The 70,467-nt window shown below is 35.3% G+C and overlaps 7 protein-coding genes and 1 pseudogene across 10 annotated transcripts; 5 read left to right on the forward strand and 3 right to left on the reverse strand.

The window, feature by feature from the left end:
- Window positions 1–431: 431 nt before the first annotated feature.
- LOC100254652 (zinc finger protein ZAT5-like) lies at window positions 432–2,225 on the forward strand. The gene has a single exon (XM_002265841.4). It carries the CDS (start codon window positions 1,190–1,192, stop codon window positions 2,096–2,098), a length of 909 nt encoding a protein of 302 aa, XP_002265877.1. The 5' UTR covers window positions 432–1,189; the 3' UTR covers window positions 2,099–2,225.
- A 3,503-nt stretch (window positions 2,226–5,728) lies between these two features.
- Window positions 5,729–8,635, reverse strand: LOC100258118 (monocopper oxidase-like protein SKU5). The gene is made up of 10 exons (XM_002271718.4): window positions 8,489–8,635; window positions 8,297–8,406; window positions 7,952–8,222; window positions 7,739–7,871; window positions 7,269–7,629; window positions 6,800–7,168; window positions 6,601–6,679; window positions 6,337–6,514; window positions 6,143–6,251; window positions 5,729–6,032 (listed from the first exon to the last, which is right to left on the reverse strand). The coding sequence occupies exons 1-10, from the start codon at window positions 8,633–8,635 to the stop codon at window positions 5,990–5,992; spliced, it is 1,800 nt and encodes a 599-aa protein (XP_002271754.2). The 3' UTR covers window positions 5,729–5,989.
- Window positions 8,636–9,948: 1,313 nt separating this feature from the next.
- On the reverse strand, window positions 9,949–17,538 carry LOC100259759 (ras-related protein RABC2a). Of its 3 annotated transcripts, none has more exons than XM_002265726.5 (6): window positions 17,031–17,538; window positions 15,594–15,662; window positions 14,963–15,028; window positions 12,379–12,500; window positions 11,950–12,078; window positions 9,949–10,491 (listed from the first exon to the last, which is right to left on the reverse strand). In XM_002265726.5, the coding sequence occupies exons 1-6, from the start codon at window positions 17,182–17,184 to the stop codon at window positions 10,384–10,386; spliced, it is 648 nt and encodes a 215-aa protein (XP_002265762.2). In that variant the 5' UTR covers window positions 17,185–17,538; the 3' UTR covers window positions 9,949–10,383. The 3 variants fall into 3 exon arrangements, with proteins under 3 accessions (XP_002265762.2, XP_010658331.1, XP_010658332.1); XM_010660029.3 differs by having other exon boundaries at window positions 9,949–10,498; XM_010660030.3 differs by lacking the exon at window positions 17,031–17,538 and adding an exon at window positions 15,948–16,225 and having other exon boundaries at window positions 9,949–10,498.
- Window positions 17,539–27,454: 9,916 nt separating this feature from the next.
- On the forward strand, window positions 27,455–31,920 carry LOC100240997 (protein DETOXIFICATION 42-like; annotated as a pseudogene).
- An 8,673-nt stretch (window positions 31,921–40,593) lies between these two features.
- LOC100251234 (zinc finger CCHC-type and RNA-binding motif-containing protein 1-like) lies at window positions 40,594–45,100 on the forward strand. The gene is made up of 2 exons (XM_002265591.5): window positions 40,594–41,542; window positions 44,814–45,100. Exon 1 carries the CDS (start codon window positions 40,739–40,741, stop codon window positions 41,489–41,491), a length of 753 nt encoding a protein of 250 aa, XP_002265627.1. The 5' UTR covers window positions 40,594–40,738; the 3' UTR covers window positions 41,492–41,542; window positions 44,814–45,100.
- A 4,206-nt stretch (window positions 45,101–49,306) lies between these two features.
- Window positions 49,307–52,796, forward strand: LOC100265122 (NAC domain containing protein 50). 2 transcript variants are annotated; one of them, XM_002265514.5, is made up of 4 exons: window positions 49,307–49,663; window positions 49,963–50,234; window positions 50,877–51,062; window positions 51,796–52,796. In XM_002265514.5, exons 1-4 carry the CDS (start codon window positions 49,486–49,488, stop codon window positions 52,456–52,458), a joined length of 1,299 nt encoding a protein of 432 aa, XP_002265550.1. In that variant the 5' UTR covers window positions 49,307–49,485; the 3' UTR covers window positions 52,459–52,796. The 2 variants fall into 2 exon arrangements, with proteins under 2 accessions (XP_002265550.1, XP_010658329.1); XM_010660027.3 differs by having other exon boundaries at window positions 49,545–49,727.
- Window positions 52,797–54,191: 1,395 nt separating this feature from the next.
- On the forward strand, window positions 54,192–60,314 carry LOC100242836 (NAC domain-containing protein 53). The gene is made up of 6 exons (XM_002265309.5): window positions 54,192–54,551; window positions 54,714–54,991; window positions 55,107–55,301; window positions 58,603–59,112; window positions 59,202–59,319; window positions 59,483–60,314. Exons 1-6 carry the CDS (start codon window positions 54,386–54,388, stop codon window positions 59,893–59,895), a joined length of 1,680 nt encoding a protein of 559 aa, XP_002265345.2. The 5' UTR covers window positions 54,192–54,385; the 3' UTR covers window positions 59,896–60,314.
- Window positions 60,315–63,476: 3,162 nt separating this feature from the next.
- On the reverse strand, window positions 63,477–69,268 carry LOC100247974 (malate dehydrogenase [NADP], chloroplastic). The gene is made up of 14 exons (XM_002265044.5): window positions 68,909–69,268; window positions 68,733–68,820; window positions 67,714–67,800; window positions 66,757–66,841; window positions 65,726–65,907; window positions 65,547–65,617; window positions 65,315–65,405; window positions 65,136–65,210; window positions 64,945–65,046; window positions 64,708–64,830; window positions 64,456–64,524; window positions 64,307–64,375; window positions 63,946–63,999; window positions 63,477–63,854 (listed from the first exon to the last, which is right to left on the reverse strand). The coding sequence occupies exons 1-14, from the start codon at window positions 69,070–69,072 to the stop codon at window positions 63,801–63,803; spliced, it is 1,314 nt and encodes a 437-aa protein (XP_002265080.1). The 5' UTR covers window positions 69,073–69,268; the 3' UTR covers window positions 63,477–63,800.
- Window positions 69,269–70,467: the final 1,199 nt, after the last annotated feature.

Below are 70,467 nucleotides of genomic sequence, written 5' to 3' on the forward strand. Positions count from 1 at the left end.
GTTTCTGACCTTATATATGTAATATATCTCACGTATTTTTAAGTCATAAGGATTAATTGGGTAAAGTAAATCATTTCCCAGAAAAAAGAGGTAGATTTTGTTTCATAGTTGGTAAAAGATTTACAGGAGAAATTGGGAGAGGAGATGAAGGATGCATTCATAAAATGGGTCCATCATATCTTAAGTTTTAATCTCTAATAATACAGTCACCTTAAATGATGTGTAAGCTTACCAACCCAATTAGTTGTTATCTTTCACCTTCAATTAATGGGTGACTTAAGAGGGAATTATTATTACTTAATTTCATAAATAAGGTAGATAATTGTTAGTGAAAGCCGAAAAAATGAATGGAAAGTGAAACGAACCAGTTAGGTGGTCATGCAAGCATGATATGTCGTACTTATATTTCATAATAATCATAATAAGAAGAAGAAGAAGAAGGAGAAGAAAAAAAAAGGGTAAGAAAGAAAGGAAGGGAAGAAAAGGAAAGGAATCCGTGGTTCCAGGCTTGCACTCCAATCATCATTAGCCCAATCGTTGAGGCAAAGTTATCATATGCTTTTGGTCTTTCTCCGTATAGACTCACTCCCACTCTTACTCTGATTCTGCCCACAGCCCACTGACTCACATGCTGCCTTCTGTGGGCTCCAATTCGCAACCCCACATGTGGGGGGCACGCGCCACCAGGGGGTGTGGGGTGGAGGGAATGGGGTGAAGGGTGAAGGGTGAAGGGTGAAGGGTGAAGGGTGAAGTGAATGCGTTGGCAAAGTGTGAGAAAGAGAGAGTGAAACGGAGTTGACGTTAAACAACCTCTCTCTTCTCTCTCTTCTCCTCCACCTCCACTTCCAGCTCTCTTTAATTCCCTCTCTCCTCTAAATTTGAATATTTTCAGTTACAACGTTTGTTTCTCATGGGTGTTGTTTGTGTGTCCCACTTTCTCTCTCTAACCTTAACCTTTCTCCCTCCAAAATTTCCCACCTATATTAACTTCCAAGATTAGATTCACGGACTATTTCACACTTTAACTCCCTCTCTTTGTATGGGGTTGGGCTTTTGACTCTCCTTTCCTTCTGTTATATATATGTATATATAGACGCCTACTCACCTCCCCCACCTTGCTTCCTCCAACCCCATCTCTCGATTTTCTCTGTTTCACATCAACTTCTCCCTCTGGTGGTGGTGGAGGAAGATGGAAGCTCAAGACGAATACGCTCATATTGTTAAGGGAAAGCGCACCAAGCGTCTCAGGCCCCACTCTCCCCTCCCTTTTCCCATCCCTACTAATTCTTCCACCGCTGAGGGAGGTGATAGCAGTGGTGGCGATGATTCTAATCTTATGCATATCATCACCAACTCCAATTCCGCCTCATCTCCTGCCAATTCCTTTGACTTGTTTCAACAAGACAGCTCCGAGGAGGATGAGGACTTGGCCAATTGCCTGATTCTCCTGGCTCAAGGTCAATCACGGGAGGAATCCAAGGTGGAAGACGGAGGTGGAAGTGTGGCAGCCGCCGCCACTGCCACGGCAAAGGCGGGTTTCTACGCCTATGAGTGCAAGACTTGCAACCGGACTTTCCCGTCGTTCCAGGCGCTGGGAGGGCACAGGGCGAGTCACAAGAAGCCCAAGGCGTTCATGGAAGAGAAAAAGATTTTCGGGTTTTTGGAGGAGGAAGAATCGCAGTTGAAGCCTCTCACACTACAATTGAGCAGCAGAGCTTTTAACAGCAGCAGCAGCAAGTCAAGGATCCACGAGTGCTCCATCTGCGGGGCGGAGTTCACGTCGGGGCAGGCCTTGGGAGGGCACATGAGGCGGCACAGAGCCCCCATCCCCATCCCCTCCACCAACACAACCCTCTCCCTAAACCCACTCCCTGGCTGCTTGGAGCCTGAGCAAGCCAAGAGGCCAAGAACTCTACTCTCACTGGATTTGGATCTCAACCTTCCAGCTCCGGAGGACGACCACAACCATCCTCGGGAACCCAAATTCTCCTTCACGCCCAAGCAGCAACAACAACAACAACAGCAGCAGCAGCAGCAGCAGCAACAGCCATCACCTCTCATGTTCCCGGCCCCCACTTTGGTGGATTGTCATTACTAAAAAGAAAGCTTCAAACACTTCTAGTCTCCCCCCAAACTCATCAAGGCCTAACCCATCTGTATTAATCTTTTACTTCATTGTTTAATTGTTTTTAAATTATGGATTCTTTTTCATTCTTTTGATCATCGATATCATTTTCCCAAGAAAAAAATAACACACAAAAAAGAAAAAAAAAAAGAAAAAATTCTTTTATTGAAGCATACTTTGTGGTATGGGAGAGGGCCTTTTTGAGGTTCATGGAAAGTGCATGATGGGCATCTTTTTTCTTCTCTCCCTTTTGATAGTTGGGTCTTCTTTTTTTTTTTTTTTTTGTTCTTTTTTTCACTGGGAGGGAATGTATAAAGACTTAGAAAAGAGGTTGGGAGTTTGGCTTGCATTTGCCACCTCCACACCAAAAGTTGTGGTTTAGGTTTCATATTTTCCCTTTTTTTTTTCTTAGTTTTGTCTTTGTTTCAATTACAAGAAACCCTCATCTCTATCTCTTAGTCATGGGTAACCCAATCCCCAAATGGATCCACCTCTTTGTCCTTCTACCTATAATATGAAAAAAATGCATTATATGTTTATATATTCATACTTGGCCATTTCTTTTTGTCGCTTTCTCTTGCTTTGTTTGGTCCACCCCTCTGTTAGTTAGTTACAAGCTTACAAGCAAGCAAGCCCACTCAATTCCACCTAATCAATATCTGAAAAACTCATCCACTACTCAATGACCCACCAACCTAAGAATGCTCTATTGGGTTGATGTGTCCTTGGATTCAATGCTTGCTCTCTCTTGTTTACAACACCATGTTGATGTACCTCTATTTCTCTCCCTCCCTTTTTAATTTTAATTTCCCTAAAAAGCGTTTTCCAACAATTAAAGCATTCAATAAGAGTTGTATAATTATGTTAATTACCCATCGTTTTAAACAAGTATGTCATTAAGAGCTACTAATTTAATGTATTTCACCAGAACATTGAATAGATCAAACACAGAGGCCGTCCATGGGTTAAAGTAGGGGGTTGTAGAGCTTTTTAATTACTATAGAAAGCAAAGTGATAAAACATGGGAAATGTGGAAATGTCAGCACTAAGTGGGGTGATAGTATCCAAGTATCTTCAAGATGATGGGGGAGGCTTGCACCAAATTTTAGTCCCTGTATTATGGCATGTTTCAGTGTGATTAGCTGTTACTAAAGTGGAGTAGGTGGCTCTCTCTCTCTCTCTCTCTCCCTCTCTCTCTCTCTCTCTCTCTCTCTCCCTCCCTCCCCCTCTTTGTGAGGTTCACAATGAGTGTTCCAAAGTTATGCAATTGTGCTACATTGGAAGTTTGGTCACCCCTTTTTTGGGCTATGAAAAATGAAACTTGTGACTCTTATCAATGACTGCTTAATTCTGCAATGCTGCTATTTTAGGATTTTAGGTCTATTTCTTTAAGCCTAAGTATATGAGTCATTTTGGATCAATCATACTCCCTTCCCTTCAAATGGGTGATCTTATTTATTCTTCTTATTCCTATATATAGTGACATAATCTATGATCTTATATAAAGACTATTCAAAAAAAAAAAAACCCAATTAAAGATAGTATAATTAGGTTTTGATTTTTGTTATATAAATTTAGTGGAAATTAAAAATTCAAAATGGAACATCAAATTACTCGTAAGTAAATTTATGGACCACCACACTTCCACATTTGGTAAGCTTATTATTTTGCCCCATTAATAATAGCCATGTTAGTTGCTAGGCATCTAGCTTCACTCCACTTAATTAATTAGGCCATATGCTTCTCCCATCACCTAACTCTTTTTCATGTGGCCTGCCTCATGCTCAACACCAACTTGAGCAAATTATGAGTGATATCATAGCTTCAAAACCAGACCCCAACCCCATTATAATTAGGTATAATTTAACTACTCCAATTAATCAACTTAATTGATTTGTCGAGCTAGATCTAATTATAATTAGGCTGATTTTAACTACGACAAAACCAACTTCATTTCATCCAAACCCTTCAAAATTAGGGTCATAAATTTATCTGAAAAAGGGAATTTTATTGAGAGTTTCGAGGGTTGATTAGCATGCATTGTGGTGAATTGCCTAAGCTTTCAAATGGTACCAATATTACTAAACTCGTGAAAATATGGGTCTATTTGGCAATTGTTTTTCAAAACAATTTTCTATCCTCTAAAATAAAAAACCTAGAAACTTGTTTGGCAATTAAAAACCGTTTTCTATGTTCTATTTATTTTAGTTGTTTTTGTTATCTTCACTTGTTTTAAAAAATAATTGTACAAACATTTATAATGATCCCTATAAATAAAACACCACATATTAAAATTATTTTAAAAATATATTTTAAAATACTAAAATCAAGTTAAAAATATTTTAGGTTTTCAAATAGATTTTTGTTTTACAAAATATCATAAAATAATTTTTAAAAACTATTTTTTAAAACGATTATCAAACAGACGCTAAATATTTTGTGATAGCATTCAATAGTATCAATTATCTTTTGGGTTAGTAGATCTGAAATTTATTCTTCACAACTCCATAAAATTGAGATCCCACCTTCTAATATCCACTAAAAAAAATATCATACTTGATCTATAAATAATTCTTTTAATATTCTTAAGCCTAATAATTAACTTAGCCCTAATAAATTTAATGCAAGTCATGTATCATGGAACATCTCTCCTCTATCGTTTCCATATATTTATCTTTTAAATAATCTAGTTGTTTAATCATTAATGTGTTTAACCTATTGATAAATTTCCTATGATTTGCTTTTGACTTTCCTCGTACTATAATCCAAAGATCCATATAATATCTCACATCTTTCTTTTTGTTCATGGTATGACATGTAATCATCTGAAATTTACAATCAAAACCAGAAATATCATTCAAAAAATCCACACCCAGAAATGGAAAAACAAATTTTCTGACTAACCAAACAGAAAGAGATAAAAAAAGGGAGTGGATAAAGTTAGGGTTGAGTGTGGCAAGTGAAGGTGGGAGTGAGGTGGATAGTGTGGCACCGTGGAAGAGCCAAAGCCCTCAAAAAACAAAAGCAAGCATATTACTTGCTTGTCTTTCTTGTATACAAATTTGCACTTCCGTGTTGGTCACACTCACCTATCCATCATAGAATTAATTAATTAATAATTGGCTTTTAAATTAATAAAAACATTGCAGGCAAGTCAATGGCACAATTAAGCTTTGGCTGTTCCCTTCCTTTAGGTCATCAAATTAAACAATCTCAAGCTCCTCTCCTCCATCACTCAACATTTTCCCAAGAAAATTATAAGTAATAGAGAAGATGTTGGTTCCACCGCCTTTGCCTCTTCATGATGTTTCCCTTTTCTGAATTATTGGATCTAAGTTCCATTATTTAGCTTATATGGGGTTTCTAGATAATTAAGACGTGATAACCAATGATTTATAGGCAAATTAATTAAGTTAATGATGTGAAGAGATGTTGGGCATGCTTTGTTATTGGTTAAGATGTTGGTTGGTTGATTGGATTTGTGTGATTATATATCTCATGCCTGCCCTTGTCTCCTATGAATTAGTATAAGATTACTAATTACAACAAGCTACAGGTTTGGAATTATAATTAAATATGGACCTGTCTACAGTCAAGTATGTATATCTTATTTTATTTCTATGATTTTCTTCTGTTTATGCTTTTAATTTATACTATATCTGCAACATGTTCCCTCCATGCTTATCCACCTAATAGCCAAAGTCAATATGGCTAATCTTAATGCAAATTTTCCATAGCCATCCCTCTCTCCCTTAAATTACAATTTGTTCTAAAGAAAAACAAACAGAGAGCAATGTCTCTTTTCTCTAAAGAAAACAATGCCTTGGACTTTGCAAAATGCCACCATGTGTTTGCAAGGCCAATTTAGAGTATTACAACAATGGAGATGAAGAGGAGGATGTGAAACCTAACAAGAGAGGGCCAAATGTTAGATAAATGAATGAAATTGATCATCAACTATATATAGGAATGAATAAGGAACCATCTTGATCAAAGACTTGATGGATTTCTCATCACCATGGTGTTTGTCCAAATGCCGCATTAGCCGGTACTGGTGCCGCTGGCGGTACTGGTGCCGCTGGTGGCCCTGATGGTGAGCTGGCCGGAGCTGAAGTTTCAAACTTTCCTGTAAACAGCCAACCAAAGATATAGCTTAAGGCGAGGGAATTGACTAGCATATGGTAAAGAAAAAGATGTAGATAGGTACTGACCACATAGGAGGATATTTTCCGGTGGTGGGCGCTCCTTGGCGGGGTTGGGATCTGGGTCATAAACCCTGACGTAGAGCTCTTGGCCCAGGTACCAATTCTTCAAGTTCTGTGATCTCAAGTTCCACATTCCTGGGTTGTCAAGGAATGCATAAACTGCAGTCCATCCTCCAGGGTACACCTGACCATATATTTTCACTGTAAGCACCTTTCTGATCTCTATGGATTGAGAGAGGAGTCACATACGTTAAGGGAGAGATGGCAAACCTGCGTGGTGGAGCGGACAACAGGGTCCAGAAGGTTGTAAGTTGAGCGCAGTTCAGGCTGCCAATCCCCATCTCCGAAGCTGAAGATCAAAGATTAGAACACAATATGAGCTTAATAGTCATGCATGGAATTTTGTATTATTCTTTTCTGTTTTGATTTCTCTTGTCATTGACCAAACAAGGGCACTGATGAAGCTTACCCAACAACATAGAAGCCGAACCCATCCAAATGCCAAGCATCCATGACATCTAAATCATTCTTGAACACGAGTTCTATCCACCCTTTGTGGTTCCCGGTGGAAACGAAGACTCCATATTCAGCAGCATCTTTCACGGACTGAACTGGGAATTGATCCAGCTGGTACACGTCAGACCCATTAGCAAACTGATCAGCCAGCTTTAATGGTGTGTCCAGGGTGAGGTATGACACATTGTTGACCACATAGCGTGGTAAGCCACTGATGTTGGCCATTGATGCATGAAGGATGAAGGTTTGCGAGAGTGTCACATTGGATACATTGAATGTTCCTTGTGGGTTAGGCCTTGCTGCACCAGCAGTCATATTCCATCTACTCGGAAAGCAAATGCACTGTTAGTTCTGAAGGATATGAGTACTGCATGCTCTGATCAGTTGAATTCTGTATGTAAAGTGAATAAAACTTCATTTACCTAATGGATTTAGCTTGATCCACCGAAAATGCTCGGTCAAATGGATCAGGGCCACTTGGCAAAGGACCACTTACTGGTGTGTTGGAGTTGGCATAGTGTAGTACCCCTTTACCCACAAGGCTGCTGTTATCTGTAGTGCTGAGCATTTTAGGAGTTGCTACAATGTAATAGTCTGCTTCCTTTTGATTGGCAGTGACAAGAACCGAGTAGGACTGGCCTACATGGACATCAAGAGAATCCAATGTAATCTGCTGGGTGTAAGACCCTTCTGTTTCAACCACAACCATTTGATGGTTCTGAATCCTGAAATTGAAACTCAACTCGTTTCCCACGTTTGATATCCTGAACCGGTATGTCTTCCCTGCATAAAATACAATCAGAGGAAATGGTAACTTAACAGAAACCATACTACCCCCCATGGCCCTATTTCCAGAATCTGAAAGTTGATTGCATTAATGATCCCTTCTTACATTGTGACACAGTGAAGGATTCATAGTTGACTATCCCCGGGTACCCATAAGGGCCTTTGCCATTCATTAGAACAAAATCAGGAAGATTAAGGTGTCCTGGCGTATTGTTGGACTGTATGAGCGACCTGGCATCCTGTTAAATGATGTAATTAGCAGTGACCAACTCATCAAAGTACTTGGAAACCTATACTAAATGCCAAGTGCAACAATCACCTTGTAGCTGGTGTACGACCAATCACCAATGAGAAGATCAAACTCTGCTTCTGGCTTAGGGAAGGGAACATTGATCACAATACGATTGTTGACTCGAATAGGCCCGAATCCTCCCGCAGCCTTTTGGAAGTTGATGGAGGGGAAGTAGAAGAAAGTGCCAATTTGGTCCTTGGTCTGAAATACATAAGTCCAGTTCTTACCAGGTTGGATTGGGCAGTTTGTGCCAGACACCCCATCTTGCCAAGAGTTTAGCCTCTGCTGTATGCCATTCCTGCAACACCACACACACCAACACTTTAGTTCCTTGAGCCCTTCCTTGATCAAGCAAATTAAAGTATGCAGCACCATGTCAGGAGCAGGGGTTCATCCAAATTGTTGAAGACGTTCACATGGATGAAATCATTGGTGGAGGCATTGACGAGGGGTCCAGGGAACATCCCATTAATCGTTATAACCTGTTACACACAGCCATCATCTTCTTGAAGTTAGATTTTCATGCACAGAAACCATGAGCATATGTGAATGATTAGCACGTACAGGTTGCTGAAGAATAGTGGGATTGATGGTGGTGTCAATGGCAACATTCCATTCTAGATAGATATCAACGCCATTGGCTCCAACTACGAAGACTGCAAGCAATGCTGTGCAGGCAATCAACCACCTATGGTGGCCAGAAAAGGTCATTGTAGCTGCTGATGAAGTGTGATGGGCTCTTTCTTTCGCCCCTTGTTTGACTCCAGGAGATGCAATGGCCTAAATGGATGTATTAATATGGCAGGGGAGAGAGCAAGAAGGTGGAGTATCCTAAGAAAATGTTGGAAAAGGCCAAGAAGAATAGGCAACGGGACGTTGGTTCCAAGTTCCTTTATTGACAGTGAAGAGCTGTAATGCCGTTTGGGTGAAGCAAGCCCGCTGGCTAGTATAGAAAAATCCCCTTGTTTTGTTCAAACGACATGGTCTAATTTACTCCGGCTAGGGCATGTATGCTGCATTCTGTCATGTGCATAATACAGGTCTGACCAGTTCCTTATGTTGCAGTTGACAAGTGATATCTGTTTGTTGTCTAGGAACAGATTGTGAGGCAATTCTATTGATCCAGTTAGATCACCTTGCAGCATTTTGTTTTGGTATATTGAAATGGTCTTACATGATATGATCCTGCACTCAACCACTCGACAAGCTGAACTGGTATAGTCTCTTGAAGGTTTTAGTGTAAGCCTTAGTTGAAACATCATTTTACCTCTTGGGTCCATACTCTATAAATAGGGAAAGATTTGCTAGTCTCCCATGACAATAAGAGTAAAGATACCGAGCATTCTATCAGAACAGTCATTCCTTTGCACTCGATGAGGGTGCAAGAATATCCTGAAAGATGAAAGCATAGATTTTATGGTTGATTCAGAAAATGGAGAAAAATGGGTGTGGGAATGATCCAAACACTAAGGTGTACATGTTGAGCTCGGTGGTGCTCCTTATGCTCATTTTGCAGACACAAACTTGATGACAAGCATATTCAACTTTTATTACAAGAAAAAAAATTCAAATTCTTTTTTTTTTTTTTTGTATGACCCAGAAAAGAAAAATAAAACTGTGCACTTAAAGGCATCATCCAAATAAATAATTGAGCTTTGAACCCCATCTCATATCCCCTTGGCTCCTTTGCATGTCTCCAAGAAATGTGGAGAGAAGCCCTGCTACTTTTAAACCACTATTTCCAGTACCAGGTTAGTTTTTGAATCTACTCAAAACTTCAGGTTGCATTCACACCTGTCACATTTTCTCCATTTTCTAATCTTCACCTGCTATGAGCTTTGTAATCATCTCAGCTCACATCTTATTTTCCCTTCTGATTTTACAACCAGTACCAACTCTAGAATCATGTTGTAGATGAATTTGCAGCTACTGATTTGCATCTTGTTAGAGATCTATCAGATAAATAGCACCAACCAAGAATGTCAGCATAAAACTATTAATTAGAAGCATGTAGGTCCAGAGAATAGAATACAAACATCAAACAAATTCTTGTTTCAAGGCATGGTCTATACATCTCATGTTTTGGACACATATGCTACAAGTCACTTCGGATACAAAACATTTTTCACTGGTTTTTTCTGTACCTACCCAAAGTCATTCTAACGGCAGCACCTCCTTGGGAGAAGATACAAACAAATAAAAGAAACAGATTCACATAAACGAGTCATTACATAAACCCAATAACTCATCTCCCTGGCTGCAAAGTATTCTCCCAAATCCTAATAGCTAGAAACCAAAAAATAAAGGCTCAAAATAAGATTTATGAACTATTGTTGCCATCTACACCAAGTTATCATGAATGGTGTCAGAAGGATCTGATATTCGACTGCCATTATTGCTAATGCCTAGGGATTTCTGAGCTGTAGTTTTAATTCTACCTCTATTTCAAAGCATTTTGATTAAAAGCAACAACTGCGAGGAGATTCCTGGTATAATTCTTTCTGCATCAATGTTTGTCTCTCCACCACTCGTGATCCTTGTTCCAATAAACTGGGTACTTGCAGTATCTGAAAGCTAATGTAAACTGGTCAGAGCATGTACAAAGTAGTAAATAAGATAGAAAACTATAACACTATATTGACTACATTTCTTATTTCGTGAAAAGCATGATGGGAACAATCCTAATATTTTTCTTATAACAGTATTCTAAAATTAGTAGGTAAAACCATAAACATCGCAGGTGAGTTGCATTTCATTGGAACACAATATAAAAGTTTCCCATTATAAAGGCCTCCATCAAGTTATGTTTGAGAATTCAGTAACATCTTAAAATTTCAGTTCAATAACATTCAACTAATTGTCTCCACCTTTGTCATGTTAATTTGGTGTTTTGTACTCCATACCATATTTTACACAATCAGCCCCATTCCCAGAGGAAGCAAGGTTGTTGTGGCCATACAGGCAAAGCAAATTTAATAGTTACAGCTTATTAACAGAAACATTATTTTATTGAACTTTGATGGCATATCAATTATCCAGGAACAAACATGAAATACAAGCCTGTTAAGAAACGTAATAGTCCATGGATTACATGGAGTGGTATACAAATTCCACTATGCTTTAGTTGAACAAATGAAGCCAGATAAATAATAAAATTCAGTTCTCTTCAACTTCAATGGGTTTGACTGGAGTAACAATAGTCAAGTTTTGGTGGTAGACAGAAATGATTAAGACATTCAAGCTTCAAGACCTTTAAAGCAGCATGCAGGGAACAATCCCTTTGTCAATTTGGTAAAAACAGAACTTCTGTGTGTACTTGGAACCAAATTCAGGAATTTTGCAATAAAACTAATGTTCACAGTAGTTTAGTATTTTATAATTTGCTTGGGCATCTTTGTGTAAGTGGCTTCAAGGGTGCTTAAAAGGACCATCTCAGAAGTTGCAAACAAAGTACATCCTTGAAATCACACTGAGAATTGGATGCTCTTCCATGCAAATAATGTAATTAGAATCAAAATTATTCACTAAACAAATTCCCTTTTTTTTTCCTTTGGAAACACTAGTAAAGCCACTCGAAAATTGTTAGAGTATGATATACATTATTGATCCAAATCCTACGAGCATAAGCTTTTAGAAAAATTGGTCGTTTAACATGGTATTAGAGCTTTATTTGGCAGGTCATGTGTTCAAACCTCACTGCATATTTATTTACCCAATTTATTAAGCCCACATATAAGTCCAAAAGAGGTTGACTGTGGTTGTTTGCTTACAGACCTGTGTGTTTTTCCCACATGTGGGTATGGGGGCCACACATGAGGGAGGGTGTTAAAGAAAATGATAAACATTGTTTACCCAAATCTTACCAGCTTAAAGTGTTTAGGAAATTTGTTTGTTTAACAATAATATTATTAGTTAGAGCATGCACTCCAAACAAAACCTCAAGAATCACTGAGCCTAACAGACTACTAGAATACCCTAGATTCAGGATGATAGATGAGGAAAAGCTTGTTTTTTCAGAGAGATACCTTTAAGGTGAGCTCTTTAAAGCATTGCTGCACATTCTCTCTAGTTTTCGCACTGCATTCAAGAAATGAACATTTATGCTCCTGTGCGAGGGACATTCCTTCTTCTCTAGTAACAGCCCTTTCACAATCCTGAAAATTGTTCATTTGTAGTCAAAATAAGGTACTTAGATTCTTTAAAAGAAAATGCAACAATGCAATAAGGAAACAAAACCATGAAGCTTACATCTGCTTTGAGAGAACTAAAATTAACAACCAGGAATCTTATTTCCATAAAATATGATATTGAACATGAATAAGTTCTTCATGGCACTACTAGTCCTCTGTATGAGTGTAGGTGGGTGATTGTTGTCTGCATTTTTCCTTTGGGTAGTGGTGGTGGGGAGCCAAAATGGTTTGTTTACGAAAAGATAGCAAGACCATACAACTTACCCTATCAACTTTATTGCCAACTAGAAATTTGATGCACTCATGATTAGTGGAGTAGAGCTCTACTTCCTTTGCCCAAACATCCAACAAGTTTGTGAAGGATTCTCGCCTTGTTACATCATAAACTAAAATGAAAGTTAAATTTCAAAATAAGTACTCAATTAACCAAAGTTGAATTGTAATGCTAGCTAAAGCAAAATATCAGAGTAAAAAAAAAAAAAAGGAATGAGCTAAGTATCTCATTAAAAAAAATAAAATAAAAAAAAAAATAATGAAATTAGAGAACTAAATAGACATATTCATAAGCCAGCAGCTTGGGTGTTGTATGGTACACTTTTTTTGCTTTAACAAATCAGCATGTAAAGGAGGGAAAGGGAGAAAGATCTGAAAATTTTGCCTGATATGTCTCTTGGAACTTGAACATGCTGGACATATAACTATATGTTGAAATAGAACATGAGGTCACCCAACAAGAATGCAATGGTCACATGCCACAAAAGAAATATACCAGCATTGATATAGAAGCATTTTCTACTACATTCTTGCATAGACCAACTTATAGAATTGATCTCCATTGGGGACTGATAATTAAATTACTGCATTACAGATGATTAAAGTACCAGCTAAAGCTTGAGAGAGAGAGAAAGATTAACTGTTCAGGCAGTCAACATTCACCTGATGGCATCAGTCTGATACACATTGGAGGCCCATATCCAAACAACTTGAAAGTTTTTAGGAAAGTAAGTAGCTTAACATATCATTAGAGGTATGATTAACTAGAGGTCTCAAGTTTTGCTTTTAACCCCATATCCTACTATTATCCTGATATGATATACATTAACTGCTTATTTGTCTCTCCATGTGAGGATATCCCTGTATAATATACATTATTCTAATTTGATATATATTATGGGTCTATTTCCTCACTACTAATTTGCCTCTCCATACTCAGATATCCTACCATGATATAGATTATGGGTCCATTTTCTAACTGTTAATTAGAATCAGCACTGGAGTTAGTAATCTATATTATTGACTAGTTAGGAAACTGCAATTGAACATCATTATTCACAAGATACTCTCTCTACTCCCATTTCTTCAATCTTCTTTTCTCTGCCCCTTTTCTTTCCCTCACTTCAGCCTTAAGAAAACATAATCAGTTTTGTTCATTTTATCTTCTTCAGATAAGTTCAGCATTAATGTGTCCCAAAACCATTATTCCACAACTCATCAGTATGATTAAATTAATAGACAGTTTTGTCCTTCAGATTTATCTCTAAAATACAATTTTTGCCTCCACTGTCTTTTTCCTTTTCTTTTAATACATGGCTCAAACTTTACCACTTAATCAAAAATAGTTCCTGTGGGTTGTTATATAAGTTTGTTTTACACAAGAGTACATGGTATGACCCCATATTTCAATATTTCCAAGGCCAATGGAGAACATGAATATTGCCTGCTGCATATGAGGCTTATTACAAACACAACTATTGTATTATTGCTTCTAGAAATTCTAATTCAATAATTCCTCATGCTTTCATTATGCTTAACTAAAGGTAATTCTGCTATTTATAGATTTAACAATTCCAGATTAGAGATGATAATGAATGGAAAATAAGTGATGTGATGTTGAACTGTAGATACTTTTATCCAGTAAAAGAAATGAGCGCTTCCGACACTCTAGTTGTGATCCACATGGGCCTTTCTCACATTTCCTTATGAAATTCCAAAATCAATCCTCAATATTGTTTCAAACCATGAAATGAGTATAAAAAACGCATCCATGAATAAATTTCATTGCTCTACCCATCAAACAAGAAAATTATAATCCATTTCTTTTCTATGAATAAAAATGAAGGTGAGCTGCAAGTTCATCCTAGTAAGATAGCGGTAGTGCAATTAGGGTAAGTTGTACAATCAACTCAAACAAATCTTAGTTTATGCATGTCCAGAAAATTATGACTTCATATAGGTCTGCAACACAAGTACAAGAAACAAGTAAGATGAAGAGAGAGCTCCAGGTTTCCTTATTTTTATCCTTTCAACATCAATAAAACAGAGTCTATGTCAATATGGCAGAAGAAAACTTCCAATACATGGCATAAAAGCCATTCGAATGGCAACATTGCTATCACATCGATTGGGCCCTTGAGGCTTTTGAGGACTTAGATCAGGTGGCAAGGGGTTGGGGTGGAGATGGAGTAAATTCCATGTTGATTCATGTAACAGAAAATGAAAAAGGAAATAAAGCACTGACAACAAAAACCTACAGAAAAAGGCTGCCGTGACAGACTGGCATCCACATGGCCATATTTGCATAGAATTTTAGGATTTTGCAATCTCATATAAAGCAGTAGAAACCATGTTACTGTCCTTGTCACTTGGATTAATTAAACATATGACAAATGGAAAGTGTATGAAGGAATCTAAGTAGCTCAAGGAACATCATGAAGAGGTGGAATATGAATTTGGAGAACAAAAAGTTTGCTTATGTAGTGAGCCAATCTATAAAAGGAAGAAAAAGAAGAAGAAGAACAAGAACAAGAACAAGAACAAGAAGAAAAGGTTAGAATATGCTATGACATACCTAGAATAATGCCATGTGCACCTCTATAATAAGAGTTTGTCAATGTTCCAAACCTCTCCTGTCCAGCTGCAACCAAAAAGGAATATTGTTGTCAAACAAATTGAATTGTCTTTAAAAAATGCACAAATGTCACCTTCGCTAGTTCCCAATTATGCTATGTTTCTACAGGTATTATAATGAGATTTCAAGCTTTCATTCCAAATCAAATCCTGCAAAGAGGGGTGACACTCCTTTACGGGGCACAAACGTTTCCATAATCTTTCATATTTTGCCATTCCAAGTTAAATTTCTTTTAAGAGCAAAGCATTACAACTTTTTTTTCCTTCCCCAACAGCATATAAACTATCCCATTTTTAATCCATAGTTCTGCTGCATGAGATAAACTGCCACTGAGGTAGCAGTAGTTCACATAACCTCCTAAAGACAACCGAGAAACATTCTTATTCTTTCTCCATAATCTAAACTTCAATAATGGAGCAAAGAAAATTTTCAACCATAAACGAGGCAACTATAACCACCAAAATGTGATTAAAAAAAAAGGTTAGCAAAAACATCTGGAGGAAAATCCCTAGGAATCCAATGAAGTTGGTAGTTGAAACACAAGTACAGCTCCTTAGTTGTTACTTATTACCTGTGTCCCAGATTGTAAGCTTCAATCTTTTCCCACCAATTGTGAGCAGCATAATCTTGAAATCAACTCCTGCACGCAATTAAAGCAGCACCTAACATATATCAGACAGAAAAAACTGAAGTTGGTGAAGCCCATGAGAAGAAAATGAGTTTAGTATTGCTAATTTAATTTAGAAGCCATTCATGATATAGTGCATATTTTAGCAGCACTGCTGAAATTATAACTCAGAAGGCTACAAGCCCAAAACCATGAAAGAAAATGTATATCTTAAGGTTCAAAACTTTCCTTGAAGTTCAAGCATCAGGCAGGTAAAATATCTAGTTGCTGACAGAACAAGGATTAAAACTAAGTTACCTACTCTACAGGTGCAGAACTCCAACATATAATTTATGGAGTCCAGAGTGTTTTATCTGTTCCACCAACTTATTTCCTAACTCCCTTCACATCAGCTTACAAATGCCAACTTTGACCTTCTGAAATTATTTGAATAGGCCCCTGTTTCTTTTCATCAAAAATTATATTGGATAACTAGCCCATCCAGAATAGGAGACCCCAAATCTAGAGTGATTTTTGAAAGAGAGCATCAAGAGAAGCTAATGCATATTGATGGCATTATGCCTATCAATTTGGTGCACTAACCAGTCTCGGTGTATGCAGAGCTTATGTCATCCCTCAGTTAACCCAATTTGGCAACCAGGCTATGATTGAAGACATAACTCAAACACTTGGAGCTAAAATCAGGACTTCAAAAAAAGATCAAGAGAATCACGTTTCTCAGGAACAAATAACACATCGTCATATCTCTGGTGGCCTCACCGCAACCTTCTCTTCCACATTGGGGTTTGGCATACTGGGTTGCCTCATAAGAGGATCAACCCTTCAAACAACATAAAACAACTTCATCGGTCATTTTCCTTTTCCCCACATTTCCCCTTTTCCTTTCTGTTGGATGATAAATTTGAGTGTTCCACACTAGTTCTAGTGTTGGATAACCAAATGAAAGAATGGCTAACAAATCAATAATAACTATGGGAATCCCCAATTACAAACACCAAAGACTAAGAGCCGTCATACAAGCAACCACCCACCCACCATCCTATTTAGATCTTTCCTGAATCAAACCCACAAGAAACAGCAAATGGGTCTTCCACTAACAGACAGAATTTACAATCTAACATACAAACTTCGTTTTTAAATTCAATTTACACCCACCCAAAAACAAGTATGAAAACAAATAAATAAATAAAGAAGAAAACAAAAACAAAACTATGTTAAACGCCTGGAAGGTCCTAGAACATGAAGAGCAAGTAAAAAAACAGAGAAAGTTTCTGAACGTAAAACCGGGGTTGAATTATAAGTACAGCTGGCATGAGCCAAGAAGCAGATATGGAAAAGCCTGAGACAAATAAAGAGAGAGAGAGGAAAGAGGAGTTGTACCAATGGTGGGGGAAAGATCATGGACAGAGCCGGAGATAAAGCTAAGGAGAAGACTGCTCTTGCCAACGCCAGAATCCCCAATCAACAAGATCTTGAAAGAGCAATCATAACTGTTTTTACCTCTACCCAAGGAAGAAGAACCCATGTGGATCATTCACCTAACACACACCCCCCACCCCACCAAGTCCTTTCAGTGGTGTGGTAGTATGTGAAGAAACAAAGAAGAAGAAGGACAACTGGGAATCGAGAAAACAAAATGGGAAGTTTCCCGACCCCCTGTGGAATGTGAGACAGCGGTGGAAGTTGGCGCAGTGTGCATGGACTGGGGCTTTGATTTTCAAATGGAATAAATTCAAAACATCGGACAAATGTCCTATTTTCTCCACCCCAGCCCCACCCACGTCACGCGCCTGCTTTTGTCCTTTTTTCTTTTGTTTCCTTCTCAATTATTTCTCATATGTGAAAATTTACGATCCAACCAACAAATAATATCAACGTTAGATTTGGATGAAAATTTTGATATTAAAGTGGGACTCTTTTCCTTTTTTTTAAAAAAGAAAATGCTATTAAAAAATTATTGTTTGAAACAAATAATTAAAAAAATACGAGACTTTTTATTATATTGAATATATTTTATTTTGGTATTAAACACATTTTTTTAAAAGGCGAGTCTATATATTTTTTTTTCTCAAAAGATAACTTTATTTATTAAATAACTTTAAAAAATAAAAACTTGTGTTGTGTAGATGGGCATGGCAATGAGGCAGATTTTGTCTTTTTTCGGTCCTACCGGGCGCCTAATGAAATAAATTTGAAATTTAAATAAATGAGTTAAAAGGGTGAATTTGAGATTTTTTATAAAAACTGATGTGGATTTAGGATAGGTTTAGAATTGCTTCTAGTGTTACTTATTCTACCATCTCTCAACATGGTTATATATAAAATTAATTTAATTTAATTTTTTTAAATATATATAATAAAATACTTTTTAATAAAATAAGTTATAAAAAATTATAATATTTTAATTATTTAAAAAATATATTTATTTTAATGTTATTAAAAAAAATTAAATAATCTTTAAAAAAATTCAAAAAAAAAAAAAGTTAAATGGGGTAGGGATAGGAAATTCACATATCCATTTAATTTTTTAAATGTGATGTTGATGAGAATTATTTTGAATAAATGAATCGATTAAAAAAACAAAAAAACAAAAAAACAAAAAATAAAATAAAATACTACTAATGATATATTAAGAATTTCATGTAATTATTTTAAGAAAAAGGAAAGTTTCACAAAATTTATTTACTTATTTATTTCTTTTTTTTTTCATGCAATCATGATCTTGATTTATTTGTGTATGGTTGTCTCTTATTTCAATTTTGAAAATTTTAATTTTTGAAATTATAACAAATAAAACAATTGAATTATATAATTATATTAAATTATATGTTATTTAAATTTTAATTAAAAAATTTGTTTAATTATTCACATTAAAAAAATTGTATTTAATTTAAACTATAGAAGATAACATGATTTAATAAAATACTTTAAATTATAGATAATTAAGTAAAAATTATTATCACCTTCAATTAATTTATATTTAGTTAATTGGAAAAAAAATATTTTAAGATTTTTCACTAAAATAAATTATTAAAGTAATTGAAAATTAACTATTAATATTTTTTATTTTCCTATTATTATTTTTAACCATTTTGAAAATTTTCCTTGAATTTTTTTATATAAAAAAAATCCATTTTAAAAATTTGATATATTATGTTTATTCATGATGAAAGTCCAAAATTACATGATTTCTTGAACTATTTGTAAAATTCATTCATAGTTATTATGATGCTTTTCTACTAAGAAAGAAAATTTTCTAATTCCACTCATGGTGGATAAATTATGATGCTTTCTCACTAAGGAAAATTTCTAAGTCCAGTCATGCATTTTATTTTTGATTTTTTTAATATACGATAATTATAAAAATATTTAGAATTTGTTGGGTAGAAGATCATGAAAAATAATAGTAGAAGATTGAGTGGACAAGGGGATAAATTATAGGCTATAGATGGGTCTAAACCCTAGAGCTACACAAAAGACCTGACAGCTGGTGTAGTGGATGATGTGGACCCCACCTCAGGTCGCAATCACGAGAAGTTAGGGCAACGGCCGGATGATCTTGGACAAGACCCCAATCCAATTTATAGTTGTTATCATTTTGATGAGGGTGAGTCGATTACGAAAATGAGACTGCGGGACAGGTGCGGCACGTGCAACATGGCTGCGTACAAGCATGGGGCAGCCCATTTTTTTTCCTTTCCGGTTTGGCGGGTTGGCGTTGGGCCACCTGTCCCGAGCGCGAAACCTACTCGCTTGAAGACAAACCGTCACGGTTTTATATTTGGAAGGCGCTCTTGCTTGGACGGTTGGACTATCTTTTCCGATTTAAAACTAATTTCTTTGACGGTGTCATATTTTATTGGTAAGTCTTGAATTCAAAATTGACCTATATTAGGAATAGATCCTTATCTCTTCCAATGGATTTTCGTAGAATCATCATATATTCCAACAGATTTTGGTGAATGATTCAGGATGAAAGAGATGTTTTTTTTAATTTTTAGTGTGCAAATTATCATTGGATAATTAGTGAATGTGATTTGTCCGTATTAAGTTATGAGGATCCGTTTATCTATTTGACAAAGAAAATAATAAACATAAATGTCATGCATAAAATATGAAGGAAAAAAAAATTATTTTTTATAAAATGATAGAATATTAAAACAAGTCCATCTCCCATTAAGCGATCAACCTTATCATTAAGATCTTCGAGGTAATCTAACACATTTAAGTGGGTTATGTCTTCAATTCCAATATTATCAACGAAATTCATCTCAATTTCTTTTTTTCTTTCTTTTTGAGAGGTTTGGTAAAAATCATGATTTCAAAAATTGGATCGTTTTGACCGTTGGTCGGTTATGGTTCCCACCCGGTCCAGTCCGACAAATTGGACTGGAAAGTGATCGAATCGGAATCGGATCGGATGAACCGGCGATTTGACTGGCGAACTGGTTGGTTCCTTCCAAACCGTTCAATTCAATCTTTTTTTTTCCTCCCAACATTCACACAACTATTCTCATTGTTGTTGGTCACTAGAGCGTCGTCTCGTCGATAGCACCCCCCCAGCGCCGCACGTCCCCAAGCTCAGTTGCAAAATTCCCCCACCCCCCTCCTCTCCTCTCCCAAAATCCCCTTGCAATTTGCCTTCCTAATTCCTACCGCCTTCTATTTTTGTTTTTTAAAATTTAATTTTTATATTTTATATTTAATATCTTGATATTTAATTTCTTCATTTTTGTGTTGATTATAATTGTAATTATGTTTAATATTTAAATTTTACATTTTTATTTTATTTATCGCACATTGAAATTTTAATTTATTGAAATTATTGGGTTAATTGTCATCTACAAGTAAAAAACTGTGAAAAAAATTTAACAAACGAAGTAGATATTGTCAAAATTTAGATAAATTTTTTTTAATTTTAATAATATATAAAATATATATTTATGATGTCATCGGTTCTACCGTAGTTTGATCGTCGGTCCGACCAGTGAACCATGAACTGGTAACTTTTTCGGTTCAATAATCGACCTTATTCTAAAAACATTGGTAAAAATCAATCAAATGTTTCGATATTTGAAAGGTAAGAATGAAAATGTTGGTTTTGATAAATATATCAGTAACTTGATTTTACGAATATATCGGGAAGTGTCAATAGACATTTTGACATAAAATATTGGTAGAGCGAAAATTGATCAAAATGTATGAAAAATGTTAGAAAAAACTTATAAGAAAGAATATAAAAAATAATATATATATATATATATATATATATATATATATATATATATATATATATATATGTTTGTGTACTTTATACTTTATAATCCATGTATAACTACTTTTTTTATTTAAAAATATTTATCATTTTATTTACAAATTTATATATATTTTTATTTGATTCATGGTTTTTTGTTTTATTAATAAATTAAATGTAATTTGAAAATAAATATTTGAGATTAATAAATTTATTAAAATTTTTATTTTTGAAAATATATATAAAGTTTACGTGTAAATATAGAATAAAAAAGATGCAAGTGGTATAATGCTATTTTATTTTTTTGCAATTAGAACACCTAGGTTTGAGTCCGACGCCTCCTCTCCATTTTGTTATCTAGCTAAAAAAACTCTTTGACCATGCTTTAACTGACCAAAAAATAGGGAAAATATCCCAATAGATGCAAGAAATACCCGGAAATATTGGTCTTTCGAAATATCTTCCTAGATTTCATGTTAGGATGGACTTATATCTAAAACATCAAGGATATATTGCCAATATATCTCAATAGTTTTAACCTTGACAACAAATACGTGACCAATCCATTTCTTGCCATATTTGTAGCATTCATTTTCATGAGTCTTTTTGTATAGGATTGTATGTTGGAAAATTTTTATATGGGCTAACATTAATTGAATAATTTGTATTTGCAAAAACGGGTTAATGGATAGTCTATTATATAATGAACCCAATTAACTAGTGATCACATTTTGGATTGGGTTTTGCATCTTTTGAATAGAAGCTCAGTTGAGTGGCAAGTGTAGGCTATGGGTCTTATTGAAGCCCATTATGGGAGGGCCCAATGAGAATCCAATATTGAGTTATGCTAAGTCCATTCTCTAATCTAGATAAAAATGGTCTTTTTTGTTTTTCCATAGAGCCACCATAGTTGTTATCAAGATCATAGAGAGGAAGACTTTGTTGCAACAATCAATTACCTATTTTTTTGTGATGACTCAAACATGTATGTTCTTTATAGTGATTTTCTATTGTTAATATCCTTTAATCATGTATGATTAATTTATGTGATTATGTAAATATTCTACACGTGGTATCATAGCCAAAGTTACATGATTTAGGATCTATAATTGGAAATCGAAAATAAAATTTTTAGTTTCTTATTTTATTTTATTTTCAAAGCCAAATCTGTGATCTATGATTGTGTATGGTTTTTTTTTTTGGTTTCTTTTGATTGTGAAACTTTAGGCCTTTTGTTTCTCTTGTCACAAGTAGGGGTCTCCAAAAAGCCCGCGGCCCGCGACCCGCTTTAGGCCCGGCCCGGCCCAAGCCCGCCGGGCCGCGGGCCTAAATTTAGGCCCGGCGGGCCGGCCCGACCCGGCCCGTAGGCCCGCCTTTAATTTTTTTTTTAAAAATAATATACTATATTTTTATATATATATATATAACTAACTCATTTAATAAGCACAAAAGAAATGTAGCTCAGTTGGTTAGAGCCTTGAAATTTAAGCTTGAGGGGGAGGGGTTCGAATCCCCCCCTCTTCCTTCCTTTATTTAAAAGCCATTTTGGCTTATTTAAAAAAGCCCACGGCCCGCCCCCAGCCCGCCAGCCCGCTAGCCCGCGGGCCTAGCATTTGAGCTCGCCCATAGGCCCGGCCCGAGCTGGGCCGCGGGCCTCCTATTTACGGCCCGGCCCGGCCCGTTGGAAACCCTTAGTCACAAGCTTCAAATTGATATATCATATATGCAATTTCGTTGTTTAAATTGGGAGTAATTAAGTTTTTAAATTTTCGAAAATTTTCTTGTTTAAAGATTCAAGAAAAAATTTATCTGTTCAAATTATTGTGTTTTATTCAAATTAAACTCTTGGATTTTGTTGTTTACATATATTATAGTTGATATGTAGCATCAATTTCGGTTTTTTGGCTCAATTTGGTGAAGATTGAAAATTCGAAAATATAGGTATGAACCTTAGAAATTTCGTTTTATATTTTTAAAAAATTGAGCAAGATTGAGAAGTTTTTGTTTAATTAATTGTTGTAGAGAGATTTCTTATATTGTTAAGGTGAAAATACATGTAAAATGAGGCCGAAATAGGTGTTAAAATAAGATTTTTCGATTTTGGCTATGGAGGTATAAAAACCGAATTTTGTTAATCAATTATGATCTTTAAGTTGTTGTTTTTTTTTTATGATTAAATGACTTAAAATTGTTAGAAACAACCTAAAGTTTAAAACCCCTCAAGATCCCGATCGAAAAACTTTTTTTTTTCAATTATTTGTAATTCGGGTAGCAACCGGGTCATTTGACCCGAATTGCAGATTTTTTGACTTGCTGCTGGACGTTGAAGATGACCTCCAACACATGCCACACATGCCACATGTGCCACACATGCCACATGTGCCACACATTCCCCACTCACGAGTCAAGTGTGTGAGGCGCGTGTAACCTCATTCAGTGTCCATTTTGAGTCTCATTTTTTCCTATGCGCTCGTTTTTTTGTCATCTATTTTTATGGATATATAATTTTAATTTTTGGGGGTAAAAAATATTTATTAAATAATTATTACTTATTTATGTGTTTTAATTAACTTAAAATTATTCTTTGGTATAATTTTTTGTTGAGAATTTACCAGAAATTATACTAATATATATGGAATAGGAGTATAGTACTCACTCTCTCTAGATTGATACTTTTTCAAGCATACTCTTCTACTTGGTCTAAATCACATAAACTAGTTAAATAATTAGTTTAAAGTGTAATAAAAAAATTGTTGTTCAAATTCTTACAACTATAATTGATCATTGATCATTGAGAAAGTACATTTTATGACATACTTCATCTTGTTTGATCATATGCATATATATCGCTAATATGCACTATTGTTGGTGGGCAATATTGTTTTTTAATTTAACCAATTTTGGAATGTTGCATGTGAATTGTTGAGGTTATTTCACCAAAGTGATTTAACAATCAAAATTTGCAAGTTTATGAGTTCTTATTTTGTTGATGGGCAAAATTTTAGATTAATTTGTACAATCGCCTGCCCAAATGAGGTTATTGTGCAAATTAATTTAACAACATGAGGATATTGAATGAGATAAATAATTTGATAAATTTGTTTGCCCAAAGGAAATAAATTTTAATGAATTATTTGTTGATCTTCATGCTTAGAGAATAATTGTTTATTGTGGACTCTGCCCAAAGAGGAGTTTATGATAATACAATTGATTCTTGTATTGTATTGCTTATGCTTATTTAAGCATTTTACTTATTGCCCATAATTGATCTAGTTGCAAATTTTTGTCAATCAGTTTCCTTTACTGTGAACAACAATAATTGAAATTCTAAGTGGGTCGAACTATAAAAGATGGAGATCAGACATAGAGTTTGTTTTATGAATGATGGACTTGGACATGGCTCTACGTGAAGATGAACCTCCTAAACCTACTAATGAAAGCACTAAAGCTATGAGAACTCATTATGCGAAATGGGAAAGATCGAACCATTTGAGTCTCATTTCAATCAAGAGGTCCATTGCTGAGCATCTCCTTAGAGGAATACCTGAGAGCAACAATGCTAAGGAATTTCTCGTTGTTGTGGGAAATAGATACTACATATCTGACAATGCGAAGCTGGGTATTTTATGGATGAATTGATGAATATGAGGTATAATGATATGAAAGGGGTTTGTAAGTATATCCTAAAAATGGTGCATCTTCATACTAGATTGAAAACACTAGACATTCCCATTCCCAATAAGTTTATTGTTCATCAAGCCCTCAATACTCTACCATCTTCTTTCAGCACCCTGAATTAGTCTTGGGGTGTGAATGACCTGATCACTAAGTGTGTGGCTGAGGAAGAAAAGCTGAAAAGAGAAAAGAATGAATCCGCTCATCTCGGTGCTCTTGGAAAACTGAATAATCAGAAGAGAGTTGAAAATGCTAGAAAGCCCAACTTCTACAATCATAAGAAAAGCAAGAATTTCAAGAAGAGTGGGAGTGAGAAGCAAAAGAATGGAAATGCCAAGAACACATACCTTAAATGCTATCACTGCAACAAAAAGAGTCACAAGAGGGTTGATTGCTTTAAGTTTAAGAATTGACTAGAGAAAAAAAAAAAAAAAAAGAACAGGGTATGTTATCTGCCTATGTCTGTTTTGAATCTAATTTAGTTAATGTTCCTTTAGATTCATGGTGGCTTGACAGTGGTGCTACTGTTCATGTTGCAACTTCTTTACAAGGGATAAGAAATCTGAGGAAGCCAAGTGAAAAAGAGTCAAAGCTTAAAGTTGGTAGTGACATCGGGATTGATGTTGAGCATATTGAGATTGTTGTTTTAGAATTAAATTCTGGTTTTCAGCTTGTTTTGGACAATGTTTTTTTGTGTACCTTCGTTTAGAAGGAATTTGATTTCCCTTCCAGTACTTGACAAAGTTGGATATAGTTTCACTTTTGCAAATAAAAGAGTTGAGGTGATTTATGACTCTAAAGTGATTAGCAATTGTGTTTTGTCTGACGGGCTTTATAGATTGTCGTTGTTATCTGCTTGTTCTTATAATGTTGAAAACAGTATTACTAAAAGACCTTTGACTAAGGAAATATATTCATTGTTATGGCATAAGCGTTTGCGACACATTTCTAAAGAACGAGTAGAACGCTTAATTAGTTCTAAGATTCTTCCTCGCCTTAATTCTGATGACTTTGAAATTTGTGTTGATTGTGTGAAAGGAAAATTGATAAAGACTAAGAAAAAGGGTGCAAGTCGTAGTCAAAATTTGTTGGAGATTGTTCATACAGACATTAGTAGGCCTTACTCCACTACCTTGTGTGGCAACAAGTACTTCATTACATTCATTGATGATTTCTCCCGATATGGCTATATGTATTTGATCAAAGAAAAGGTAGATGCTCTTGAAATGTTCAAAGTCTTTCTAATTGAAGTTGAGAAACAACTGGGGAAAGTCATCAAGATTGTAAGATCTGATCGAGGTGGTGAGTATTATGGGAAACATGGTGATGTTGGACAACAAAATGGACTTTTTGCAAGGTACTTACAAGATAATGGTATTGTTGCTTGGTATACTATGCCTGGTAGTCCTGAACAAAATGACATGGCAGAAAGGTGGAACCGTACTCTTATGGAAATGAAGAAGAGCATGATGAGTAGATCAAATTTACCAGAATACTTATGGGGTGAAGCCATTAAAACAGTAACCTATATTTTGAATCGTGTTCCTAGTAAGTCTGTGCCTAAAACACCATTTGAAATAAGGACAGACAAAAAACCCAGTTTGAATCATTTTAAAGTATGAGGATGTCCATCTGAGGTGAAAAACTATGATCCTTCTTTAAAAAAGACAGATTCGAGAACTACTAGGTGCTACTTTATTGGGTATCCTAGTCACTCAAAATGACACAAGTTTTATTGTTCGACTCGTGGCACTAGAGTTGTTGAGTCTCAAGTGGCAAAGTTTTTAGAGTTGGATGTTGTTGATAGTATACCCTTTCAATCCAATGAAAGAGTGGAACCCATGGATGTTATTTCTTTACCTTTGCCAGTCTCAGATGTCAACCTTGATGTTGAAGCTTTTGATTCTGGAATTCAGTAAGGAGTTGCTAATGTCAATTTCCCCACTATCGAAATAAACCTTATTGTAGATGAGATTCCTCTTGTGGAAATGAGAAAATCGCAATGAACTAGAAGGCCTGCCATTTCTAACAATTATTATGTTTACCTATAAGAGAGAGAGTATAACATTGGAGAAGAAGTGGACTCTACTACTTATTGTGAAACTCTTAGTAGTGATAAGGCAAATGAATGGCTGATTGCCATGAGAGATGAGATGTAGTCTATGTCAGAAAATGATGTTTGAGAACTTGTTAATCTTCCCAAAGGATATAAACCCATTGGATGCAAATGGGTATTCAAGACCAAAAGAGACAACAAAGGAAATGTTGAAAGATACAAGGCTCGGTTGGTTGCTGAAGGGTATACACAGCGAGAGGGGGCATTGATTTCATAAAGACTTTCTCACCATTCTCTATCAAAGATTCCTTTAAGCTAATTATGGTGTTGGTAGCTCATTTTGACTTAGAGCTTCATCAGATGGATGTCAAGACAACTTTTCTCAATGGTGATTTGAGTGAGGTGGTCTACATGTCACAACCTGAAGGATTTAAGGCAAATGGGAAAGAAAACATGGTATGCAGATTGAAAAGGTCAATTTATGGTCTCAAGCAAGCTTCTCGTCAGTGGTACTTGAAATTTGAAAAAATTGTGACGTCTTTTGGTTTTATAAAGAACAAGTTTGATCAATGCATTTACATGAAAGTCAATGGGAGCAAGTACATTTTCATGGTTCTCTATATCGATGACATTCTACTTGCTAGTAGCAATGTGAATCTCTTGAATGATACCAAGCGTATTTTGTCTACTAATTTTAACATGAAAGATCTCGGAGAAGCATATTTTGTGTTGGGTATTGAGATTTATCGTGATAGATCTCGAAACCTCCTTGGGCTATCTTAGAGAGCCTACATCAATTGTGTGCTTAAAAGATTCAATATGCAGACATGCAAAGCTGGTGATGTACCTATTATGAAGGGAGATAAACTCAGTAATGAACAATGTCCAAAGAATGATTTGGAAAATGATGCCATGAAGAATATTCCTTATGCTAGTGCCATTGGTAGCTTGATGTATGCACAAGTATGTACGAGACCTGATATTGCCTTCATTGTTAATGTTCTTGGTAGATGTTTGTCGAACCTTGGACATTATCATTGGATTGCTGCAAAGAAAGTCATGAGATATCTACAAAGAACGAAGGATTTTATGCTTGTGTATAGGAGGGTGGATAATCTCAAGGTAGTTGGATACTCAGATTCTGATTTTGGCGGTTGTTATGACGATCAAAAATCTACTTCAGGATACATTTTTATGTTAGCTGGTGGAGTCATTTCATGGAAAAGTGTCAAACATAGCCTAATTGCGTTCTCGACCATGTATGCTGAGTTTGTAGCTTGTTATGGTGCATCATCTCAAGCTGTTTGGCTAAGAAATCTGATTTCAGAGTTGCAAGTTGCTGATTCCATTTTTTGACCCATTGTGATTTATTGTGACAATAATACAGTTGTGTTCTACTCCAAGAACAATAAGATCAGTACGGGTTCTAAGCATATGGAAATCAAGTACCTTACAGTCAAGGACTTAGTGAAGAAAGGAGATATTGTGATTGAGCACATAAGAACTAAGTTCATGCTAGCTGATCCGCTAACCAAAAGTTTAAAGCCCATAACGTTCAAGAAACATGTTGTGAATATGGGTGTCATTGAGTCTTTTGCTTCTTTGGTTTAGTAGGAGTTTTTGTGATTTCCCTTATTTCAATTATTGTTTTGTGTAAACATTGATCATTATTGTTATGCGACTTGCAAAATTAAATTTTTTTTATTATGATCATCATTATTAAGTATTATATTATAGCATGTCGTAATTGAATTACATATAACATGACATCTTAGATATTGAACCTTAAGAATTACAGTTATATACTATTGGATGTCACAAATACCATTATTTTGAGATCTTGTGGTGCACTGTTGGTGACATATGACTTGTTAAAGTCAAGCAATTTCATATTGTTGAGAAATTGCAATTACAATTTCATTTTGCTGGTAAATTATAATAAGGACTGATGAGAAACAATGCATATAGATGATGATCACATGTTGGCATTGATTTCTTACTACACTACTGGGTTTACGATCCATGTCGATATGGTTATAAATATTCGTGAATATAAGGGGCATTATGTTTGTTGAGATTAACATATAAACCATCATAGTCCAATATGAAGACCATGTTGGACCGGATAAGTTTATCAATATGCTACTTATAGACTATCATTTCTTTAAAAACAGGTGTGACCACACAAAATAAACTTTTCTGTACTTAACCCGAGAGTCTTATTTTCAAAATGAATTTAATGAATCCTCAAAAAATAATTAATGTAGCCCAAGTGGGAGAATGTTGGAAAATTTTTATATGGGCTAACATTAATTGAATAATTTGTTTTTGCAAAAACCAATTAATGGATAGTCTATTATATAATGAGCCCAATTAAGTAGTGATCACATTTTGGATTGGGTTTTGCATCTTTTGAGTAGAAGCTCAGTTGGGTGGAAAGTGTAAGCTATGGGTCTCATTGAAGCCCATTATAGGAGGGCCCAATGAGAACCCAATATTGAGTTATGCTAAGTCCCCTCTCTAATCTAGATTAAAAAGGGTCTTTTCTGTTTTCTCATAGAGCCACCATAGTTGTTATCAAGATCATAGAGAGGAAGACTTGGTTGCAACAATCAATCACCTATTTTTTTGTGATGGCTCAAACAGGTATGTTCTTTATAGTGATTTTCTATTGTTAGTATCCTTTAATCATGTATGATTAATTTATGTGATTATGTAAATATTCTACATTGTAGACCCCCATTTTGGGGCTCATTTTCATACACTTTTCCACAAGTCATTTTTTTTCCAAGTTTCACAATCCTAGGAGGCCACATGTCGTCTTTGGGCAAGTTGCTAGGGAATCATAATAGTGGATTGAAGAGGCAATAGGGTGGTGACACGTGTCAAGGGATATTTTGAGAAAGTTGCAGGCTGTTAGAGTGGAGGAGCGTATTCTGTTGCAATGGGCGAGATGTTTCTTTCTTGGGCTGCAAGTTTTGAGTGGAGGAGAGGTGGATTCCAAGAGAGAAGGAAAACCAGAGAAAATGTGAGATCGGAAGTTGCAAACCGGTTGTAAGAAAAGAAGAGAGTGAGACAGTAGGTGAGAGAGGAGAGTGAGTTTTTCAGAGGGCAAGAAAAGAAACTAGTTGTGAGTGAGAACGAAAGTAGAGCATAAGGAAGAGTAAGGGAGCTGGAGTCTTATTGGTCTAGGAGTATAAGAAAGTGTGAGAAGTTGACCAAGCTTTAAAAAACCCAAGTATGACCACTGTATATTTCACTGTTTTCTTCCTCTATGCTTGTGGATTTCGAGTTTTATTTGCTGATTTGGGTGCGAATGTCGTATGTTCATGCATTGCTTGTTACCTTTTAAGCGATTGATAGACTAGATCTTGTTGCATTCATTTATGTTCCTTTGTTTTTTTTTCTTTGATATGCATCCTAAATTTACTTCTGCTGTGCGACATATGAGAATCATGTTATTGCTCCCTGTTTCATTTACCTGCTCTTGGCCCGTTGATTAAAACATGAAACGTGAGGCTATAGATGGTTCATTTGGCTTCTTTCACTTGTGTTCTATTCTCTTATGGTTTTTTTTTTCTCCTGTTTCTGACGTCCACCTATGGAGAGTTGAACACGATGAATACAGAGTGTTGGGAGGTTTTGATTGTTTGTGGAATATGGGTTTTTGTTGGGTGAGATAATACCAGAAGATTTCAAGGATGTTTATGTTTGGATTCTTCGAATATTGGTGTTTGCTTCTCTGGTTGACACAACATTCGTTGGCCAGTTAGGTTTAGTGGAACTTGCTGCTGTAGGGGTTTCTATTGCTTTGTTCAATCAAGTATCAAGGATCACAATATTTCCACTTGTAAGCGTCACAACCTCTTTCATTGCTGAAGAAGATACCATTGGAATACTGGACTCTGAACTTGAAGTTAGCAAAAGTGTGGAAATGGGCTCAATTGTAAATGGTGAAACCAAAAAGTTGATACCAACAGGTTTTGGAGAGAGACCATATGATTCAGAAATGCATAGTAGTGGTCATGACACGCCAAAGTTTGAGCATAAAAGGCATATCCCATCAGCCTCAACTGCACTGGTCGTTGGTGGTATCTTTGGCCTCATCCAAGTCATATTTCTCACTTCTGGAGCAAAACCTATATTGAACTTCATGGAAGTCCATTCTGATTCCCCTATGCTAACCCCAACACAAGAATACTTATCTCTGAGGTCACTTAGTGCTCCTTCTGCTCTTTTATCATTAGCCATGAAAGGGATTTTTCGCTGATTGAAGGATACAAAAACTCCTCTATATACTACTATGGCAGGAGACGTAACAAACATAATTTTAGACTCGATATTTGTGTTTGTTTTCCATGTGAGTGTCAGTAGTGCAACCATTGCCCATGTTATATTTGAGTACATTATTTCTGATATTCTCTTTTAGAGATTAATACAACAAGTCGAACTCTTACCTCCAGATACCGAAGTTCTACGATTTGGTTGATTTCTAAAAAATGGCTTCTGTGTGACTCTAGTTGCATCTTCTGTGTTATAGTTGTGAGGGTTATAGTTTTGACCTTCTGTGTGACTCTAGCTGCATCTTTAGCTGCATGCTAGGGACCAACATCCATGGTTGCATTCCAAGTTTGCTTGTAGGTTTGGTTGGCAACATCTCTTCTTGCTGATGGCTTAGCAGTCGCAAGGCAGGCCATACTTGCTGGCGTATTTGCTAAACATGACTATAGCACGGCCACAACTGCTACATCAAGAGTATTGCAGTTGGGGTTAGTTCTAGTGTTGGTTCTGTCATCCATCCTTGGAACTGGATTGCAGTCTGCAACAAACTGTTCACAAAGGATCTCAGTGTCCTCCATCTCATCAGTATAGGTGTTTCATTTGTTGCAACTACTCAACCTATCAACTCTCTGTCCTTTGTTTTTTATGGGGCCAACTTTGGTGCATCTAATTCTACAAATTCTGCATATTCCATGGTTCTGGTGGCCATAGTCAGCATCTTGTGCTTGTTCATCCTCTTGTCCAGTTTCGGCTTTGTTAGAATCTGGGTGGCGCTGACCATCTATATGACATTGAGAACATTTGCTGGCTTTTGAAAGAAAGGGACATTTGTATCATTTGGACCCACAGTAGTCACCTCAACTTTTCTCCATTGTTGATATCCATTACCATCGAACCTTTTCTATCTCACTAACTCATTCACCTTCTATTTCCTACCCGTTTATCTCTTTACACCACATACCCATTTTCCAAATATCCATTAAACTCATTTCCCCACCGTTGCATGGCCACACTAACCTCCACTACCCATTCCACCAACTTCATGCTCATATTCTCCTATGCCATTCATCCCCACCAAACACCATTCATACCTATCTTCTAATACCCGTCACCACTCATGCTTACCACCCCTCATACCCAACACATCACCACCCGTTTCTTTAACTATATCCCACTACCCATCCCACTAATCATATCCCATATCTTCCATACCCATTAACGTGTTCACCGTCACTAGTTCATTCGACATTTCAATACCCATAAACTCACTCATTCCATCTCCCATATTCCATCATACCCATTGCCCACCTTCTCATACCTATTTTCATACTTATATTTCATAACCTCCCATGCATATCACCTTTTGTTTAAAACCTCTAAACCCATTTATCTCTCTACACCACGTACCCTTCATGCACAACTGTTGGTTGATAGAGAGATGAGTTTTGGGTTTAAAACAAATCATTCTTTCTTGATTTTGAACTAGGTTAAGCTTGCTCGTCTCGATGCACTCGCATAGATTCTCAGAATAAGAGCGATACTCACTCCTCCCATTCAGCACTCCCAAGTGCACCACCACAGGATTTCGGCATTTGCTAGGGAAAACGCCTTTGCATACAGGCTGTATCTCCTAGGCGGATATGAAACTATTGTGCATGTGTTGGCGGATGAACTCCAAAGCTCCTCTCCAGTAATTTTTTATTTCTTTCACCACGTTCTTAGAGTGGTTTGCAAGAAAAAACTTTGGACCGCGAACATATATCCTCAGTTAATATGGACTGTGAACACCATCGTTCTCGGCATTGAGAAAAAGTCCACCACCTACTTCATTAGTCATCTCCCATTCCACTTCTTTCTTCTCAACCCATTCTCTCGACCATAACCATAACAACACTGGCAGACTCCATTGTTTCAGCAACTTAGCACCACTGGATTTAGATACCTAACCCCATTTGTCACGTCACAGTCAACGCTGGCTCTCCAGTTGACCATTTGGATGGCTCCCGTGGCGCCTCTGCCACTCTTGCCAGCTGCTTGTAGCGTCCAGCTGGGAACTTGGGAACCTTAAGTATGTTTTCAAGCATTTGTCGTTCAATGTAACTGACCCATAGTTTAGGGTGCAACTTGCTGATGTACTAGATATCAATGACCAGATGCATACATGGATGCACTCACTTTAGTTATCCCAATTGCTGATGGTCCCATCATTTTTTTTTTTCGCCAAATTCTTTCCAAACAACACCATTTCATCTTTGTAATCATGAACAATTTTCGATCGGCAGGCGACATGACCCATTTGATGAATATTCTATTTTTCTTTCTCAAAATTTACGCTATCGAGTCTTGTTTAGCCTCGTTGCCCGGGTTAGTGAAGCTCCACTAGTTGAAAATAAGATACCAGATACTGAGATAGAGGTTGTTTTTCTATCAGGGATTCATCAAGTGGCTGCTGTGAAGAGTTTAAGAAAATTGAACACATAAATAATGGCTATTTCCATTGACAGTGTGTTCTCGCATCTCGCATAGGTCTAAACAGATAGAAAGCCAAGCGACTTTGGAGATTTTAGGTGACTTTTCATCATTAGCATGGGAGGAGTTATCATGCACTCTCATTTTGGCACTCCTCGGACAACCACCCCCTTGGAAGACATTTTGAAGTCACTGTTCTATTTGCCATACTTATTACGCCTAAGATGCATATGAGATATATGTGTCTCTAAAGAGATGATGCTAAAAAATCCTAAGAGGCTGCAGGCACCTGATCGCCTTTATCATATTGTTGAGAAAAAGCTTTTCAGGATGAGAGGATTTCTCTTGGTCGTGAGGGCAGCGGTACTTGTAGATGGGAGGTTTGAGCATATTGTTCTTTCTGGTAATGTCACATCTGACCATGCTATCATTTGGATAGAGAGAGATGCCCAAGGGACTCTGGATTAAATGCTAGGAAAAGATAAGATCATGGAGATCTCATAAAAGCAGAAAATGGAGAGGCCAGAGACTTTAAATAAAGAATGTAGTGAAGGGTACAAGGTTGCGTTGCATATGGCTGTTACATTGATTGTTTCTCATGTTTGCTCACTTTCTCAATACGGAACTTTCGGTGATCATGATTAATGGGAGAATTCCAGCAGATCCAGTTGAGGAAACAAAATGAAAGATCATATTCAAGAGAATAAGCCTTCGTCCTTACCCGCACCATTCTACCTTGGGCCCACATTTGCATGATTTTGGTTTGCATGGCCACCTCCCTAGGCACACTTTCACAGCCCATACCTGCATGCATGTCTTTAAAATTGATTTTTGAAAAATCCAGTTTTCAAAGATTTAATTCACAACCCTTTACCCCTCTTCAATGTTTAGGTTCATCAAATTTCCATTTTTAATAAAAATTTTCTACCATTTCTCTTTCTGGAAAGCAATTTTCATATTTTCCTTAATTTATAAAATGTTTTAAAATAAGCATGAATTTAATTTTGTAATTTCAATTAGTGGAATTTATGAAATTAATTCATGCAAAAATAAAATGGGCTTTGGTGGGGCCCAACATCAAAGAAGTTTTATTTAAAATAAAAATGAATTTGAGTGAAGTGTCATGTGTGCCATTGGTGATTTCATATTCAGTTTAGTGACATGTGAGTCATGTTTTATGTTCATTAATTATGCACTAACCCCATTTCTTGATAACGCATTATGACTCGTTGCCAAGGTACTCACCCGCTCTCACTCTGACCATTCTTTATCGAGTGTTTTGATTCTCACATGTGCATGTTCGTTCTAGGTATCTATTGATTTCCTTATCAATTGTCATGATTGATTCATTTTATTAGTAGAGACCCATTTTTTGGGATTTAGAGGGGTGCTACGATCTTTACCGTACCTTTCTGATAAGTAACCTAACCCCCAAACCCCGATCCAATTTTTCACAGACCACCTTTTCCAAAATAAGGAGTTACACTTAGGGTTTTCTTTCTTATTTTGTTTACCCTGTAAAAATAAAACAAAAATAAGTGGCGACTCCAAGTCATTTTCTTAATAAATAAATAATTTTTCAAATAAAAAGCGAGTTTGCCATCTAGTGGAAGCGCATGAGCAGAAATACAAGGTCCACAAGTATATTTTCCCCATTTTTTAATGATTATTGTTCCATTTTTTGTGGTAAGTGGTATTTTTCTCATTATAGTCTCCATGGTGTTTGTAATTATGTCTTTAATAATCACGATTGCATCATTGACTACATTCATGTCTATAATCGTGGAATAAGGTGGCATTCACATCTAAGAATGACATGAAACCAGTTAAATGAAATTGATGTTTTTTTTTATAATAAAAACTCATTATTTTGTTTAGCAACTAAGAGACATGAAATCAATTTAAAGTATTTGGTAAATCTATGTCTATAGATGTGTCATTTGCTTCCATGCCACATTTGTAGCATTCATTCTTATAAGCTTCCATGTCACATTTGTAGCATTCATTCTCATGAGTAATTTTGTATTTCCTTTTTTTTTTTTTTTTTATGATTTTGCAAACTATTGTTCCACTTTTAGTGGTAGGTAGTATTTTTCCCATTATAATCTCCTCGAAGTTTGCAATTATGCCTTCAACGACCAAGATTTGCTTCCTTGATGACATCCATGTCTATAATTGTGGGATAAGGTAGCATTCACTTTTGAGAGTGATATAGAACTAGTTAAACAAGATTGATGATTTTTCAATAAAAGCTTATTGTTTTGTTTGGCAACTAAGAGACATGAAATCAATTTGAAATATTTGATAAATCTATGCTCTTGATATTAATGATGTAGGACCACATTCAAGACATAAAAAGTAGTCAATATCTCTTCCAATAATATTTCTTCAATAACCTTCTTGACACATAGCTTCAATTGAGAGCTAATTTTGAATAATGCAAAGTTATATTCACCAACATACTTAAAATCTCGTGGTTTCAAATGCATCCAATCATAACGAACATTAGACAAAATTAAAATCTTTTGATGGTTGTATCATTCTTTTACATTGATCTAGAGAATGAGGGGGTCCTTTAGTGTGATATCTTCACTTTTTAACCCTTCATTGATATGACGAAGGAAAACTAGTGTTTTTTTTCAGATCCTACAAGGACGTGTCATTGCATTTCTTAATGGTTACCTCAAGATTCATGACATCAGGATGGATTTCAAAATTCAATATTCATGACAAGTAATTTTTCCTAATATATCAAGATTGACAAATTCAAGTTTGGTAAGGTTTGACATTGTTTGAGAACTATGTATGAAATTATTTAATTACAATAATATATAAACTAGAATATATAAAGTATAAATAATATATTAAAAGAAATTTACAAATTTATAATAAAGTGAAGTTTTTTTAATTTTGTGTGTGTGTGTGTGTTTCTCTCTCTCTCTCTCTCTCTCTCTCTCTCTCTCTCTCTCTCTCTCTCTCTCTCTCTCTCTATATATATATATATATATATATATATATATATAAAAGGTTTTCCTTGTAGAAGAATTGGGTTTAAATCCTAGGTGGTGTTTGTTTTTTTACATAATTTTAAATAGAACTTTAATACTTAATAGTGTTAAGTATTAGACTATTTGTTTTTTTTTTTTTTAATATTTTATTTTAATTAAAATATTAAAAATCCAACATGTTACTTTTTTCATTTAGAAAAAGTAAAATATTTTGACTTTTTTCTATTTAGCAAAAAATTTATAATAAATCATGAAAAAGTAAATAAAAAAAAAAAAAAAAACCTAAAGTCTGAAAACAAATTACTTTAAACAAAAAGCTTAAAAAACAAACACCCTCCTAACAAGAAAACTTGACTTGAACAATCTTGTTTTTTAAATTAAGCTAAATTAGCTAAAATGACAAGTTATAATAATTATTACGAAGAACTTGCATGACCTAATGATCTTTTATATATTTTTGCAGTAGTAATTCTAGGTACTATTTTATGTAATGTAGGCTTAGAAGTTCTAGAACCATCAATGATTAGTGAACCAAGCAACTCCTTTGAAAGTATTACCTAAATGATATTTTTTTTACCATAGTTCAAATACTTCGTATAATACCTAATAAGTTGTAAGGTGTTCTTTTCATGGTTTTAGTACATGCAGGATTATCATTGCAATTCCTTGTTGCATGAAATATCTTGAATGAGAATTGATGGTGGAATGAGTGATGAATAGAGCTTTTTATAACATTCCTCAATCGATGAGGGGAGTAAGGACCAACAAGTGCAATGTCTATGCAAGATATGGAGATTCCATTAATTGCATGGAAATCCAATTAGCTAATGTTAATCTTTGGTTCCCTTCTTTACAAAGTCTCATTTAATTTTGCATTGACTATTTACTGTTGGTGGTGCTATTTGTACTCCATGGAAACTGTGACATCTCACATTGGATAGGGGGGAAAGTTTCTGATGCTATATAAGTATGGACTTCTCTTAACCCTATAGACGTGTTTTAAAGTCGTGAGGGCCCCTTTGGGTCCAAAACGGACAATATCTACACGGTTGGAAACGGGTAGTTACAAATGGTATTAGAGTCAATCCCTAACCTCGATGTGGGGTTTGTTTAACCCCGTAAGGGTGTTTGTCTATTTGGCCCCACAATCCTGTGGGACACAAAGAGGACGTTGTGTCTGCATGAGAGGGTGTTTGTGACATCCCACATCGGATAGGGGGAAAGTTCTTGACACTATATAAGTATGGACTTCTCTTAAACTTTTAAATGCGTTTTAAAGTCATGAGGACCTCTTTGGGTTCAAAGCAGATAATATCTACACGGTTAAGAGCGGGTTGTTATAAGAACCTTCATTTTTGTAACCTCATTCATGTTTAGTTGATCAATATTCCCACTATTAACACATTAAAGAAGCCTAACCTTGCTTTCTCCACTTTTTGACACGCTGCACTCTAAGTTTTTGATTAAAAATATATGTTTGTTAAGCTAAAATCTCATGAAAAAACTAGGACTCGGACTATTACTAAGTACTATAATTGCAGTCTCTACACTTAGGGTCTTGAGTTATTGTTTTGTACCAGTTTTGGGCTTTGGGTTTATTGCTTGGGCTTGTGTGACATTCATTTGATGGTTTTTGGGCACTATACTACACTACATGACAACAAAAGGTGGGAGATGTGTGCCACTCATCCGAAGAAAGGTGAGGGAAGATCAAAATCTTAAGGGATAGGGGAATTTTTCTAAAGAGAGGTGGCCAGTGATAGGAAAGAGAATTTTAAAAAGGGAAGGAAGAGCATAAAAAATGGGGGAAAATGGATGAACCAGAATTTTTAGCAGTTAGAAGAACAAACAAAAATTTTCAATGAAGGAGAAAAGAAGTAGAATTTTTTTGATAGTAAAGAGGAGCAAACCAAAGTTTTTTTATAATAGTCAAGGGATCACAAATCAATATTTTCTTGAAGTAATGAAGGGATCAAAAACCAAAGTTTTCTTACACTAATGAAAGGATAAACAACCATAATTTCTTGGTAGCAAGAAAGGAAACCAAAATTTTCTTGAATTTCAGTAGGATGTGAATTGCATTCAAATATGAAACTTGATTGGTGCTAGATTGATTGTAACCTTTAATTTGGATTGATTTTATATTCAAAGATAGGTTGATTTTGATTGAAAGAATGAGCAAGTTTTAGGAGTTAATGAGTTTGAGGCATTTCAAATTCTTTTTGTGGTAATTTGGTAAAAACAATTTTAATAAGAAAGGACCATCATCTTTAGAGATCTTTTGGTTGAATTCAAAGAACATTTAACCCTAATCTAATCCTAGAAATAAATGTAGTTACTGAAGTTGTCATCCATATCCTCACCTATGCAAGTCGATCTTTCAAAGTCACATGTGTACCTCATCATTTTATTTCTTTATTTGATCCACGTTGGCATGTTGTTGTATTCATAATGTAAGTAATCCCCGAAACTGTATCCATTGGTTAATTAATTGAATGTCAAAATCTCCTTAACATAAGTCTCACCATCAAGTGATGATGTATCGATTCACATCTATGGAGAAAATGTAGGTCCGCAAAGACTTTTCTCTCTAAGCCTAGAAAATATTAATTTTTAATTTTAGGAGAGAGTATAGTGGTTTGTTTTAGGCTTACGCCATTGGTATAATTCACCATTTCTTTTTTTACATTTATCTATTCAATTTTAGAAGTGTGTATGAATGGTTGACCAAAAGCCCTAATTAGCCATACCACTTACTAGGCTCGAATTATGACCCTAATTAGTAGTAACCATAGGAGTGAAGATGATTAGGAGTACGACTACTAGACTGTTTGCACCCGATGAGGACATGCTCCTTGCCATGTGTTGCTTTTCCTAAAAATGTATCTACAACTTTCTCCATAGGATTAGTCTAGTTGTTACCTACTTTCCATGGCCTTGGGTACAAGAACCCATGTCTTTATCTTTGAGATTTTGATGAAGTTTGCTTGACCTTTCATTACCATAACTATTGCACGAATTATGTTTTACTTAAGCCTTTTTTTGTTCTCATTTAAGGAACAAGCTAAGTCATGGCTCAACTTCTTGAGGCTTCAAAGCATTAGGACTTGGCAAGAAATGCAAGTCAAGTTCCTAAAGAAAAGTTTCCTTAATCATAAGACTAATACGGTTAAACGTCAAATCACAAATTTTGCAGTTAAAGATAGTTAACATTTTTTTTGAATTTTGGGATAGGTTCAAGGAGCTTTTGAACTCATGTCATCATGAGTTCAAGTTTTGGAGAGTTGTGTCATACTTTTACAACAAAATTGGCCCCAAACTTATATAAACTCTTGAACTAATGTGTGTGGGAGAATTCCTGACAAAGATTGTAAGGAAGCCTTAAATTTTCTCATGTTTCTTAAGGAGAACTCAAGAGAATGGGAAACCACTACAACCTATGAGTTGAACCCCTTAAAAACTAATTGGTATTTTGTGAGAGTATGTCAAACCTTTTTATGACATTCAACCACCATCATTTGGGTGACTCATCCTTGAGTTTAAAAGTAACATTATTACACTCAACATAATGCTATTAAGGGGACGAACACATGCTAATTGTAATTTTTTTTTCAAAGCGTATGCAAGTTTTTGCCTAGATACGATTAACTCCAACATTGCTAAAAAAAATTTAAGGGGGATAAGATGGTTGCCTAGATATGGTCGATGTATAGTGCCAATGCTAAAAGTGCCATAAAAAAAACAACAAAAAACAGAGGTACACAAGAACAAAATGCTTAGTCCATTGAACAAAGTATTCAATTGGGTGAGGGAGAAAAAATACCAACCTAAAATTATTAGGGTTGGCATAAGTTGAACATCCCACCAATTCGTCAAAACTTGAATATGCACATTATCATCTATTTATTTATTTGTAATTACATTATATATTGTTTTATTAAAATATAAAACACGGAAGAAGGATAAAAAAAAAAAACTCAAAAATCTTTCTTAGTTTAAATTATATTAGATTAATAAATTTATTATTTTTCTTCAATTATTTAAATATATTTGAATTTGATAATGGATGCTTGAGTTTATAACTAATTATTTATATTATATTAATAACTAATGATTTATTTTATAATTTTGAGATATTCAAATTTTAATGTATGAATCATATTTTATAAATTTTAAATTAATTATTTTATTTCATAACCTCCGGAAATCGAATTGGGCATGGCCATGGTTCGGGTTAGGAATTCTCAACCCGAAATCAGATGAAGTTGACGCCATCCGAATATATTGATTCATGGGTTAATCCTCTAACCAGTTCAACTTTTCACAGGTGTTTTAGAGAGCGAAGATGGGGAGGAACAACAACAGCGACAGCGAAGAAGACGAAACCCTGTACTACCGCTATGCCTCCTCCTCAATTCCTAACCCTAACCCTAAATCTAACTCCTCCAAACTCCAGAAAAGATCCAGCGGTTCCGGAAGTCTAGCTCCTTCTAAATCAACGGTCTACGTCTCCAACCTCGACTACACCCTTACCAACTCCGACCTCTTCACCATCTTCTCCACCTTCGGCAAAGTCGCCAAGGTCACCATCCTAAAGGATCGCCACACTCGCCACAGCCGCGGCGTCGCCTTCGTACTCTTCGTCTCCCGTGACGAGGCCATCGCGGCCGCTCGTGAGATGAACGGCAAGGTCCTCAATAAACGCACCCTCACCGCCTCTATAGCCGCCGACAACGGTCGGGCCGCTGAGTTCATTCGCCGCAGGGTTTACAAGGACAAGAGCCGCTGTTACGAGTGCGGAGAGGGTGGCCATTTGTCGTACGAGTGCCCCAGGAACCAGTTGGGCCCCAGGGAGCGTCCGGTGCCGAAGCGCTCACGGCGCGGGCAGGGCGGGAGTGAGGCCAGGCAGAACGGTGATCACGACAACGGCGGATCGGATGGCGGGGAAGCATTTGAGGATGATAATTGGGCGTCAGTGGTCGATACTGGTGCTGATCAGAGGTTATTAAAGGGAAGTGAGGGTTTGGAGATGAGGAAGAAGGGGAAGAAAGAGAAAAAAGCAAGTTATTTTAGTGATGAGAGTGACGAGGAGGAGTAATTTTGAAGTGGGTTTTGTTTGAAATGTAGGATTTGAATTGGGTCAATGGAGGTACGTTTTTTTAATTTTGCTTTATTGGCGTGCTTTTTTATTTTTGGTTCTGTGTCTGCAATTTCAGTTGTGTTAATTAATGTTGGTTGGAAATTTAGAATGTGTGATTTTTAGGTTTGGATATTCAGTTTGCTCTTGCAAATTTCAATATCAATCGTCTTCTACATAATTTTTATTTACATTTCATCTTTAATCCCTAGGGAGGCTAGGTGGAATGGTATATAAGCATTAACATCAGAGTTACTACTTCATAATTCGTTGGGATTACAATATGGAAGTTGCAGTATGATTTAGACTATTCTCGTCCATTAGAGGCGTATAGGATTTAATGTTCCCAGGGTTGGTATTTTCCCATGATTGTGTGTGGCATTGGTAATTATTGAAGAACTTGGGATGAGGAACAATCCCTGTCTAGAGCTACTTCTGCCTTAAGGTTCTGCATGTATGCAGGTTTTGTGTTATTCTGTTGGCAGTGTGGACTATGTCTGAAGTTAATTCCTTTTTAGAATCGTTGTGTTCATGGTTGAGTTCTTGGTTCTTTTGATAAAACAATAAGGTTTTGGGTTAGGATAATCCTAGTCTACAAGAGCAAAGGAACAGGGTATCCATTATTGTGTGTTGTAGGGTTCTGTCATAACCTATAATGAGTTCTTAACTGCAAGTGTCTGTCCATTTTGTGCATTTCCATTATTATTATGGGGGGCATGGTTGTTAACTAGTCAAACGTGTCGTGTATCGTTTTTCTATTTTTTCCTATCTTGTATTGTAAGTTTTCTTATACAGAGAAAAATAAATAGAAAAATATGTATATGTTTGAATATTTAGTGAAAGTATACAAGATAGAGTATTGTATATCCAATTTTATGGAAGATAGTAGGATCTAAAGAGTTAATTTATATCATATTATTTGAAAACATTGAATGTTAACATTTTGACAAGTTCAAATTAATGAAGTATAACTTTAATATATAGATTCATCACATAATCCATAAAAATAAACTTCTTTAATTTTAATTATGATTTTTAGTTCCAAATTCTAACTAGGTATATGCATTTATTTTGTTGCTAATTGATATGTGTGTGTGTGTGTGTGCACTTACACATGTGTGCGTGTTATCTTCAAAGTTACAGCTTTTCAGGTTCTCGTCATTATTCCTTTTCCACCAAAAAAGAAATAAAAAAAACTAATTCATGAAATAAAGGTTTTTATTCACTTATCACTATCATTTTCATTGTTAACGTTCAAAGCATTCAAATGAAAATTCTTCAATATTCATTGTAAAAATAAATTACTTGGCTTTTAATATGGTATTTGACAATAAGAATGCAACTTTTCATATGAGATTATTTTACCTATTTCTCCTTTCTATGAGTAATTTTAATCTTTTAATATATTTTAAACAATTAATATAATTAATTCTTTTAACAGGAAAGGAATTAATTTGTTTGTTTTTAAAAAAATTATAGAAAATTGTTGAAGATGTAGACATTCTTGTATCATAATATCATGTATTGTATCATGTATCATAAGATACACTTTAAAATAAGATATGGAATATGATATATATCAATTTTCATAAAAAAAAAATGTATTGTATCATATATTCGTAAGTTTTTAACAACTATCATTGGGAGGTAACACTTGTTTCTTGTACGAGGCACTGAAGGAGAAATCTAAACCATCTCTACCCATTCCTTGACATTTAAGCAAGTCCTCTAGGGATAATGATAGCAAATTATTGTACTGATGTTAATATTAGCAAGCCAAGTGGTTGGCATAAGGCTTTGTTTGGTTGATTAGGAACATTATTTTATCTTGAAACATAGTATTGAGATTGTTTCAGTTGGTACTTTTATGGAAACAAAAATCTATGTTTCATTATTAAGGGGAGATATGGCGTTAAAGTATAGTAGTTGTAGATGCTCAAATTATTCATAACATTTTCTGTTGGATTCTGTGATCTAACATATTGTGCAGCTGATCCAGTGATTTCTCAATTATTGGAAATGTTTTAGAGCTGATGCAGTTATTTTGTTTCACAAGATTCATTCATTTCCATAGCTTATGTCTCAGTTTAAGATTTCAATATCAGCTATGAGATTGATCAGAAGGTGAAAACATTTGCCTTTCCTTAAATGCATCAGTTGAAAATTTTATGGGTGGATGTCTTTTCTTTATGGTCTAAATTTGTCAATCTTATAGGCAACTTCTATACGTTAATGTTGCTTTTGGTGGGGAAGGTGTGGTCAAGAAGGGTAACAACATTTGGTGAAAAACAGGGAAGTCTTTTAAGTATAATTTGGGTTGTTGGGTATGGTATATGTTCTACTAAGGGAGTTGGTATATGGGATTTAAGCTTTTGAAAGTATGAAAATTCACTTTTCTTTCTTCTCCTTCTCCTTCATCTTATTCTCCTTTTTTTTTTCCTAAATTTATTTTTTTATTTTTGGTGGAAGTGTTTGTGACCGTGTGGCTGGTTGTGGATAGAAGTAGCAGTGTGGAATTTGGGGAAGTGGAATTAGGGTGGGTTGTGGTGTAGAGAGATCATGTAAAATGATGGCATTGTTGAGTGGAAGGCGATCAAGGAGCTGCTTTAGCACTTGAAATAAGATCTTCTTTATAAGGAATGGGGAAAAGAGGCGTCTCTTTGTGGCATGATTGTTAGTGTGAAAAATTATATATTATTAGAAACCATGAGCAAGTGATGGCTTTGGAAAAAGAGCTTGTGGTAAATGGTTCTGAAGTTTAGCCTTCTTATAAACAATTTCGTTTGTTATGAGGTATGATAGGTATGATACAGGACAACCAAAAGTAATCCATATTCCTTCTGTTCACTTGTTCAGTGTATGTCTATATGTGTTTGTGTGTGTGTGTATATATGTATATATATGCTGTATCTGACTATCAAAATGGAAACTTTTGTATCTATGGATATGCTGTATCTGGCCGTCAAAATGGAAACCCCTTTTTTTTTGTGGAAAATTTCTATATGTCCAGATGGGTCAGTGTAGGTACCTTTTTCCTTTTGCCTTTTGTTTGTGTGAAAAGCAGATGTTTGCAGTAGCCTTTGTAAACTTTTGCTGTAAAAGTTATATTTAACAATGGCTGGTTGGCAACTCTTCCAACGAGACTTTCTTTCGGTAGTGTTGCATTATTTGATGCTCCTATAAGATGAATTAGATTTTACTTTATAACATTTCTCTGTAAATGACCTTAATAAATGTCCGCCTTTTTTTTCACTCATGGTTGACCGTTTGCTTTATTTTTCAGTCTGGAACAATCTCAGTAAAGGATGATTAATCAACCAGGTGCAGGATTCAAGAGGAAGCTCAACTTTATGGTACTGGGGGCAATTACTGCTGTCCTTCATCTATCATTTCCAGGAGATTTCAAGTTTGATTCCCAGAGGATGAACGATGAGATAGCAGAGGAATGGATCCTTGTATAGTAATTTTAAGAGGGAGAATTTCATAGAATTTATTGATTACTGTGGCTTTCTTGAAACACTGAAGTTGATGAATATCTACAGGCTTCGGTTGTTCATGTGATTACCATCATATCTTTCGTCAAATATGTTTTGGAATTGAAAGGCTGTTGGTGGCAATTTAGGGTAAAAGTCAAAAGTCTGGAAGTTCACATATATGGCAGAGAAAGCATTGATATATTTACCTTTCCAAAAAAGAGACTTGCAGAAAAGATTTGCAACTTGTCCTCGTTCATGCAACCAAGTAAGCTGGGCATTGGGAATGAGCATACATCGAGTATGGGACGCTGGTGCGGTTTAAGCTTCTCCAAATGAGGAACCAGAAATGGCCTCCTTCCATCTTACCAGAATCCCAGCCCAATTCAGACACTGGTGTAAAGCTTCCACACAAAAATCACTCACCAAGGGCTGCCCTGGCACTCCTGGCAAGCTCACATTGTATTCTTCTCTTTGGAAATCCAGGTGAAGGCGCCCCATCATTTGGAAAGCACTAGTCCATAAGAAACTACTTTCCATTGAAGAAGAGGCCACCCTCTTTCAAGACCATCACATTGCCCAGGGAGATGGAAACAAACCAAAATATAGGGTCATTCAAGGCTACAACTTACACTGTGCCCAAGGACTTGCATTGGAGATGAAACCACATTCCATGTTCACAAACTCTGGTACTGGGTGGCCCTCAATGACCTACCTACCAAGCAGCAATTTAGAGATACACATCCCCTACCCTTCTTGGTTTTCTCTTTGGGGAAAGTGGGGAATTCTTTGGGCTTTTTGGCTTTGTAACAGCACATTTCTGGCCTGAACAGACTTACCCAAATCAAATCTATTATCTTGAAAGCATTGTAGCCCACCCAAAAGGTCAAATCCCTCCTGAAAGAAAATGAAGAATGTTCTTGTATCCCATGCGATACCCAAATCCCAACACTGGTCCAAAGATTCTAGCAGAAAGCCAAAACCTTCTTATCCTGATCCCCTTCAAAAGTATCCCTTTCTTCCACAATGTTGACTGTTGATTCTCCCCTCCCCTTTACACTTCCTGTGATAAGCTTGAATGATTTTGGGTTCACTTGCCATTATTTGAACTTCATATAGGAATGTATCCACGAATCAAATTGATGAATGAATTTCTGGTTTCTAAGAATGATTTGAATACTCTCTCTCCTGTCTCTCTCTCTCTCTCTCTCTCTCTCTCTCTCTCTCTCTCTCTCTCTCTCTCTTATAATAGCCTGAAATCGTTAAGCATGCAGACAAGAAAATCATAAGTCAAAGTTATGACACTGCATGTTTTTAAGTAGCGGACACTTAAAAAGTATGTATGTCCTCATAGATACTTGATGTTTGCACACCTAACATCCATTTATTTATTACTAGCCTTTTTAATGGCGTTGATCATGGATTGTACCTACAAGACAAATAGATATTAGATGTGCTTGCTTGAGATAATTGGTGTAACATCAACGCATAAGACATTTGCTATTGCATTTATATATTTTGGGGGTGAAAAAAGGATTACTACACATGAGCCCAACAAAACTCGAGAATTTTGATGCATGAAGACTTCCTTCCAAGAGTGCTTATCCCTGATAGAGAACTTGTTTTTAGGAATACACTACATAATCTGCTCCCAACCTTCTCACTTCTTCTATGTAGGTGACATATATTGAAAATATTCTTAAAATTGTAAGAAATAATTTGAGTCAAAGGCAAGGTGTGAGTCTTTTGTTTCTATGTGGAATGTTTTAGTGCTTGTTAAAATTGAAGAGACATATGAGTGTCATCTTAATACATTTAGAGGACAAAACTAAAGGTGAACAGGAGCAACTAAATAATGCAAAATTCAATGGTTATGGCCCTATAAAGAGAAGTTTCTACCATCTTGGATAGATAAAGTTATGCATTTTGGTAATATTACGACAAATAGATATGTTATTTATAACTCTTTCCTTTATTTTCACACAATGTGCTTTAACTTGTTAAAAATTAAGTTTGGATGTTCTTTAAAATTAAATTGGCTAGAAAGTTCACGTTCCAAGTTAAAGATGTTGAAAACACCAAGATCATAGGGGTGCATACTCTTTAGATCCTGGAGCTACTAGATTTAAGCAAAGTGAAAACATTCATATAAGAAAGCTTAGATCTAAGTGTAATAAAAATTATACCTTCGGATATGTTCCTAAATTCTAGTCCATTTGATGCAAGAATCTCAAAAACCTCACAGCCTTCCACTTTATGACTCTATCTTCGATCTCTTACACATATGTATAGTGTCTGCACTATGATTTTTTCTTTCTCTTCCCTTGTACTATGTTTTCTTTTCTTTTGTTTCCATCTTTGGTTTTTTACTCTTTTTTTTCATCTTTCTTTTTACCATTATAGTAATGGTTATGGACATCATAGTGGGTAGTTACACGTATCTCTAATTTTTTGGAATAGAAAAGTACATGGAGTCACGTTGTTTCACGTGTGCCTAATTTCGTTGTCAATTATTGACTTGCGTAATGCATACATTGTACTTCTTTCTTAATCCTCAATAGATGATAATATAAGTTATTTACTATAGATACAATGACATTTTTTCAAATCCTAGATTAAGGAATTTGTTACATGTTGCAATCTTATAAGAAGAAATGGAAATCTCAAATATCAATTTCCTTCTGTTTCTCTTGATTGAATCCATTGTTATCAAAATATCTTTCCTTTTATCGTTTCTCTCTATAATTTTTGTTCGACAATAAACTAGTAGGAGTGGGTTTTCCAAATATGATACTTTTAAAGATTGGAGAATAAGATATGAGCACATAAAATCTACATAAATTTAGAGAGTTGAAAACCAACTAAAAAGGGCATTTTAGAGAACACATTGGATGGGACATAAATTTCAAAATAATTTCATATTTTTATAAAAATTTAATTTTAAATAATTATAATATTATTTTGTATTTATTTTTAAATAAAAGACCGTAAACACGATATACCAACCATAAATTATAAGTTCTTAAATTTCCTTTTCTTAGTTTTTGGACTTTTGTGTACCAAACCTTTACTTGATTAGGTTGAAAAAAGATTCTACCATCTTCCAAATCCCTTTCCTTTTTCTTGTGTGCCAAACCTTTACTTGATTACGTTGAACAAAGATTTGGCCCCTTCAAAATCCCTTTTCATTTTTGTTATATCCTTATAGTTAATATATATTATAATAAAGACAAATATTAAGAAATGTAGTCTCAATAGGTTCGAATCCTATAATTAATGATACCCTAAATTTTATTGATGTTGGTTATTGGAGGATAATAATAATAATAATAATAATAATAATAATAATAAAAACCTTAATGATCACATTTAGGTGTCTAGTAAAACAAACTTTATTATCTAATTACAAAAAATATGCATAATATAACCTAAAAATTTAGCATAAATTCAATATAATTAGAGACCATATTTGAAATTAGATTTTATTATAAAAAAATTGTACCTATTTTAGCAAGATTTAAAATCTTTTAAGGTATATTTGGTTCTCATAAAACATTAAGAAAAGAATAAAAAAAAAGAAAAATAATTTTTTTATGTTTGATTGTCTTATAAAAAAACAAATAAAATCAAATATAATTAAAATTAATTAAAAACTTATATATTTTTAAATTATTTAATTTTTAAAACAATAAATTAAAATAAATAAAATATAATAAATAAAAATAATTTATCAACTTTAAATTTATTTTTACATTTTTTTATATTTTCATTCTCTTGGGTCATATTATTCACGGACCAAAATATTCTTAATAATTTTTTTTTTCTTTTCAATTTCTTTATTTTTTAATGAGTTGTACAATCTTGAGGTTGGAATAATTCTTCTCATTTGTACCCCTAGTCCTACATTGTGGATAAAGACAAACTAATCATACCAAGGAGACAAAAATTATTAAAACTCATCATTAAACTTTTGAAAAATTTTATAATAATATCTTATTTATTTATTCTGTGAAAATATATTTTCAATGTCATGCCACGTAATCTTCATCCTCTTTTTCACCCACTATCTGATAGGACTTTAATGCCATTCCTTAATTATTTTCATGTTTTTTTTTTCTTTTATCAATACTAAATAAAAATTAAATATATATCATTAATTAATTAATTACTTTCCATTTTTATTAATATTTTGTAAAACAATTTAATTATACTAATTAATTTCTCCTTTTTTAAATAAAAAAAAATCAAGAATAAAATAAAAAAAATTATTTATTTATTTATTTTAGTAGTTAAAGGGAGCTGAGTTACCAAAAGTACCAAAGCTAACAGCACAGCGCGACGATTCTTCAAAAAACTTCTAAGCAGTTTCTTGCAAGCGAAGAAAAGTGAGAAAAGTGATGATGTTTCAATCCTTCCATCAAAAGCAAACCCTAGCCTTTTCAATTGTCTGAAAACCCTAATCCCCGGATTCAGTCTTCCTTAATGGCTTCCGGATTGCCGGCGACGCCGCCGACGGCATTAGCTCCAGGGTTCCGATTCCACCCATCCGACGAAGAGCTGGTGCAGTACTACCTCAAGCGCAAGGTCTGCGGCAAGGCCATTGCCTTCGACGCCATTGCGGAAGTCGATATCTATAAGAAGGAGCCATGGAACCTCGGAGGTCGCATCCTCACTCCTCTCTCTCGAAAACTCTATCTGTTTCCGGTGAATTTGTTGAGAATGAGGTCTTTTCATCTCTCTAGGTTTAGGTTTCTGATAAATTGCTTCTTGTAAATTGTAATATTTCTTTAAATCTGTGAATTTGTTGATGCTTCTTTCTCTCTCCTAAACTCTCACCGAATGTATTGAGGTGAATTGCTTGAAATACACTCTTGGGTTTTCATTTGACCTCTTTTGGATCGATAAGTTTATCGATTTATCTTTCTCCCTATCAAGTTCTCTGGTGTTTCGGGGTTGCAGGTGAGTCGAAGTTGAAGAGCAGGGACATGGAGTGGTATTTCTTCAGTGCCCTAGATAGGAAGTACGGTAACGGGGGAAGGGTGAATAGAGCCACCAGCTACGGCTACTGGAAGGCGACTGGTAATGACCGCTCGGTGCTCCATGGCTCGAGAATTGTCGGGATGAAGAAGACCCTTGTATTTCACAGTGGCCGTGCTCCGGGTGGCCAGCGGACCAATTGGATAATGCATGAGTACAGGCTTGTGGATGATGAATTGGTGAAAGCCTTGCGGGTGAGACTCTAAATCAATGCCTGTATCTGTCGTATTTCTTCACGCTTTGCTTGGTTGTTGAGAAAATGCAAGAAAAGAAAAGGAACAAAAGTCATTTACGGACTTATTTGATAGTGAAAAATGAACTAATTTTTTCAAAAATGATCAGAAAATAACGAAACGGGACAGTTTCTGGATCTACTTAAAAAAAAAATTGTATCTTTCAAATCACGGAAAATAATATTTTAAATTTTTTGAAAATGAACTAGTCTTTGAAATGTGTTGCCAATTATGTTTTAGTTGTTATTTTATTTTTTTCCATCTTCAACATGAAGGAAACATTTTTATTTCCGTGGCCAAACAAGTTGAGAACTTTTTCAATCTTATACTTTCCATTGTTTGGTACTGATGGAAAAAAAAAAAAAAAGGATCTTTTTTCGGTTGGCAATTGTACCATCATTTAGTTTATTTGAGTTGATTCTTCCTTTTCTTTTTCCTTTTTTTTTTGTAACTACAAAAACGATTTAAACGTAAGATTCAAAATTTCTCTCTTTTGTTTTTTTCCATCAGTTTTCTTGGCAATCAAATTGAGGCAATTGTTTTCTTTGGGATTTATAAATCTCGTGTTAATCATTTGTAGCTTGTTCTTTTTTGGTGGGTAAGGATTCATACGTGGTGTGTAGAGTTTTTCTTAAGAGTGAAATAGGTCCTCCCCACAAAGACCGTTATGCCCCCTTTATTGAGGAGGAATGGGATGATGACAAGACAGGCTCGTCTCAGGGAGGAAAATCTGTAGATGAAGCTATAGTTGATAGCAAGGCATGTATTGAAGAGAGTGATCTTGAGCAGGTATGTGTCTATCCTCACATTTCAAACATTTTACCCCAATTGAACTTATATGATAATGGATAAATTCTTCTGAGCTGTACTGATGAGAAATCATTTTGCCAAGCTGTTATTAGCTGCAATTTTTTTCTCGGGGTGTTTTGAATGTTTCTCCAATTTTGAATCAACAAACTAGAGGATAAGAATTAAAGAAAACCCTTCTCTTTGAAAGTGAACATCAACCCTAGAATTTCTCCTTTATCTTGTGGCACTGATATGGTTCTTTGAAAATTTTTTGACCCTTTAAAGGATTTATTTTTCAGTGGCTTAAGCATCAATTGGAAACTCCACATTCTTTTTACTGTTCATGTTGAAGCTTTCTAGCCCCTTTTTAATGAACAAGATTCCTATATTTTTTATTCTTTCGGGAAAAAAAAGCACAAACTACCTGAATTCGAACTATTTCTCCCCCTTGTTTGCCATTTTGAATTTTTTTTGGTTGGTTGGGGGCCATAACTAAAGTCGCATTCATCACATGCGTCTGTTTGATTCATTGAAACCACGTAGATTACCCATTTAACCAGGAAATTGCCTTTATAATTGATTTGTTTATTGCACTACACTACTAAATGGTGATTGTGCTCTTTCAACATTGCTTATATCAGGTGTTACATTTACTCTATCTACTTTAACATATGGTTGAATTTTTGAACATGTATCCAAGAAATGCATCTTACTTTTTGGTTTATTGTTGCAGGATGCTCAATCCACTACACTTAGGCAAAGTGAGCATCTAAAAAACTCTGGAAGTGTTTTATCTCTTTCCCCGAGTGAGAGGTTGGAGGATTGCCCCTTGACATGTACTGTTAATAAAGAGTCGACGATTTTTCCTAATAAAAGATCAAGGCATGATGATCTGAATCCTCAACATTCAGATGCTTCAGAAAGCTCACTGATGACCATTCAAGAATGTACAATAACAAAAAAAAGTTCTCCACCTTCTATCTTTGGATTTCCCCTTGTGGAACTTAATGGGAAGAAAGAATGTCAAATTAAAAAGGAACTTCCTACAGCTCCGTCCGGTACATTTGTGGAACTTAATGGGAAGAAAGAGAGCCAAATCAAAAAGGAAATTTCTACAGCTCCTCACTCTGCTACAGTGGTGGAACTTAAGGGGATGAAAGAAAGTGAGATAAAAAACGAAGTTTCTAGAACTCCCCCAGCCACGTTTGATATCAGTGATGGTAATGCAACTTTGCCTCCCAGCTATTTGAAGTATATTACTTACTTGGAAGATAAGGTCCGTGAAATGTCTGCTGAGAGGGAAAGATTGAAAGCTGATATGATGCAGGCCGAGTCCATTGTTAATGCTTACAAATCTCGAATTGATATAACCCTAAACAACGGAAATGAGGACTGAGAACTGCCAGATGTGGGTAGCAATGGACGTGGCCAATGCTATACATAATTTTCCCTTATTTTCTGTCATTGGCTAATGGTAGGGCCCTGTCCATCAATTTAGTTGTGAATACAACTCAACCTTCCCCAAAATTACGAAATAGAACATTCTGTTGCTGCCCACTCTACTGTTGTTTTAGGAATGTGAAATAGTTTGGATTTCATTCCTCGGAAGCTTTAAATTAGAAATGGTCTTGTTGTAAGGTACGGACCTATAATGGAAATTTCATGGGAAAGGGTGGGGGATCAGCGTCATTCACACTAGAGGGCCACCCTTTTTTCTTTTTCTTTTCCTTTTCCTTTTCATTTTCATCAGATGTTGTTTTGCAGGTTGAATGAGTGAGTGGTTGGTTGGTTATAGATTAGGTGATTGATATTATTGCTAGTGCTTAAGAAGTAAGGTTTTACCTGGGAAAGCTTACTTTATAGTATTGGAGAAATGCGCCAGCAGCAAGTTGCTTTTGAGCCGTCCGCTCCAAGTTACTTGCTAGTTAAGGAACTTGATGGTGATGTGTTTATGCACGGGGGGACAAAGTTGGAATAAATAGCTGACAGGCAGGGGTGGAAGCTTTCGCAGTCTTTATCAATTTTTCCTTTTCTCCTTCTTTACCTTGCAACATAATCCGAAGCCTGGGAGGGAAGGTCACGAGAGTCCTGGTTTGTTTAGGGATTGGATCATGCCTACTCACATGGTAACTAATTTTGCGGTGCTCTTTAGGATCGTTTATATAGAATTGGGAAATCCTAGCTTGCCATTAGTTTATGAGCATGAAAGCAAAATTCCAGACTTAGGTTATAATGACGTATCAGATTGATATAAAATAGGGAAAAAATCTAATGAGATTGATATAAAATAGGGAAACGTGCTTGTTTGAGTACAAGATAAAAATAAATATTCATCAGTCCTATCATCAACTATGAATAGGAAAATCCGTCTTGTAGTCGAGTCTTTTTAGGTGATTATTCATAATTTTTTTATTCTTTTTTCACTGGTCACCTGAATTTTCCAATAATGATATATATAGATTTTAAATAAAATTATTTTAAATCATATGCTATTTTTATTTATAAAATTTGCTCGAAATTTTGGAAGATTTTAGATTATTATTATTTTTATTTATGGTATTAATTTCAATTTTTGGGTAAGAATTTCTAAAAAAGAATTGACTTAGAATTTGTTGGAAATATAAAAGAGCATTTTTGTTATTGGGCATTTGTTAATTTATAATAGTAAATTAATTTTTTTATTTAAATTAGAAGATTTGGATAAATCGATTTAATTGTCAAGCCTAGGGCTTGTGGAAATTTTCAATGATAAGTTTAGTTTTAGTTTTGATGAAAATTTGAATTTGAAAATCATAACCAATTAACAATCATTTAAAGATAATCTTAATTTAATAAATTTAAAAATATTAAAAAAAGGCAAAGATATTTCTAATTTTTAAAAAAATTAAAATTAATAGTGGAGGTGGTGTTGTATTAGAACTTGGAAGATTCCAGCCCATTTGATTTTTCCCGTGACGGACGCATATACGTCACCACACCGTAACGGTGTAACTCCAAAAGTCCAAACGTATACAAAAATCTGTAGCCGTTCATGTCCACAGTCAAGTGGACCCCACAGGACTCATCTTCCGCCACGTGACAGCGGGTGAAATTCACAAGTCACCGTTAGGCTCACAATAAATTTACTCCGCCCTTCTCACTTTCCCGGAAACATCTTAATATATTTGTCGTGCGCCTGAGCCAACGATACATTTCCCAGGAACGACTTGACCAAATGGCCTACCCAGTCCTTTTCTGCTTTCGATCAAAACCCTAACCCTAATTTTATTTATTACTCTATTCAAAATCCGTCTTTCAGTTCAATTCTTGAAGATCCGTCTGTTATGGGACGTGAATCAGCGGCATCCTTGGCTCCGGGTTTCCGATTTCACCCCACCGATGAGGAACTTGTGTGGTACTACCTCAAGCGCAAGGTCTGTGGCAAGCTCTTCCGATTCGACACAATCTCCGAAATCGACATCTACAAGTCCGAGCCTTGGGACCTCCCAGGTTTGTCTCTCTTATTCTGATGAATTTCTTGATATCACGTCTTTTCCCCTGTCTTTTATCTTTCTGAATCTTTAGCTTTTCTTCTAGGTCCGGCCGCCAGAGCTTTCTTCCTAAATTGATTTTGGTCTTTGAATTCTGGTATTTTTTTGGGTGGTGTTTTAGGTCAGTCCAAGCTGAAGAGTAGGGACCTGGAATGGTATTTCTTCAGTGTGCTGGACAAGAAGTATGGGAACGGGTCGAGGACGAATCGCGCCACGGACAGAGGGTACTGGAAGACCACGGGCAAGGACCGGGAGGTTCGTCACAGAGCCCGAACCGTTGGGATGAAGAAAACCCTTGTGTATCACAGTGGGCGAGCTCCTCGTGGGGAGCGGACTAATTGGGTGATGCATGAGTACAGGCTTATGGATGAAGAATTGAAGAAAACAGGCGTGGCGCAGGTGAGATCGTAGAGAAATTTAAACGACGTGATGGTTTTTTAGTTTGTCGCCATTGTTAATCGCTGTTTTATGAGAATTTTGGGCTTATTATTGTTTTGTTTGTTTGGTCGAGAAGGATGCATTTGTATTGTGTCGAATCTTTCAAAAGAGTGGCTCAGGTCCAAAGAATGGTGAGCAGTATGGGGCGCCGTTCGTTGAGGAGGAGTGGGATGAGGATGAGGATGTGGTGGTTTTTGTTCCAGGTGAGTTGGCTGCAGAAGAAGTTGTAGCTGGTCATGAACCCTCTGATGAAGCTGTTGATCTTGAGAAGGTTTGTGATTATAGTCTTTGTTTTTTCTGTATTCCTTTTGTGCCGTATAGTAATGAATTTAGTTACTCAATTGAAGTGAAAAGAAAAGGTGGCAAGAACAAATAGTTATAACAGAATCCTAAATATAGTAATCAAACTAGTAAAGCTCAGACCAAATTTCTTCATGTAATACTCTTGACTGTGAAAGGATATGTCTCTATTTGAACTTTTGATAATCCCTCTCCTTAAGAAGTGTTTAAAAGTGATGGGAAACTCTGCGTGCATAGTCTAGTAGAACTGTTGAAATGGAATGGTGTATTGGCTGTTGGTGCCTAGCCAAAGTGCTTACAGATTTGGTTAGGCTCTTCATGACTATACATGCAATTATTTTGTACTATTTAAACTTTAAAATAATGGGAATGCTAATTTTCTTGGAAGAATAGGAGGCCTTGAAAGGTTTTTGGTGTATTTTATTGAAGCAAAACTGAAGACTAATTTATGTATATATCAATGTCAATATTGGCTAAATTATGCCTAGAAGGAGACAAGATTTGCATCTACTCCCTGCCAAAATTTGTGACTAATGGCAAAAAACGCCTTGATTTTTTGGTGTAATTCAAATGAAAAGATTGTTCTAGCGGCTAAAAGACTGATTATGTTTTAGGGGATACTCTTTTTTTTTGATAAGCAAATGATATATAAGAGCGGCCAATAGCCTCAAGGCATACAGGAAGTGTACAAAGCTACCAACCCTCAAAACGTTTTAGGGGATACTCTTTTTGCATTGATGTTGGGTTTTTAGACTTTTGAACCAAGATAAAATGATGATGTTCTTATCAAAAGAATAAGTGCAAAATGATTGCATTCAGTATCTAGCCTTTGAGTCAGATCATCGAGGATTTCCATATAGAAGTTGTGAATTTTGTGAAAAAGTGTTATATATATGTGTGTGTGTGTGTATGTGTGTGTGTTTATATAGCGGGTTCCCTGGTATATGATTTAACTCTCAAGTATCAATTCCTGTATGAGGAGTGACCTCTAGCCCTTGTACTTCAGATATCGTATGTTGAAAGCCTTTTAGACTCTGGTGTGATTATTGGTGTAGAGTTATCTAGTTGTTGAACTAGCCTTATACCTAACTCTTAGGACAACTAACAAATTGAAGAATCCAATTTTTGTTCTTTTATATCCAAGGGGAGAAAAATAAAGTTCATAAATAAAATCCCACATAAGACATGGATGCTTAATTGGATACATCACTCAAGGATGCATGGATAGTTTTATAGTGGGCCAAAAATGTTTCTATATCTTTTATAAAACTTGTGTTTATCTTTCTTTTTTGGATATCTATCGTGCATATCAAATAGTATGCATGGCAAAACACATCCCAAACAAATACCCTGATTGTGCCCATAACTATGTCTACTTATGACCACAACTTTGATCAGGTTCCAGGTTCTCTCTCTCTCTCTCTCTCTCTCTCTCTCTTTGGTTTGGATATGCTTAATTTGCACCCAAAAGTAACTAAATTGTATTTCAATTAATCAAATGTACTTAAAAGATGGGGTTTACGAAATAATTCACGTACAAGTTCAGTAGGGTCATGAGGATCCTTGCTTTGATTATCAAATGGTGAGTAGTTCCTGGTGGACACCCATTCCATGCCTTTGCAGGGGAGGGGGGAGGATATGTTGGTTTAGAGGGGAGTGAAGGGTGGAAGGCTATCAATCAGATCATTCTATGATTCATTGTCATCGGGGAGTCTTTTTCAGTTTCTTGCTAAGGAGGTTTGGGCTTGAGAACTCCATTGAGGTTTTGATTTGCTTTTCTTTCTTTCTTATTTTTTAAAACTATTTGGAAGATCATACTTATCGTCCAACTCATATGGTTGGGTTGACATTTGGTAAGTAGGCATAGTTTATACTAGGTAAGCAGGAGTCTACAAACCATATCCTGATTTTAACGAAAGAAACAGATAGACAAGAGTCACAGGAAAAACTGAAGGAGAGGTATGACTAGAGCAATCAGCAATGTTGGTAAGAGGATCAGGGCTTCTGAAAAAGTTACAAAATTAAACAATGAGATAAGGACTGTTGGAGAGGGAGTAATTAGTAGAGTATTTTTGGTAACTTCCCACAAAAGTCCAAATTATTAGTGCCATCAAGATGGTTCTTATTCTTACAATTCTGATGAAGAGTTCTGCACATCTTCCTTGTCTTCTCTATTCTGTTTGAGAATGTTTAGCAAAACAAACACATAATTTATACATTAATGATTATACATACGTATGCAAACACATGCATACATGTATAGGCATGCATGTACAGACAGAAATATATAATTTGAATCTCAAAACTTGGATATTTTTTTTCTGTTTATATAACTAATAACAGTAAAGTCAATTCCATGCGCGTATATGCATACATTAAAACTTACAACTAAATTACTTTCTGTTTTATATAACTAATAAGATTAAATTATAGTTTTAGTTAAAAAATATTTTAAATAAAAGATTATGGACTTCTGCTGAATTGACGTTATGTAGATAATCTACATAGATGAAAAAGAATCAAACATTGAGAAATAAATAGGAAAAAAACTCAGATGACTGCAAAGCAAATCAAGAACAATATTTAATTGTTTGCATATTGAGGCAATTTATCTTGTTATTCTTTTGTCCTACAAATTTTCTGTAGATATCAGCTAGTTAGTTTAGGTTTACTTTGTAAAATTTTCTTCTCATTCTTCACAATTTTTAATTTTGTGTTTTTACAATTTTAATTTACAAACATCAGTTTCTTCATTTCAGATGTGTCAACAGAAAAAAAAGATGGGTTTGTATTTTCTATCAAAAAAGTGGAGATTGTACATTTTCTTGAAGGAGTTCCCAAGTAATTGTTCTACCTCTTTGAGCATGCTTGGAGCCTTGGAACTTTTTTATTATATTTGGTTTTGTTATGACACTCTATGCTATGGAGGATCACTCATTCTTGATCATGATATGAATTGTCTGTTTCTAGTCAGCAAAATCATGTTTCCAGCTAATGATTTTTTCATAGGCAACGATAGAATATATTAAAAGCGCCTAACAGAAGGGCATGTATAGGTATACATCGTTCTATACAAAGGCACGAAAAGGCCAAATGATGCTAAGGGAAAACACAAAAAAACAACTCCCTTGCCTCACTTAGAGCTAAGTCAATCAATGAAGTCCAACATGGACAAAGAACTATCTCCTAATGTTATCTAAATGTTTGTTTTCATTGATTGGTTAATTCTAGGTTCCCCCCCTCAATGCTAAAGATTGTTTTTCTTTTTCCAGTGTCTTGACATAGGTCTTCCTCCTGAAAATGATCCTCTTCCATTGAATTTCTATTATGGAGATTGCAGCAAGTATGCTGAGGATTCCAGGGTATTTAATGAAAATGAACAAAAGCCCTTCATAGGTATGGAGGAAAATCATTGTGGTTCGGAGCTGCCTAATGACCAGAAGATTTTTGATCTATCAGAGCAGTATGAGGTGGATGCAAAATCAGTCAAAGATGAATATTATGTTGAACAAAGCAATGATGTGAATTCCGTGGAAGTTGATTACTTACTTGATGAACCGTACCTGGATGCTTCTGAAAACCTTGCATTTGAGGATGGATTTTTCCTGGAAACTGATGATCTCTCAAACCCTGTTGAGACAGATCCTTCAGGTTTTGACATTGATGAGTACCTTGCATTCCTTGATGCCGATGGTGATAACTTACAGCAAATGGCTTTTGGTTCTTTTGAAATGATGGGAAGTGAAAACCCTCTGTCTGACCTTGCACCACTTGATCAAGAGGTAATACTAAACTGTTGAGCTTCACTGCATGGCACCTATTATCAGGTGAAAACGTTTTAACTTTTGATTGACCTATTCCCATACAACAGCCTGTGAATGGAGGAGCTGAGAAACTGCCTATTGGGAGTCAGCAGCTCTCAGAAGCATATGGTGACAGTGGTGCATCCTCTTCAAAGAAAAATCCCGAGGCTACAGAATTTGAATCCGGTAAGTATAAAAACTGTATTTTAGTTCAATCTAGCATCACTAGATAGAATTTTAAAGTTGATATGTAATCTTACTTCAAATCCTTGTTTATTTGCAAGCTAATCCTTTTCTTTCACTTGTATTGACCTGAGCATTATCTTTATGCACTGTATTTGTGGTGCAGATATCCCATATCCATTCATCAAACAGGCAAGCTATCAGTTGTTGGGTGGTATCCCTGCTCCTTTTGCATCTGCTTCGGATGCCCCTACAAAAGATGTAGCTCTTCGGTTGAACTCAGCCATGCAATCTTCTAGTTCAGTTCATCTCACTGCTGGAATGATCCAAATAAGAGACACGACTTTGAGTGGCAATGGGGTAGACTGGTCATATGGTAAATCGGGGAATATAAATTTCATGCTTTCTTTTGGCTTGCCACAGGGTGAGACGAATTCTGCAAGTTTGGAACCAATAGCTAGCTTGATGTCAGGCAAGGCAGGACCAGTAATATCCCGGGCTGGGTTCTACCTTATATTCATTTGGGTGCTGATCCTTTCAGTGAGTTATAAAATTGGGACATGCATTTGTAGCAGGTAAGACCCTTGATCCATAGGATGGTTGGTTGCCCATAACATACCCACAAACAGTATTCTGGGTTAAAAAGAAATACAGGCAGGTAGTTGAGGGATAATAACCTTTTATGGTCCCTTCTACATAACAGCACGCTGCTGTGGCACTGTTATTAGTTTATTTTTTATATATGTTACCTACCAAACTGATACTTTGGTGTTCTCTCGACTCTTTGGTTTTGTTGGACTTGTAATCGCAGCCTAACTTCTTACATTCTATATGGTCACCTTTTTATTGAAACATAGCAAACACACTCACAGTCCCTCTACTTTCATCGGAGTTTGAGATCCCTACATCCTGTGGAAAATTAGAAAGGAATGTAAAGCTCAAACATTCCTGTAACCTGTCATGATGTAATGTCATTTTTTTCTTTCTTTATTTGGGAATTTTAGAGGGCATTGTTAAGGTTGTTTCTGTGCTCGGTCACAATACCTGTCATATATGACGGGTGTTTAGATTTTACTTCTGCTTACGAATGCATGGGTTAAAACCATGTTCATTTAGGCTAGTGAATGGTATTGGAATCTGGATTTTTTTTTTCTCATTTAAGAAATGGGGTTACTCTTTTGTGTTTTTCTCTTTAATATTTAGCTTTCATGTCCTTTTTAAGTGAGTTTTAAAAAAATTTGTAACTTGGTCTCATGGAGACTTGGTTTAATAATCTCATTTTTTTTTTTTTTTTTAAACTTGCCTTGGGATTTTATTTATCTTTTTACCCTTTTAAGATTATTGCAAATATCTCTCAGATACCTCAATAAAATAATTTTGAATAAATGAAATCAATACAAATCTAGGAACTTTAATTTGTTTAAAATTCAATGTTTACTAATAAAATTGATATTATCTTAGCAAGCTAAAATTCAATATTTACAAATAAAATGAAAATCCACTATGACTCTTATATCCAAAGAATAAAATTTAGTTCCTAGGAGAATAAAATTCTTAATAAGTTTTTCATTTAGAGGATGGTAAATCAATTTAATATGATTTATAGGTGTAACATGCTTTAATACATACGAACAACATGCATAAATATGGGTGGCTGTTACATAATGATCCGTGTGGAGATGATGACAATGGGGGATTATAGGATGTTCTAGAACAAGTGGTGGTTGCATTGTGACCTGTGGATATGATAGCAATGGAGATCATGTTTATTTATTAGCAAGATTTTAATTAGCAAATATCTTGGTATAATTAAGATTTTTATTAATACTTTTTAAATGATTCATTAAGTTAATGAATTAATGATGTGGAAGGATGTAAAATTATTTTTGTAATAATAATTTGAAAAGTTAAATGAAATAAAAGAAAATGAAAGAATACCTTTTTTTTTTTTTCTAATTATGGACAATAATATTTTAAAATATAAAAAGAAAAAGATAATTATATTAGTCTATATACTACATTTGGTCATAGATAAATGTTATTTGGTAATAGATTAGTTTATAAGATATTTTTGTTTTATGTCATGCCTAAGTAACTAATGATATTAAAAATTGAAAATAAATAAAAGAGTAGAGAAAGAAAGAGACAATTGGCATTGGATTATTACGTGGAAAACCTCTGAAGAGATAAAAAACTACAGGCCTATAATTGATTAAAACCATCCACTATGAAGAATAAAAATTGAATACAAAGTCTTACCTAACTTAATTTAACCAATCATTCTCAAACCACTTGACTAGTACATTTCACTTTCAACTTCTCACCTTCTTTCGGAGCATATTTGAAGTCCACATTAAGCTTTATCTCGACCACTTCTTGAATCTACATAAAAAGAAAATGAGTTTTTACACAAACCCAAAAGAATGATAGATGAATGTTTAAGGAATCAACCCTTTTTTTTTTTTTTTAAAAAAAAAAATCCATTTAAAAATTTTCTTGGAAAACTTGGATGGGATTTTCTTAGCATGCAAACAACATCAAAATGGTAAGGAATGAGGAGCTCTCTCTCATGGCTATTGCAATCTCTCCTAACCAAAAATGGGGAAAGTTTGTATTTAAAAAACAAAACAAACCCTTAATCTTATGACTGAAATTTGATTTTAAAAATAGGTTAGTTAGATTGATCTGACCCTGCACCTGGCTCAATCGAGAAATAGGAGAACTTACTACTTTTACCAAAAATGATTTCTTTCACCTTCCCTAACACTTTTTAAAATAATTCAAGGTAATCAACATGTTGAAAAATATGGTTTGATTCAAATTCATTCAACACACACTCGACTTTATATATCGGCCTCTTAGTAAAATTTTAATCTTTAAACATCAAGTAATCCAACGAGGAATTGGAAAACTGAGTTAGGGGACACTTAGAAATTTTGTCCGAATTTGCCAACCTAACTAAACGCTCACACTTATTCTTTAATGACTTAAATTTACTTAAGTTAAATTGTTCTTACGTTGTCAACTTAAAACTTAAAACTTGTTTCTTATTTTTTACTTTAAGTATTAAGATTGTTTGATAAAGTTAATTTAAAATTTATTTTAAATCATCAAATTAATATATTTTATTAAACATGCTTAATCGATTTAATGACATAAATTAAATCATTATCTCATATTAAGTCATTAAATTGTTAACGTCAACCCTAGCATGTAGAAAATCAATCTAAATCACAAACAATTAAACTAATATAATCCACATAACTTTGGTGCAATAAGTTTAAATTTTTGGGCTTAGTTGATAAATAAAACCAGGTTTATATTTTATCTTAAGATTTCAAAAAAGAAAAAAAGAACAAAAAAAACACACAAACATTAAAAAATTTAAAATTTAGTATGAAATGAAAGATTGTCGAGGGTTCCAACGCACGAGCTATTAAGTTGTCAGGTGAAGTTGAGAGATGTTTGGTTGTTGAAAGGGAAATAACATAGTGGAAGACCGAGAAGTTTAATTGCGAAATGCATCTGCAACCAAGTTAAATGAGATCAAACCACTAGAAAATGCAACCCACCAAGAAATGGAGAAGAAGATACCACACACTTTCGCAACAATGTGAGAGATGATTCATTGAAGCTTGTACTCCGTTTAGGTGGGTGAAAGAAAAAACCTTAGAATAAATAAGGAAAGGAAACAAACAAAGAGAAAAGGGGAAAGTGGGTTGGAAAATGACCAGGACCATATTCATATAAAGCCTCTCTAAAGGTGGAGCTCGTTTCTTCAAGACACAAGATCCATGCAAGTTTGGGTTGGTTGGCTCAAACTTGAAAGCATGAATTCAATGAAAGACCACCTTTGTTATTTTTATCAGGAATGGTTGGTTGAAAAGATGGATTCGACTAGGACTTGATGGTTGATAAATAAGCTCATGCAACCTCTATGATTCCATGTTAGTACAAAGTAGCTTGATATTCCAAACAATTTTGAACTTTATATCATTAAAATTATATCAGTTAGGTGAGGAAAAAAGCCTTCTGAGAAATGGGTGGAGGCATGGAATCAAAATCAGCAAACTTAGATGGAAGGGAACAAAGAGCTAGAAGGAAATTACAGGTACATGTGAACTTTGTCGACATAAGAATTATAAGACAGGAATTTGAGGTTACCAGTCACTGAAAGTTGAGTATTTTTCATACTTGAAGAAGTAGAATACCATCCAAAATGATCTGACAAAGTACCTGCTTGGGCAGGCCAAAGAATAGGCATGATGATCCATCCTCCCAAATATATATTTGGAGACTTATATTTCCATTATTTTCATTGACCCGACGGAAAATTGCCACATTTCTTACTAGTTACTACTAAATCATTTGCACACTTATTGTGCATAATTTTATAGTGTAAAGAAGCATACTTCTGATTACATCCTGCTTTCTCACCAGGCATTGGTTTAGGGTATCTGTGAGATGTATCTGTTGAGCCCGACCTACATTTCTCCAGGAAGCATTGTGTCCTCAGGTAGATCACAGAAAGCAATACCCTGAAAGACAACAACATGGTCAAATAAGAGGGCAATATGAACTATGAATGAACAGGGTAAAGTCAGTAAGTCATGGTTTAATCAAATTTACCTCCCCTGTAAGATGGGCCACACATCTCTTTTCAGCAAGCAACTCAGCTTCTGTCTGCAAAATTAGAACATTTGGACATTGGAACTAACTGAAAAAAAAAATAAAAAATTCTTCTTTCTTTTTTCTTTTACCCTTGAATTGTATTTGAGGATGAGCCTACTTAATTTCTGCAGCACTTGGATAGGAAGGTCTATTTTGTTTAAGATATCAAGAACTAGTATCTCTTTCATTTTTGGGTGCTTTTGTACAGTAAGATCAAGTTGTCAACCATATTTGTCCCTTCAAGTGCCAAAAGAATGAAGCGTTCCTTTTTCCATTTCCATGTGGTCTTCGAGTACACCCTTAATAAAAGGAAGCATACCTTGGTTATTCGCTTGAGGAGGTATTCATCAAATATTACATCCTTGACAAGTTCATAGTCACCATCTCCCTGAAGAACAGTATTTATGTTTTAGAGATGATTTCAAATGAATTTGAGCAGAACATGAAAATCTCTGACCATAGACTTACTTTTGATCGGCATGGCATGCTGAAAACAATACCCTCTGCTACACCATAAGGATTTCCGGTGGTATAAACCTATATTTGAGGTTTGAAATGGTGAGACTGGAGACTAACAACTAATCATAAACAAAAATGCAACTGCAGCAACCTACTATTATATATGATCTTAAACAATACGTTTGTGGAAAGATCTAGTTCATTTCTTACATAAGACTAACCAAATAGAACAGCAACCATATACGGCAGATGAAAACTTACTCCAGAAGAAAACCAATCACCCTCAGGGGTGGGAGTTACTAGAGACTTCATGGCATCAACGATCGACACAGCAGTTGATGCAGCAGAAGATCTCCCCCATTTCTGAATCAACACACCACCTCTCTGAAACATTGATTTTTCATGTTTAGTGACCAAGTTAAGACCCAATAGGTTTGATTACAATCACAGACTATGTCAAATTATTAGATTTATTAATCATGAGTCTGAAAATATTGCCTTCTGGACTTTTTCAGTGAACTCCTCCTCCAACCATTTGATGTCCTTGATGACCTCTTTGACGGGTAAGCCATTAATTCTAGCATTTAGAAAGTCTGGGACCTGATGAAAATTATACTGAGTATTCCTTTACAAGAAAATAGAAAGAATATTATCTATTCATGTTCTTAAGACAGAATCTATTCGATCACCTGAGTGGTCGAGTGATTCCCCCAAATGGTTACATTTGACACTTTATCATAGAAGACACCTGCTTTGAGAGCCAGCTGCACAAATCACATCGAATTCATACAACAATTATTGATTTCCTTTTGTTCATAATAAACATGACTGTATCATGGACTGAGGTAATGGTCACAAGCTACTTAACCTGACATTTTGCTCTATTCTCATCTAACCTAGTCAAAGCATGAAAGTTCTTTGCAGGTATGTTTGGAGCATTTTTCATACATATCAATGCACTGCATAGGAAAGGAAACACAATCATAAATGACAGGGAGGACAAAGGACTGCACACCAAGAACATCAATAAAAAAAACACACACACACACACATGCTCACACAAAAGAAGAATGAACGAAAGAAAAATCAATGCTTCTTACTTGGTGTTGCAGGGGTTGCCCACTACCATCACTTTGACATTACGGGATGCCACAGCATTGAGAGCTTTTCCCTGTAATATTTAAACCACAGTTTATTTAGAGGAAGGCACCAATTAGCAGTTTCTTTTTTTACAGTGGTTGTAACTTGTGTGATAAAAAAATCTAAATACTAATAGTACCTGTTCAGCAAAAATCTGCCCATTTATATCTAATAAGTCTGCTCGTTCCATCCCAGGCCCTCGAGGCTTAGCTCCAATCAGAAGGGCCCATTCTACATCTTGGAACACTTCATAAGGATCAATGCCAATACTCACCTCCCTCAACAAAGGAAATAAGGAATCTTCCAGTTCCATAGCAACTCCTGCATGATATCGTTTTGAGGAGCAAAGCAATATTTCAGCCATTATTTTGGAGAATTACAAGGTCACTCTTGATGGAATGCTTAATAGAAGACAAATGGAAGGATATTAGAATCCTAGCATAGATCGGCAATTTGGAGAGGCTATTTTTATCCTAGATTTATTGTTTTTCCTTTCATTTAATGAACATTGGAAAATATTTGCAATCCCATCTAGCATATAGTAGAACTTGAGCAAAAGATTCGAACGTAAATTATAGGAAGATTCAACTCTAAATATAGAACTTTCAAAGCAAATTTCTTCATCCAATCCAGCTGTTATTGAGTTTGATGTTGCAACAAACATCAGGCTTAGATAGTGAAAATGTCACTGATGTCCACAAGGATACATCAATATAGTATTGGTGCATGTGTAATATTTTAATTTCACTGATGTCCACAAGGATACATCAATATAGTATCGGTGCATGTGTAATATATTAAAAATTTATGTAAATTGAACCGAAGTATTCATCAACCCAGCTCTTCGTTTACATAGGATGGAAACAGAAGATTGAAAGCAGAGAGGATGATGATGAAAGTGCCTCAATTGCTATTGCAGATTTGTTTTGGTTCTTTGTCATTTTGCTCAGAATAAATCAGGTGCAGTCTTATTTTATTTCAGTATATGTTGGTATAATTGCATGAACAGATGTTTTCCATTTTTTCCACACTGCCACAGGTTTGGAAATGTTTCTCTAAATCGAAAAAAGAAATAAATAAAAGAAAAAAAAATCCTTTTTGCTGATATGAATCATTTCGTGCTCAAGAATCCATGTTTTAAATTTTTAGTATTGTGCTCAAGAATCATACCTTCAAGGGCTTGAAAGGACCGTTCTGATCCCAATAGCTTAAATGCTATAGGTTGATCTGGCCCAAACACCTCACCAGCTGCAAGCTGCCATAAAAAAACATGTTAGCTTCTTGCTCTGAGGAGCCTTAAGCATAGTTGATTCCTGGATATAAGATGGGAAACTGCCTACCATGGGGGATGTGCTAAACATATGAATCAAATATTGTTGCTTTGCCATTTATAGAAAACAAAAAGTATATGCTAAGACATCAGAGAATGAATCTGCCTACGACCAACACATTAACCAACCCCATTTCACATTGCCATGGCATGTTAGGAAATCCTTTGTAATGATAGTAACTCAGCTTCATTTCCATCTAGTACTCCAATGGAATACTGCAGAAACAGAGCCATAAGCACAACTAGAAGCCATATATCGAACAGCAGTTTCTCTTTAAATTCTGAAATGATGCCACAATGCCATTAGTATTTTGTAATTCAGATTCCATTCTCCACAACGACTTATTTCTAGAGGATGGAATCGTAACTTCATTCCTTCATCAGTGTACATCTCATAACAGCACACATAGGTGAATGTCATATTCTTTCTTATAATATCATTTCCTGCAATGTAAGGTTACTAGAATCTGATGAATAAACAGTCTGCCCCGAAGCATAATCACTTTGAACATGTTTGACTGACATATAGGAAGAGACTGAAAAGCATTAAGGAATGTGGCCCTTCCACTCCTACCAATAATATAATTCCCCTATTTCAAACTCATGTGAAGTGAAATCTTTGATAGAATTAATAGGGTATGAGAAGTGTTCTGTGAACCAGTCGCATATTCTAGTCTGCCATGGTAAACTACCAGCAAGAATCCAGAGAAGAGAAAACTCAATCAGATCTCAGAGAAAGAAGAAACAAAAATATAAATAACAGAAGATTCTGAGCCTTGGATTCGAGATTTCCTTACTTTGAAAAGCAGGTGATTAGATATCATCCCAGCAGCACCCGAGACTGCAATGTTAATTAATTTCTTCCAGGATTTTGTTTCCTCTTCCTGTGAACACATTGATATAAACTTCCTTAGATGTAAAAGACACGTATTAGATAAACCAATGAATCAAAACAAAATTCTTTGATGTGCTCTGAACCGTGGCAAAACAGACACCTGATGTCAAAGAACATTCTTCCTTTTTTTTTTTTTGTTTGTTTTATTTTTTACTGTTTTTGCAATGACTTGATATTATGATGGCCTTCAATTGACAGCTGAATTGAAATTCTTTTTCTTGAATCTCAATACCCAAGAGTCCAAATCTCGGTCACCTAAAGAAGTCATATAATATTCAGCTAGAAATCCATAAGGTAGTGTAATACTATGGTTGTTTTCTGATCATACGATGCCAAAATAAATAAATAACTCATCTAGGAGTAATATATACTGAACCAGAAAAAAAAAATGAAAAAAAAAAGGCTGCCATGGAATTGGCTTGGTTTCGTGAGCATAAGTTTAAACATGCCACAAAGTGAACCGAGAGATTCTGATCTGATTTGAGTTAACAATCTAAAGTTTCACTAACTATTCCCCAAAATTCTATCAACTTCAGTGACATAATGTTAGTGAAGGACCAGTATGAAAAAAAGAAAGATAAAATTCAAGCTAAACCAACTCAAAACTTAAGGATTACGATCTAGTGAATACCAATCACTTGACCATCTAGGATAAGCAAGAACAGAGTACTGAACAACTCAGCCTGGATCATGAGGATGGCATACATGGGCAGCCCACAATGGAAGTGTCACCACACACCTCCAACGCTTTAGACCCACTTTCCAACCCTATGTCTGAGTTCACATCACACCAATTGAAAGCCCTTACCCATTTATATCAAAGCAAACACTCACAGTGTGACTCCATTTCTTTTCTGTTTCCCAATTAAGGCATACAGTAGCAGAGTCCAATAAGAGCAAAACTGGAAAAATCAAACTTACCGCCTTGAGATCATATGTGGTGCAGAAGACCCCAAAGCACTCGGGCTTGATCTTTTGATCTTGAGCCTGCACAGCCACCGGAGCTTCACTGTGAAATCAACACACACAAAACCATCAACATAAGGGGGAAAAAAAGCAGGTAAAAGACATGAAAAGAAGAATGAAGGAAAGCTCACTTGGAGGCGACGGAACAAGAGATTCTGGCATTCCGGGTTCGAGGCAGCGGGCGAAGAGAGTGGCGACGGTGGAAAGAGAGATGGGTTGATAGGAATGAGAGCTGAGAGGAGTGTAAGTGGAGTTGGGTGTTGGCGTATGAAGGTGATAGGTATGCTAGAGCCATGGCAGCAACAGAAAAAGAGCTTGAGAGAGAAAATACAAAAAGATAAAGATGGAGAAGATAAATATATATCTATATAAGAAGGGAGATGATCGAGTCGAGCTAGATGAGAAAGAGAGCAGAGGGTAGAAGAGAGGAGGTGGGAGCCTGGGAGGTGGATTACGGATTTGAAATACAGGTAAATTATAAGGCCATCCAAATGACACATGTCATCACAGCTGCGATTCTACATATTTGCAATTTGCACCCACTTACTCTTTATAATTATATTTATATACATGCTTTAAAGGAAGCATATAAGATATAGAAGGATAATCTTATCCAAAAAAAATCATATTCCATTATATTTGGTTCGAAAAGTGTTAAGAAAAAAAAATAGTAAAAAAATTAATTTTTTATATTTTTTATATTTAATTTCACCATAAAATATGAAAAAAATCAATTATAATTAAAATTAGTTAGAAATTTATTCATTTTAAATTTATTTTATTTTTATATAATGACTACAAATAAATGAAAATAATTTAAAAATATATATATAAAAATAATTTATTAACTTTAAATTTATTTTTTATTTTTATATTTTATTTTTATATTTTTATATTTTCTCTCAAATTTTTCTAGAACCAAACATAACTTAAAGAATAAAAATATTCCCTTTAATTTAAAATCAGTCACATGCTTGTTTTTCTGGTTTTCTTTATCAAAGTTTGATAAATAATAAAGTCTCCCACTATACATCCAATTCAACTAAAGTTCTATAAATTGTCCAAATGACTTGGGTTTCAACCAATGTCTATATATATATAGCCTTTGAAAGAGGGGTGGTCTGTTCCTCAACTGTCTTTCAAATGCTGGGATGTCTGTCTCCCGGAAGAAAACAAACCCAAAAAAGAGACCATCATACTTATTATAATATCAAAGCAACTTAGAGAAGAATTATAAATATCAAATATGAACAAGAAATGGTGGATGGCTATAAAAAATAGAACCATTTGGGGCTTTAGAAGGGTGGCATCCAATTCAAAGCATGGTTTGGCAAATTCACCTTCCGTTCACAATTAATTTTAATTGGTTGGCGGAGCAGGACAGTTAGTTGAAGAAATTGGAATACGCTACACCCCACTTAGAAGTTGAGGGTATCAAATATGGTATACTGGTATGTGGGATTGCAGACCTTCCATTCAAAGCCAGTAATGAGATGACTCATTCATTTTCCAGTACTCATATATACAGCAGCTGCCAAGCCAGGGAAATCCTCCAATTATCATTACTTTTATATAGGGATGGTAAAGTTTGACTCGATACGTCACGTGTCAACCTGATATAAATCTAACACACTTTTCGTAGGTTTAAGTTGAATAAAAATGAATTTAGATCAAATTCGTGCTCACCTGC

This window comes from Vitis vinifera, chromosome 13 (genome assembly GCF_030704535.1).
Source record: "Vitis vinifera cultivar Pinot Noir 40024 chromosome 13, ASM3070453v1".
In the NCBI taxonomy this organism is placed as follows: Eukaryota; Viridiplantae; Streptophyta; class Magnoliopsida; order Vitales; family Vitaceae; genus Vitis; species Vitis vinifera.

Excerpts from the sequence above, each read along its gene's own strand:
- LOC100259759 (XM_010660029.3), bottom strand. The coding sequence starts at position 17,184 with ATGATCCACATGGGTTCTTCTTCCTTGGGTAGAGGTAAAAACAGTTAT. Across the intron at positions 12,501-14,962 it reads TGCACATGGCATTATTCTAG|TTTATGATGTAACAAGGCGA; the intron begins GTATGTCATAGC and ends CTTTCATTTTAG. Across the intron at positions 12,079-12,378 it reads TTGGCAATAAAGTTGATAGG|GATTGTGAAAGGGCTGTTAC; the intron begins GTAAGTTGTATG and ends AACAATTTTCAG.
- LOC100251234 (XM_002265591.5), top strand. The coding sequence starts at position 40,739 with ATGGGGAGGAACAACAACAGCGACAGCGAAGAAGACGAAACCCTGTAC.
- LOC100242836 (XM_002265309.5), top strand. The coding sequence starts at position 54,386 with ATGGGACGTGAATCAGCGGCATCCTTGGCTCCGGGTTTCCGATTTCAC. Across the intron at positions 54,552-54,713 it reads CGAGCCTTGGGACCTCCCAG|GTCAGTCCAAGCTGAAGAGT; the intron begins GTTTGTCTCTCT and ends GTGGTGTTTTAG. Across the intron at positions 54,992-55,106 it reads AGAAAACAGGCGTGGCGCAG|GATGCATTTGTATTGTGTCG; the intron begins GTGAGATCGTAG and ends TTGGTCGAGAAG.
- LOC100247974 (XM_002265044.5), bottom strand. The coding sequence starts at position 69,072 with ATGGCTCTAGCATACCTATCACCTTCATACGCCAACACCCAACTCCAC. Across the intron at positions 65,908-66,756 it reads GTCCTTTCAAGCCCTTGAAG|GAGTTGCTATGGAACTGGAA; the intron begins GTATGATTCTTG and ends GATATCATGCAG. Across the intron at positions 63,855-63,945 it reads TGGCCCATCTTACAGGGGAG|GGTATTGCTTTCTGTGATCT; the intron begins GTAAATTTGATT and ends GTTGTCTTTCAG.
- LOC100254652 (XM_002265841.4), top strand. The coding sequence starts at position 1,190 with ATGGAAGCTCAAGACGAATACGCTCATATTGTTAAGGGAAAGCGCACC.
- LOC100265122 (XM_002265514.5), top strand. The coding sequence starts at position 49,486 with ATGGCTTCCGGATTGCCGGCGACGCCGCCGACGGCATTAGCTCCAGGG. Across the intron at positions 49,664-49,962 it reads GGAGCCATGGAACCTCGGAG|GTGAGTCGAAGTTGAAGAGC; the intron begins GTCGCATCCTCA and ends TCGGGGTTGCAG. Across the intron at positions 50,235-50,876 it reads AATTGGTGAAAGCCTTGCGG|GATTCATACGTGGTGTGTAG; the intron begins GTGAGACTCTAA and ends TTGGTGGGTAAG.
- LOC100258118 (XM_002271718.4), bottom strand. The coding sequence starts at position 8,635 with ATGACCTTTTCTGGCCACCATAGGTGGTTGATTGCCTGCACAGCATTG. Across the intron at positions 8,407-8,488 it reads CCACTATTCTTCAGCAACCT|GTTATAACGATTAATGGGAT; the intron begins GTACGTGCTAAT and ends TGTGTGTAACAG. Across the intron at positions 6,680-6,799 it reads TTCGGCTTCTATGTTGTTGG|CTTCGGAGATGGGGATTGGC; the intron begins GTAAGCTTCATC and ends TTTGATCTTCAG.